The sequence below is a fragment of the Plecotus auritus genome (genome assembly GCF_963455305.1).
Source record: "Plecotus auritus genome assembly, chromosome: 5".
Classification (NCBI taxonomy): domain Eukaryota; kingdom Metazoa; phylum Chordata; class Mammalia; order Chiroptera; family Vespertilionidae; genus Plecotus; species Plecotus auritus.
This window is the reverse complement of record NC_137776.1, coordinates 169186904-169258992: the sequence shown is the minus strand read 5'-3', so window position 1 is coordinate 169258992 and position 72089 is coordinate 169186904. Positions and strand designations below refer to the sequence as shown.

At 40.5% G+C, this 72089-nt stretch overlaps 5 protein-coding genes and 1 pseudogene across 6 annotated transcripts in view; 4 read left to right on the top strand and 2 right to left on the bottom strand.

Moving 5' to 3' along the window:
* The window catches only part of LOC308248372 (olfactory receptor 1J4-like), a gene marked incomplete at both ends in the record, with an annotated part of 22087 nt that extends 9913 nt beyond the window's left edge, over positions 1–12174 (top strand). The window contains one exon of the mRNA XM_080668328.1: positions 11598–12174. Coding sequence (XP_080524454.1) covers positions 11598–12174 — 577 coding nt within the window. The remainder of the gene's footprint in view (positions 1–11597) is intronic.
* Positions 2242–3183, top strand: LOC308247841 (olfactory receptor 1J4-like; the record flags this gene model as incomplete). The annotated part of the gene is made up of 1 exon (XM_080667570.1): positions 2242–3183. The coding sequence occupies one exon, from the start codon at positions 2242–2244 to the stop codon at positions 3181–3183; it is 942 nt and encodes a 313-aa protein (XP_080523696.1).
* Positions 12175–36491: 24317 nt separating the features above from the next.
* Positions 36492–52614, top strand: LOC308248371 (uncharacterized protein; the record flags this gene model as incomplete). The annotated part of the gene is given in 8 exon segments (XM_080668327.1): positions 36492–36777; positions 36780–37097; positions 37100–37394; positions 49452–49461; positions 50856–50906; positions 51144–51213; positions 51614–51669; positions 51673–52614. Coding segments are annotated over 8 exon segments (2028 nt in total).
* A 1472-nt stretch (positions 52615–54086) lies between these two features.
* Positions 54087–55134, bottom strand: LOC308248370 (S-adenosylmethionine decarboxylase proenzyme-like; annotated as a pseudogene). The gene has a single exon. The product of its transcript is annotated as an S-adenosylmethionine decarboxylase proenzyme-like (transcript).
* An 8568-nt stretch (positions 55135–63702) lies between these two features.
* On the top strand, positions 63703–64644 carry LOC308247842 (olfactory receptor 1J21-like; the record flags this gene model as incomplete). The annotated part of the gene is made up of 1 exon (XM_080667571.1): positions 63703–64644. One exon carries the CDS (start codon positions 63703–63705, stop codon positions 64642–64644), a length of 942 nt encoding a protein of 313 aa, XP_080523697.1.
* Positions 64645–69156: 4512 nt separating this feature from the next.
* Positions 69157–70098, bottom strand: LOC308247843 (olfactory receptor 1J1-like; the record flags this gene model as incomplete). Its single annotated transcript, XM_080667572.1, has 1 exon — positions 69157–70098. One exon carries the CDS (start codon positions 70096–70098, stop codon positions 69157–69159), a length of 942 nt encoding a protein of 313 aa, XP_080523698.1.
* Positions 70099–72089: the final 1991 nt, after the last annotated feature.

Sequence of the window (72089 nt, the reverse complement as noted above, 5' to 3'; positions counted from 1 at the left end):
TCATGTATGAGACTCTGTGATCACCGATGTGTCTATGTGTGTATGTATGTTTGTGTACGTACTGTTTGATAGTTGTGTGTGTGTATGTGCTATGAATCTGATTCAGTCTTGTTTTAGTGTGTGTAGACCAAGTTATCAGCCTCCTGACATGTGGCTGGGGACTCCTGATTCATGTCTGTGACTGTAAATACTGGCATCATAGATGAGCACCTGGAGTGAGACTGCTGTCTGTGCTGCTGGACAAGAAGTTGCTGATCTCACAAAGAACCAAGGTCAGGTCAGAGAGGGCTTAGACCTCTGCTTAGCAGTGTGTTATGGTGCACATGTGATCTGTGCCTGTGGGTGAGACACTCATGTGTGAGAGCTGGAAGGTGTATTGGTGGATTTTCTCTGTGTGTATGTCACCAAGTGTGTGTAACCACATGCATGAGTGTTGGTGATGGTTTAATGACTGTGCCTACGACTGAGTACGCTTAACTGCCCCACACTGACTGCCCCAGGAAGGGGATGATCAGAAGGAGGACAGCATGCCTCTCATTAATAGGAGAGTGTATACTATTTGTCATAGTGAGTGTGGCTGGGTGTGTATATGTGTGTGATGTGTGTTTCTTGCAAGATTTTTGAATTGTTTGTGATCTTGTGTGTTTTTGGTGAAGTGTGTGTAGTGTTTCAGTTACATATATGTGGTGAGTTGAGGGTTTACCAGGTGTGTCATGAATCAGGTGTGTTGATGTACATGTGTGTTTTGGGTGAGTGGTGCATCATTGTATGTTGTGTATGTCCAACTTTATATGTTAATTTTGACTTGTGTATATGTATATCAGTGTTTCTGAGCTGAACCCCATATTGGCTTTCCTTCCCTTAGGTTGGGAATGTGATCACAGTTCATTAAAATTTTCAAATCAGCAGTGTGTGTGTGTGTGTGTGTGTGTGTGTGTGTGTGTGTGTGTGATCTGTATCCATGACTCAAGTATTTCCTAAATTGTCCTCCTTCTAGGAAACCATTACCTAAGATACTCAAATTCTAAGCAACACCCTGTTTCTTGAAATGGATCTGCTATCATTTTTATTTACCTGAGTGTGACAGAGTTACTCAGGATTTTCCAACCTTTTTTTATTTTTACTAAACATCCCAGGGAAACAAACAAACAAAACAACCATAAACTCCAGGCATCATGATGTGTGAAGGTATTGGGCAGAATTACCATTAAATAGTGATGAGACCTTGGGGAAGTTATTTATAAAACATTTTTCTCACTTTCCCATCTATAAAATGGAAAGAATTACACTAGTTTTGTGAATCTTGCAGACGCTCTCAGTAAATAGTTATTGCATAAATAGACCTTACTGTGGCACAACGTGAGGCCAAGAGAATCAGCTCCTCAAGTCATCCACCCAGAAAGCGGTGAGGCCAGACTCACTCACAGCACAAGGAATCTGGCTGCAGAGCCTTACCTTTATTCAGTCCTCTGTCAGGTGTTTCCAGAGGGTCAGGGGGCCAAGGAAAGAGGTCCTGTGTGTCCCATTTATTCTTACATCCTCAATTAGGTAGCATAGTGCCAGGAACCTGTTTGATTAAAATAATAAGTAGAATGAATTTGTGGGGTTTTTTTTATTACAAAGTATTTTATTTGGAAATCACAACCATTGCAAAATGGCTTGAAAGCTGGATTTTTTTTTGGGGGGGGGGGGTGGTGTTTGTCAGAGATGGGAAGAAAAATGAGTTAGGGATTCAGTCCTGTCTCATCTAAATTTTCCAAGGTGTATTCTGGTTTTTAGTTGTGTGAGGAAAAAAATCCAGTCTGGGTAGCTTTAAAAAAAAACAAAAAACTTTCACTTAAGGTGTGCCTCTTTTATGCTGAACATGGTCTTAATGTTTTCTTATTTTTTTTCTTGTTTTATTTTTCAAAATTTTATTTTATTGTTTCAAGTATTACATATGTCTCCTTTCTCCCACTGATCTCCCCCCGGACATCCCCACCCCTCAGCCCATACCCTCACCCCCCTAGTGTCTGTGTCCATTGGTTATGCTCATATGCATGCATACAATTTGAAAGAAACCATGTTTGGCACCAAGGGTTGTAGCTCACTTTGGCAGCGCTAGTCAATGATATGTATTTAAGAAGTTATTCTTTTTCTCCAGGAGAAAGTAAGAGACCCTAATGTGGTGGCTATAATCACTCTTTCAAAGTCTCTGACATTTTTCACTGCCCTTTCATTCCCAGAAGAGAGAGGAGGAGCATGAGGCCTGAGAACCAGAGCAGCGTGTCCCAGTTCCTCCTCCTGGGGCTCCCCATCCCGCCAGGGCAGCAGGGCGTGTTCTTCACTCTGTTCCTGGGCATGTACCTGACCACGGTGCTGGGCAACCTGCTCATCATCCTGCTCATCAGGCTGGACTCTCGCCTGCACACGCCCATGTACTTCTTCCTCGGTCACTTGGCCTTCTCTGATGTCTGCTTTTCATCTGTTACTGTCCCTAAGATGCTGATGAACATGCAGACTCAGGATCAATCCATCCCCTATGCAGGGTGTGTAACACAGATGTATTTCTTCATATTTTTTGGTTGTATTGATAACATTCTCCTTGGAGTGATGGCATATGACAGGTATGTGGCCATCTGTCACCCTCTACAATACACCACCATCATGGGGAAAAAACTGTGTTCCTCACTAGTGGCTGTGTCCTGGTTATTTTCATGTAGCAGTGCAATGTCCCACACTCTCAGCCTGGTCAGGCTGTCCTTCTGTGCTGATAACATTATCCCTCATTTCTTTTGTGATCTTGCAGCTCTGCTCAAATTGTCCTGCTCTGACATCTCCATCAATGAGCTGGTCATCTTCACTGTGGGGGCACTGGGTATCATCATACCACTGACTGGCATCCTGGCCTCTTATGTCCGCATTGGGGTCTCCATCCTGAGGGTCCCCTCTACCAAAGGGATCTGCAAAGCCTTGTCCACCTGTGGCTCCCACCTCTCCGTGGTGTTTATATTCTATGGGACAATTATGATTCTATACATTTTCCCATCATCAAACAACTCCAATGACAAAGACATAATTACCTCAGTGATGTACACAGTGGTAACCCCCATGCTGAACCCCTTCATCTATTGCCTGAGAAACAGAGACATGAAGGGGGCTCTGGGGAAACTTTTCAAGAGGGAGATCCTTTTCTCCAAGTGACAATCAACTCACCTTCTCAGTTCTTAGTTCACCCAAAGTCACTGTTAGATTCCTCTTTGGAAAACTATGCAGGGGATTATCCTTGCTACTGACACACCCATCTCAGCTCCATGTTTCTATTACCTGTTTTGACTGTTACTACTGTTTGCTTCCCATGAACCCAGTGGCTTCTTCCAGGCACAGACTCACAAACTGTGCTCTCTGAACCAACTTCTTTGTGTTTTAGCTTTTTATTTTTTGTTTCTTTATGCTTCTATAAGCCTTGGGATCTGATACATAAGCCCTGGGATCTGATACATACAATAGCACCATTATCTCAGTTGTCTTTAAAGCACCCAATTTCTTTTAAGTCAGGAGTAGAATTTATCATCCTTTACAATTACAGTATTTCCTTATATTAATGAATAGACAAAAAAAATCTTGCTTTGATACATGTTTCCTCTTTAAGGTAAAAGAAATTTTGACTGCAAATGTATTTGGTGTTTGAATTTGTTAGGCATTCTTATAAGCTGTATCCTCTCATTCTTGAAGTTGAAGAATATGGAAAATGTCTAATGTGATGTGGTTTGGAAACTTTTGTAGTGTTTATGTGGACATCTTATGAGAGTTTGTATCAATACTTGTGTAACTCAGTGGTGTAGATAATTAGAACACTTGAAATGGCTGCGTAAGAATTAATCATAATCCATATTTCAGCAATGGGCTCCTTAGTTCCACCCTCAATTTGTCAAACATGTTTTTCCAGATCTAGGATTCTCAATTTAACTCCAAAGTTTAAGGTAAGGACATTCAGAATGCTGGCTTACTGAATGGAGCAGCTGACTAATTAAATGCTTCTTATGGTTTCCTAAAATCTAAACACAATACAAAACTTCTGCCAGATGACTCTTATGTGAGGCTGAAGTTGAGAACATTTAAATTAAGTGATTAAGAGCAACACATGTAACTGAATCAAGATGCATGTCCTGAAAATAAACATCTACACCTACATTGGGGATTGCCATAGATAATTGATATGGAGGAAAATCTGCCAAAACTTTGCAAATAACTGAAAGAATTTCATATCCTTGGGAGCCCTGTAGATAATGCAATGTGGAACAAACATAAGGAATCATCCCTTGAGGAAGCAATGGAATAGGGCAGATGGAGAAAAATAATATTTCTACGCTAAATTCTGCTGTGAAATACATTTGTGTGGAAAGGCTTTGCTGGTGTGAAATTGTGTTAATTAAGATAATGAGAAGTGGTCTCAATGGAAATGTCTCTGATGTCTGAGGGGACCCCTGCTTCTTTCTTATTTCTTTTCTTTTTAATAAATCTTTATTGCTGAAAGTATTACATATGTGTCTTTTTTCTTTTTCACTTGCAGTTTTATTGACATAGTTTTAAAATGTTAAAATTAATGTATTTTGATATATACATGTGAAACCATCACCACAATCAAGGAAATGAACATATCCTCAAGTCATCCTGAAGTTTCCTCAGATGTTTTTGTAAGCCTGTCCTCCCTCCCCTTATTTCTGACAGTAATTTGTGTCTTTTTTTTCTTTGGTTAGTCTGGTTTATCAATTTTAGCATTTTTCTGAAAGAACTAACTTTTGGTTTTATTGGTATTATGTATTGCCTATTTTCCATTTTATTGATTTCTGCTTTTCTCTTTGTTATTTCCTACTATCTATATATATAAAGAGCCAGGGTCCATAACGTCTGCAACGACCAAGGCTTTACCAAACACCAGAAGTCAGTGCTGTGTTGCCATGGCAATCCAGCACTGACTGCAGCTGGTGCAGTGCAGCAACCCAGCACTGGCTCCCAAGGGGGCTGCAGATCAGGCCCGGAGAGAGGCCTGCAGAGAGAGAGGCAGGGTCTGATCCGAAGCCTCTGTAGCAGCTGTTGATCAGCCGTTGCCTCTCTCTTTCTCTCCGGGCTTTGCAAGCAGCCAAGCCTCTATTTCTCCCCAGGCCTGGGGGTGGGGGAGGGGTCTGCTGATCAGCCTCGCCTCTTTGATCAAGCCCAGAAATAGGCCCAGAGATGCTGACTGGCATAGAAACCAACCAATCAGAACCAAATCTGGGTGAAATGCCAGGAGCCAATGGCTGCCTAGGAGGTGGAGCTTTTGATGCTGACTGGCATAGAAACTGACCAATCAGAACCAAATCTGAAAAGAAAAAAAAAAAGAACCAAATCTGGGTGAAGTGTGAGAAGCCAATGGCTGCCTAGGAGGTGGAGCTTTTGACACTGACTGGCATAGAAACTGACCAATCAGAACCTAATCTGGGTGAACTGTGAAGGCAGAACCTAAGGTGGGGGCTGAGGAGGGGTTTTAAGGGCAACAGATGTTTGGTGTAAGGTATAAGAAAGCGGTTCCATTTTTTAATGACCGCTTTGGCAGTATAGTGCATATGGCTGGCTATCAGTCCAGATATAGGGGTTATGTGTATTTGTCTGCCAAGATCATCTCCTCCTGATGAAAAAGGTTCCCCACCCCCCATTTAAGCAATCCTATACTATATAATCTATCTATACTAATAAAAGGGAAATATGCTAATTAGACCAGGTTAACCAGCCATCTTCTGGACATCCAACTTTCTTCCGGACAAAGCCATGGTGCCACATTATATTTGGGGGCTGAGCCTGGGCAGTGTGGCGCAGTGGTTGAGCATCGACTTATGAAGCAGGAGGTCATGGTTCTATTCCCAGTCAGGGCACATAGCCAGGTTACAGGCTCGGTCCCCAGTGTGGGGTGTGCAGGAAGCAGCTGATCTATGATTCCCTCTCTTCATTGATGTTTCTATCTCTTTCTTCCTCTCTCTTCCTCCACAAAATCAATAAAAATATTTTAAAAAACAAAAGTCTAAGGTATATTTGGGGGCAGAAATGTGTTTCAAGATTGATATTTTGGTAATCTTTTTAGATTGAGAGAGAGCTTTAAGCAGGATCTAGAACACTGGTTCTCAACCTTCCTAATCCCGCGACCCTTTAATATACAGTTCCTCATGTTGTGGTGACCCCCAACCATAAAATTATTTTCGTTGCTGCTTCATAACTGTAATTTTGCTACTGTTAATGAATCGTAATGTAAATATCTGTGTTTTCCGATGGTCTTAGGTGACCCTGTTAGTGGTTCTCAACCTGTCGCAACCCACAGGTTGAGAACCGCTGCTGTAGAGCCTAAGACAGCCGCGGGCAAACTACGGCCCGTGGGCCAGATCCGGCCCATTCGGCTGTTCTATCCGGCCTGCGGAGCCGAAAGAGCGGAGGGTTCTCTTGCTCTCCCCTCCGCTCCTTTACTTTGAATTTATATTAGTTCACACAAATACTCCATCCATGCTTTTGTTCCGGCCCTCCGGTCCAGTTTAAGAACCCATTGTGGCCCTCGAGTCAAAAAGTTTGCCCACCCCTGGGCCCTAAGACTATCAGAAAACACAGATATTTATATTATGATTCATTAACAGTAGCAAAATTACAGTTATGAAGTAGTAACGAAAATAATTTTATGGTTGGGGGTCACCACAACATGAGGAACTGTATTAAATGGTCGCGGCATTAGGAAGGTAGAGAACCACTGATCTACAAGATCATGAATTTTTGAGAGGTGGAGAGTGTCTGAGGCAGCCATCCCAGCAGTTACAGTGGTGGCACAGCTGTGACTGTAGGTTGACATTGAGAACGATTATGGCCAAATGTGGATTTCATACATTAGTCAATTTTTCTGTGGATTTAATAAACGATTTGGTGGAGTGTGAAGTTTCCTCTTCAGATAATGAAAGATTAATGAAAACATTCCCATTCTCATAAACTATTTTTATTCATATTTCATCTCCTCAGGACACCTACATTGACCACCCTGTTAATTCTGAATTGCTTCTTGTCCTTTTTATACCCCTTCCCTGCTTTGTTTTACTCCAAGACTCCTTTTACCAATTGCCATGTCATGGATTATACTGCTGTGATTTTTGTGGTTTTGTTCTATTGTGTATTGATTTTTTTTATTTCTTTGTTTGCTTCCTCCCCTTAAAATGTAAGCTCTACCAGATGATGTATTTCTATTTTATTCATTGCTGTGCTCCCTCAGCCTCAACTGTCACATTTAAGAAGTCTTTAATAACTCTTTATAAAAAAAGAACAAATAAATTAATTAATTCACTTAATTTCCCAATGCTTATTAAGTGCCCTGCAATTATTGGTGATATGCCCTAATATTTACTGGACATATGCATGTATTAGGCACTGTGATAAGAATTCTAATAAGCATTGTCTCATTTAATTCTTACAACAACCTAATAAGGAAGGTACTATTCTTATCACCACTTTACACTTAAAGGCTCTGAATGTTGTAGAATTGAATTAAATTGTTCAGGAGGTCACAGTAAGTGGCACAATCCAAATTCAATTCAAGACCCTACATACTCCATCCTTTCATTCTTCTACCATTTGAGTGAGGCCCAGCCCCTGCCCTCCAGGTGCCTGTCCAGGTAGCAGGGAGACCTGCTGAGCTTCAGAGGAGGCTTGTGTAGGAGCTACAAGAGCCTTGCTTGTGATAAAGGAACAGGCTTACTCTACAATCGTGTATACTTGAGAACCCAGACTGACCCTGGCCTCTCCTGCCACCACCGGGAACCGCCAGATTAGATAGAAAGGAGCCCAGAGTGCTCCTTACAGAGAACATCAGAGACATTGCCTTAGAGACTGCAATGGCTCAGCCCATCTGGCCCTCGCACAGGCTCCTCCCCAAGAGGCCAGCAGCAATTTGTTCAATTAGTTCATGTTCGCTGTTTCTCTATTGAAGATCTTAGGTGTCTTCTCCCCCGTGTCTTCTTTCTGCTATAAATAAACCACTCTTGCCCATTGTTCTGTTGTTGATAAACAGACAAGCAAATTTATGAAGGTCCTTGGGCCATGGAGGCTGCATCTTGTCCTGCAGCTCCCCAGTCTCAGAAGGTATTTGAGATTATTAAGGACTAGCATAGGTTAGAATGGGCCAGGATTCTGCCCCTATAAACATGTATGTGGGAACATGAGACTAGGTATGTGTGTTCTGTGTATTTCTACCTGTAGGTGTTACTGACACACATGGACAGTCTCCACCAGGGATGTGCACTGATCAGGCCAGGCTGGAATTTTTTGAGCAATGCGTGTGCTTTAGTGGTTATGTCTATGTTGTCTGTGTACTGTCGGTGTGATTCTGTATGTTGCAATCTGAATATCTGTGACTGTCTGTAAGCGCCTATATGTATGTGCTTCTATTATATGTTGTCCTTAAGTTCTTTGTATGACTTGCATTGTGAGCATTTTGCACATATGATTATTTATGAACTTGTGTGAACAGTTTTGTGCCATGGCCATTTTCATCTAGGACATGCATATATCAGAAAAAAACAACAAATCATCCTTCAACAACAATATGTGTGCTGATGGTGTGTGTATGTGTGTGTGTGAGAGAGAGAGAGAGAGAGAGATAGAGAGAGAGAGAAGCTGAGCATATGTACAGAAGTGTGTGTATTGTTTTTAACAAACACACACCTCTACTAAATCGGGGTTTGAGTAGAAGGGATAGGGAGAAAGTAGAAAGTAAAGGCTTGAAATTCTAAGAGCGTGTGTGTGTGTGTGTGTTTGTGTGTGTGTGTGTGTGTGTGTGTGTGTGTATTTGCCCATGTATGGAACAGTCTCACTTTCTGATGTTCCTTTGGACTCAAGATCAGAACGTAGATAGGCACTTACAAACTGGATCCACATTAAGCCCTATAGGGGCCATTGAACTGTGTGGGTTGAATGTTCCAGTATTGCCCCAGTGCCCTGGGTTCATATTTCTTACTCTGGCCTTTAGCATTATCCATATTTATACTTAGGGAACATGGCAGCCTCATTAAGTGTCCTGGTTTGGGTGTCCTCAAAATCTGCTAGTTGTCCTCCAATAGCTTTGTGGCCTTACATTGATCTCTCTGAGGCCAGAAGCCTTAAACATAAATGAATAATCATAGCTCCTGTACAATATTGCTGTCAATAGTTTAATATGTGTCAGGCACACAGTAAGCCACCAGTCACCATGCTTCTTCAGGTGGAGGCTGACTTTCCTGACTGCCCATCCAGGTAGCTCCACATGAGAGAATGCACTGTGTCCGTTGGGACAGCAGGTCTGTGCCAAAATCCTCTCAAACCTTAGTTATGGCTTCATCACTGAGCACAGGTCACACTACCATTTACACACAAGATGAAGGTTCCCTTCTCGCTGACTAGCTCCCAGACACCCTAGGGCCATGCCTGCACACATCACGTTTTCTGGTCCCCAGCACCCCCACTTCACCTCCAGAGAAGCCAGAGCTCTTAGTTGAAGTCTCACCCAGCAGTTGTCAATGAGCAGCGAGGCCTAGTAAGGGGTGAGGTCGCCAACTTCCTCCTACTATCCCCTTGTCCCTGAGAATCACCCTAGTCTGGAACAAGAATCTACTGTCAGATGTGGATTCCCAGGTCTTATGTCAGTTTCCTCTTCCAGGCACCATAAAATATGGGTATTTTAACTCTACCAGCCACTCCCCTGCAAAGAAATGGAAAGTGTCTGTTTCTAAGGAGAAGAGCCTTGGGAGACTTCTCTTTGACATCAAGTTCCACCACCAAACACACTGTGTAAGTGACTTCACTTCTCAGGTTAGTAGAATGAAAAGGAAAAGTCTCTGTCTTCTCTCCTTCTCTGACACAAATATATATTGACTGCTTGTAGTTGAAAGTATGTGAAAGCTGTTTGCAAACTATAGTCTGTAGGCATATAAATGCTATAGGAATGAGTGATGGGCAGACATCTGAGCTGGTGATTAAGGTAATACTGAGCATAAAGATCCTTTTTCAAACACTGAAATAACATGCCTCAAAGGTCTGACTATTTTGATTAATTAAATACAATGAGATAGATTATGTTCAATAGGAGCTTAGACAATAAAATAGACACAATGGAAAAAAATGAAGACTAGCGGTTACTGGCCATGTGATGATGAACTGAATTATTAACATTTCTTAGTTTTAGCATGATTGCATATGCACACACACTACATAAATATATATATGCAAAAATCCCTTCCTTTTGCCTTCCATACAGTTGAATACATGTTCAACAAATGTCAATTACATTAAGATTGACATTGGGAAATAGTCACATTAATCAGGTAAATATTAATTCTAATAGGCATCACCAATCGTATAGCATCTATCAGTTCTCAGGTCCCTAGGTGCCTTACTGCATTTGAAATCTCAGATATGAGCCAATTGATTCACTGAAGATAGACTCAAAGAAATGAACAACAAAAATAGGTAAAGAATAAAATATTTTAATCCAAATTAAACAAATTTATAGGTTAACACAACTTTTAGATTAGCCACCTGCTCCTTTCTAATGCCCACCTCAAATTTCTGGTATATTAGATTACTAAAGATCAACCAAATATTTCAAAAACAACCACCAAGATATATCTGGACAATCACATAGGCCTGAAGATGTCAGATAACATAGCTTTGCCCTTACTACATAAAGAACTCTGCTATAATATCATAACTCTCATGGGATCATTTAATTCTTCTACAAACCCTATGGGTAGGAATTATCATGCTTATTTGATAAAGATTATAAATCAGGCTAGAAGGTAAGCTGTCGAAACCAGCTAAAAAGTGGTAGAGTCAAAACCCACTAGAAGTCTAGTGTGAGATTCTCAGATACTCAGAACCAGTTCATGAAGAGGCGATTCCTTAAAATGTGAGCTCTGGAAGGAAGGGACTTTATCTTATTTTCTCCAGAAAAGAGTTCAGTGTCTAACATGTTAGATAAATAAATAAATTTCATCTGGTTTACACTGAAGGGCATTTTGTGGACCACTGGAGGTCTGATGGCTCCCTCTTTATCTCCCTACGATGTGAGAGTGAGGATTCGGGCAACAGCATGTGAGAAATACCTGAGGAATTTCTCCATAGAAAACAGATAACCCAACAGTGTTGGCCATTATCACTATTTATCATCTGAGACTTTTCTAATATTCCTTCAATCTAAGCAGAAAGAACAGCAACATGAGGCCTGAGAACCAGAGCAATGTGTCCCAGTTCCTCCTCCTGGGGCTCCCCATCCAGCCAGGGCATCAGGGCATGTTCTTCACCCTGTTCCTGGGCATGTACCTGACCACGGTGCTGGGCAACCTTCTCATCATCCTGCTCATCAGGCGGGACTCTCGCCTGCACACACCCATGTACTTCTTCCTCAGTCACTTGGCCTTCTCTGACGTCTCCTTCTCATCTGTCATTGTCCCTAAGATGCTCACGAACATGCAGACTCAGGATCAATCCATTTCCCATCCAGAGTGTGCAACACAGATGTATTTTTTCATATTTTTTGGTTGTTTTGATACCCTTCTCCTTGGAGTGATGGCATATGACAGGTACGTGGCCATCTGTCAGCCTCTACATTACACCACCATCATGAGGGAGGAGCTGTGCATTTTTCTGTTGGCTGGATCTTGGCTCCTCTCCGGTGGCATTGCCCTATCCCACACCATCCTCCTGGCTCAATTGTCCTTCTGTGCTGACAACATTATCCCTCACTTCTTTTGTGACCTCGCTGCCCTGCTTAAGCTCTCATGCTCAGACATCTCCCTCAATGAAATTTTTATCTTTGCTACTGGGGGATTGATCACTATCCTGTCATTTACTGGGATTCTGGTCTCTTACATCCACATTGGGGTCTCCATCCTGAGGATCCCCTCTACCAAAGGGATCTGCAAAGCCTTGTCCACCTGTGGCTCCCACCTCTCCGTGGTGTTTCTATTCTATGGAACAACTATGGCTCTGTACATTTTCCCATCATCAAGCAACTCTAATGACAAAGACATAATTGCCTCAGTGATGTACACAGTGGTGACCCCCATGCTGAACCCCTTCATCTATAGCTTGAGGAACAGAGACATGAAGGGGGCTCTGGGGAAACTTTTCAGGAAGGAGATCCTTTTCTCCAACTGACAATTACCTCTCCTTTTCAGTTCTTAGTTCACCAAAAGTCACTGTGGAAAACTATGCTGGGGATTATCCTTGCTACTGAACACCCATCTCAGCTCCATGTTTCAGTTACTTGTTTTGACTGTTACTACTGTTTGCTTCTCATGAACCCAGTGGCTTCCTCCAGGTACAGACTCACCAACTGTGCTCTTTGAACCGACTTCTTTTTGGTTTAGCTTTTTATTTTTGTCTCTTTATGCTTCCATAAGCCTTGGGATCTGATACATACAATAGCACCATTATCTCAGTTGTCTTTAAAGCACCCAATATCTTTTAAGTCAGGAGTAGAAACTGTCATCCTTTAAAATTACAGGAAATAGTGTAAAATTATTTCCTGTAATTTTAAAGGATGATAATTGCTACTACCATAACTTACTAACCACAAAGCTATTAACAATGCCTATTGCACTGCTCCAATGGCTTCTTAACTAGTTTCATCATAAAACCTTGTGTGTTCACTCCAATATTTTCTCCACATAGCGAAGAGTGGGGTTTTAAGTGCAAATTTGATTATTTCATTGTCTCGATCTCATTTCTCTTTGAGCTCCCTAATTAGTAAATCAAATTTCTTAACATTGCCAGGTCCCTGCCTACTCCTCTTCTATCTCATGTTCTACTCCTCTCCCTCACTTTATTCCAGATATACTGGTCATCTCTCTTTCCCTTAAACATACCATGTTGTATTCTGCCTGAGGCATTTTCCCGGGTTGGTTTATCAAACCAACCCCCACAATATAGCTTACTGCTGCTCATTCTTTAGATATCTTAACTATCACCTTTGATTCTGATACCCTGGAAACTAGATTACGTTCTTCATTATACAATTCTATAGAATTCAGTGCTCAGACCACTAGTAATTATTTAATTACATGTTTCTTCTGCTGCTAAAATATAAACGTTGTGAGGGAGGGAATAGTGATTGTGTTGTTAATTGTTGTGTCCTCACTACCTGGCATATTGTAAAACTGTTGGAAATAAATTACATGTATCAATAATAAAAATAAAAGAAAATTACAGTATTTCCTTATATAAATGAATAAACAAAAAAATCTTGTTTTGATACATATTTCCTCTTTAAGGTAAAAGAAATTTTGGCTGCAAATGTATTTGGTGTTTAAGTTTGTTAGGCATTCTTATAAGCTGTATCATCTTATTCTTGAAGGTGAAGAATATGGAAAATGTATAATGTGATGTGGTTTGGAAACTTTTGTAGTGTTTAGGTGGACATCTTATGAGAGTTTGTATCAATACTTGTGTAACTCAGTGGTGTAGATCAGTGGTCGGCAAACCATGGCTCACGAGCCACATGCGGCTCTTTGGCCCCTTGACTGTGGCTCTTCCACAAAATACCACGGCCTGGGCAAGTCTATTTTGAAGAAGTGGCATTAGAAGAAGTTTAAGTTTAAAAAATTTGTTTCTCAAAAGAAATTTCAATCGTTGTACTGTTGACTAATGAGTTTGCTGACCACTGGTGTAGATAATTAGAACACTTGAAATGGCTGCGTAAGAATTAATCATAATCCATATTTCAGCAATGGGCTCCTTAGTTCCACCCTCAATTTGTCAAACATGTTTTTCCAGATCTAGGATTCTCAATTTAACTCCAAAGTTTAAGGTAAGGACATTCAGAATGCTGGCTTACTGAATGGAGCAGCTGACTAATTAAATGCTTCTTATGGTTTCCTAAAATCTAAACACAATACAAAACTTCTGCCAGATGACTCTTATGTGAGGCTAAAGTTGAGAACATTTAAATTAAGTGATTAAGAGCAACACATGTAACTGAATCAAGATGCATGTCCTGAAAATAAACATCTACACCTACATTGGGGATTGCTATAGATAATTGATATGGAGGAAAATCTGCCAAAACTTTGCAAATAACTGAAAGAATTTCATATCCTTGGGAGCCCTGTAGATAATGCAATGTGGAACAAACATAAGGAATCATCCCTTGAGGAAGCAATGGAATAGGGCAGATGTAATTCTGATCTCCAGTCATTTGAATGGTGACTGGGTGGGAAAAGCTTACTCTTCCAAAGGAATCTGCTCTGAAAAATAAAGATGGAGAAAAATAATATTTCTACGCTAAATTCTGCTGTGAAATACATTTGTGTGGAAAGGCTTTGCTGGTGTGAAATTGTGTTAATTAAGATAATGAGAAGTGGTCTCAATGGAAATGACTCTGATGTCTGAGGGAACCCCTGCTTCTTTCTTATTTCTTTTCTTTTTAATAAATCCTTATTGCTGAAAGTATTACATATGTCACTTTTTTCCTTTTCATTTACAGTTTTATTGACATACTAGAGGCCCCGTGCACAAAATTTGTGCACGGGGGGTTGGGGGGTGAGGGGGGTGTCCCTCAGTCCAGCCTGCCCCCTCTCCAATCTGGGACCCCTCCAGGGATGTCCGACATCCCATTTAAGCCTGATCCCAGTTGGATCGGGCCTAAACGGGCAATCGGACATCCCTCTCACAATCCAGGTCTGCTGGCTCCCAACCACTTCTGCCTGCCAGCCTGAACACCCCCTAACCACTCCCCTGCCAGCCTGATTGACATCTAACTGCTCCCCTGCCAGCCCGATTGCCCCTACCTACCCTCCCCTGCCAGCCTGGTGACTCCTAACTCCCCTCCCCTGCTGGCATGGTTGCCCCTAATTGTCCTCCTGTGCAGGCCTGGTCGACCCCAACTGCCCTCCCCTGCTGGCCCAGTCACCCCTAACTGCCCTCCATTGCCATCCTGGTCGCCCCCAACTGCCCTCCTCTGCAGGCCTGGTCACCCCTAACTGTCCTCCCCTGCAGGCCTGGGGGCCCCCAAATGCACTCCCCTGCTGGCCCAGTCACCCCTAACTTCCCTCCTTTGCCATCCTGGTTGCCCCTAACTGCCCTCCCCTGCCAGCCCGATTGCCCCTAACTGCCCTCCACTGCTGGCCTGGGCACCCCTAACTGCCCCCTTTGCTGGCCTGGTCCCTCCCAACTGCCCTCCCCTGCTGGCCTGGTCCCCCCCAACTGCCCTCCCCTGAAGTCCTGGTCACCCCCAACTGCCCTCCCCTGCAGGCCTGGTCCCCCCCCCAATAGCCCTCCCCTAAAGGCCTGGGTCCCCCCCAACTGTCCTCCCCTGCAGGCCTGATCATCCCCAACTGTCCCCCCTTGCAGGCCCGGTCCCTCCTAACTGCCTTCCCCTGCAGGCCTCATCAGCACCAACTGCCCTCCCTTTCAGGCCTGGTCCCTCCCAACTGCCCTCCCCTGCTGGCCTGATCACACACAACTGCCCTCCCCTGCTGGGCTTCTTGTGGTAGTTATCTTGTGTCCACATGGGGGTGGCCATCTTTGACCACATCAGGGCGGCCATCTTGTGTGTTAGAGTGATGGTCAATTTGCATATTACCTCTTCATTATATAGGACCGTTTTAAAATGTTAAAATTGATGTATTTTGATATATACATGTGAAACCATCACCACAATCAAGACAATTAACATATCCTCAAGTCACCCTGAAAAGTTTCCTCATGTTTTTGTAAGCCTGCTCTTCCTCCCCTTATTTCTGACAGTAATTTGTGTCCTTCTTTTTCCTTTGATTTGTCTGGTTTTTCAATTTTATCATTTTTCTGAAAGAAAAATGGTATTATGTATAGCCTTTCTGTTTTCTGGTATTAATGGTATTATGTATAGCCTTTCTGTTTTCTATTTTATTGATTTCTGCTTTTCTCTTTATTATTTCCTACTATATTAATGTATTTGCTTTCTTTGAATTTAGTTTGCTCTTCTTTTTCCAGTTTTTATAAGGTAAAATCTTACATAACTGATATGAGACCTTAGTTGTTTTCTGTTAGAGGTATTTAGTGATATAAATACCTTTCTAAGCACTTCTGTTGGTTTATCTCACAAATTTTTACATATTCTGTTCTGTTTTCCATCAGCTGAAAGTATTTCTAAATTTCCTTTGATTTTTTCCTCTTGACTTATAGTTTATTTAGTGTATAATTTCATTTCTAAATATTTGGATATTTTCACCTGATATACTTTATTAATTCTTAAATTAACTCCATTTTGGTCAGAAAGCACACTTTGTATTATTTGAATCCTTTTAAACTTAGTAAAACTTATTTAGTGGCCCAACATATGGTTCATCCTGGTAAACATTACATAACACTTAAAAATGTATATTCTGCTATTGTTGAAAAGAAGGTTCTAGAAATGTCAATTGGGACAAGTTTGTATATTATTAATAATTCCTCTCTAGTCTTTTTTATTACTGAGAGAAGAGTATTTAAATCTCTTGTTATAATTATAAAATTGTCTATTTCTTCTTACAGTTCCATCTGATTGTGCTGCTCTTTTCATTCAAACCTGTTATTAGGTGCTCATATGCTTAGAAATTTGTATGTTTTCTTGATGAATTTACCCTTTTATCATCATGAAATGAAGGTCTTTCCCTGGAAATATTCTTTGCTCCTAAATCTAATTTGTTTAATATTAATGTTGCCACTCTAGATTTTTTAAATTAGTGTTTGCATGATATATTTTTTATCCTTTAACTATTAACTTATTTATGTATTTTCTTAGTTTCTATTGAAGTATTTTACTTTTAATTGAATTTATTGGGATGACAGTTAAAAATTTATACAGGTTTCAGGTACACAATTCTACAATATATCATCTGTATATTGCATTGTGAGCTTACCCACCCAACTCAAATCTCCTTCCATCGCCATTAATCCCCTTTTACCCTTCATCTACCTACCTCCACCCCCTTCCCTCTGGCAATCACCATACTGCTGTCTAGTCCATGAGTCTTTTTTCCCTTTGCTTAATCCTTTCTCCCTTGTTTCCCAGCCCCCAACTCCCTTCCCTCTGACAGCAGTCAGGAAGGTTATCATCAATAAATCAACACACAATAAGTATTGGTGAGAATGTGGATAAAAGAAAGCCCTCATGCACTGTTCGTGGGAATAAAGATTAGGGCAGCCACTGTGTAAAACAGCATGGAGTTTCCACAAAATAATTTAAAGATGAAACTGTCATATAACCCAGCAATTCCACTTTTGAGAATAAATCCAAAGAAACCAGAAATACTAGTTTGAAAGAATATATGCATCCCTTTGTTCATTGCAGCATTATTTAAAATAGCAAAGATTTGGAAGCAGCCCAAGTGCCCATTCTATCTAATAAAGAGGGAATATGCTGATTGACCCTCACACTGTTGCAAAGATGGCAGAGCCCACAGCCAATAAGGAGGGAATATGCTAATTGACTGCCCCGCCCTCAAAAGGCGGTGCCCACAGCCAAGACCAGATCTACGTTCTGGTCTTGCCGTGTCAAGATGGCAGCGACCATGAGGTAGCAATACTTATACCTGACAAATTAGATCTCAAAGTGAAGGCATAACAAGAGATAAGGAAGGCCACTTCATAATACTAAAGGGAGCAATCCAACAAGAAGAAATAACTCTGGTAAACATATACGCACCCAATACAGGAGCACCCAAATACATAAAAAAAAACTCCTGATCAAAGGAAAGATTGACAGCAATACAATCATAGTAGGAGACTTTAATACCCCACTATCACCACTAGACAAATCCTCTAAACAAAAAATCAGCAAAGAAACAGCAATCCTAAATGACTCACTAGACCAGATGGAATTAATTGACATCTTCAGAACATTTCACCCCAAAGCCACAGAATATACATTCTTCTCAAGTGCACATGGATCATTTTCAAAGATAGGCCACATGTTGGGTCATAGGCAAAGTCTCTTCAAATTCAAGAAGACAGAAATCGTATCAAGCATCTACTAAGATCACAGTGGCATAAAACTGAAAATCAAATATAATAAAAACAATCCAAAGAAATCAAACACAGGGAGACTAAACAGCATGCTATTAAACAATGACTGGGTTACCAGAGAGATCAAGGAAGAAATAAAAAACATCATGGCAACAAATGACAATGAAAACACAACAATCCAAAATCTATGGGACACAGCGAAAGCAGTCTTGAGAGGGAAGTTCATAGCTCTACAAGCCTACTGCAAAAAAACAAGAAACAATGGTAATAAATTACCTAACCCTACAACTCAAAGATTGAGAAACAGAGCAACAAGGAAAGCCCAGTGTAAGAAGTAGGAAGGAAATAATAGAGATCAGGGCAGAGATAAACGACACTGAGACCAAAAAACAAAATAAATAAATACAAAAGATCAACAAAACCAAGAACTGGTACTTTGAAAGGATAAACAAGATTGATGAAACTCTAGCCAGGCTCACCGAGAAGCAAAGAGAGAGGACCCAAATAAAAAAAATCAGAAATGAAAGAGGTGAAATAACAACAGATCCCACTGAAATACAAAGGATTGTTAAAAAATACTATGAACAACTCTATTCCAACAAACTGGACAACCTGGAGGAAATGGACATATTCCTAGAAAAATATAACCTTCCAAAACTCAATCAGGAAGAATCTAAAAATCTCAATAGGCCAGTAACTATGGAAGAAATTGAAGTAGTCATCAAAGAGCTTCCAGCAAAAAAAAAGCCCAGGGCCAGACGGCTTCACAGGGGAGTTTTACCAAACATTCAAGGAAGAACTAAAACCTATCCTTCTCAGACTATTCCAAAAAATTCAACAGGAAGGAACACTTCCAAGCTCCTTCTATGAAGCCAGCATCACCCTAATACCAAAACCAGATAAAGACAACACAACAAAAAGAATTACAGGCCAATATCCCTCATGAACGTAGATGCCAAAATCCTCAACAAAATTCTAGCAAATCAGATCAAGCACTACATCAGAAAGATCATACACCATGACCAAGTAGGGTTTATCCCAGGAATGCAAGGTTGGTACAATATCCGCAAACCAATAAACATGATACATCACATAAACAAATTGAGAGATAAAAATCACATAGTCATATCAATTGATGCAGAAAAAGCATTTGACAAAATCCAACACCCTTTCTTGATAAAAACTCTCAACAAGGTGGGAATAGAAGGATCATACCTCAACATCATAAAAGCTATATATGACAAACCCACAGCCAACATCATACTCAATGGGCAAAAACTAAAACCATTTCCCCTAAGAACAGGAACAAGACAGGGATGCCCACTCTCACCACTCCTGTTCGACATAGTACTGGAAGTATTAGCCATTGCAATTAGACAACAAGAAGAAATAAAAGGCATCCTAATTGGAAAAGAAGAAGTAAAGCTGTCCTTATTTGCAGATGACATGATATTGTACATAAAAAAAACGAAAGACTCCATCAAAAAACTAACAGACTTAATAAATGAATTTGGCAATGTAGCAGGATACAAAATTAACACCAAGAAATCTATGGCATTTCTATACACCAATAGTGAACTTACAGAAAGAGAGACTAAAAAAGCAATACCATTTTCCATTGCACCAAAAAAATTAAGATACCTAGGAATAAACTTAACCAAGGAGATAAAAGACCTATACACGGAAAACTACAGGACACTGAAAAAAGAGATAGAGGAAGACTTAAACAGATGGAAGAACATACCATGTTCATGGATTGGGAGAATCAACATCATTAAAATGTCCATACTACCCAAAGCAATCTATAGATTCAATGCACTCCCCATTAAAATACCAACGGCATATTTCACAGACCTAGAAAGAACTCTCCAAAAAATTCATCTGGAATAAAAAAAGACCTCGAAGAGCCACAGCAATCCTGAGAAAGAAGAACAAAGTAGGTGGGATCTCAATAACAGATTTCAAGCTGTATTACAAAGCCACTGTTCTCAAAACTGCCTGGTACTGGCACAAGAACAGACATACAGATCAATGGAATAGAATAGAGAACCCAGAAATCGACCCAAATCACTATGCTCAATTAATATTTGACAAAGGAGGCATGAACATACAATGGAGTCAAGACAGTCTCTTCAATAAATGGTGTTGGGAAAATTGGACAGATACATGCAAAAAAATGAAACTAGACCACCAACTTACACCATTCACAAAAATAAACTCAAAATTGATCAGGACTTAAATATATCACGAGAAACAATAAAAATACTAGAGGAATCCACAGGCAGAAAAATCTCTGACATATGCCAAAGCAATTTCTTCACTGATACTGCTCCTAGGGCAATGGAAACTAAAGAGAAAATAAACAAATGAGACTACATCAAAATAAAAAGCTTTTGCACAGCAAAGGAGACCATCAATAAAACAATAAGAAAGCCCACTGCATAGGAGAATATATTTGCCATTGATATCAACGATAAGGATTTAATCTACAACATTTACAGGGAACTCATGCAGCTTAACAAAAATAAGATAAACAACCCAATCAAAAAATGGGCAACTGATCTAAATAGACACTTTTCGAAAGAAGACTGAAGGAAGGCCAAGAGACATATGAAAACCTCCTTGAAGTCACTAATCATCAGAGATATGCAAATCAAAACAACAATGCAGTACCATCTCACACCTGTCAGAATGGCTATTATCAACAAGTCAACAAATGACAAGTGCTGGCGAGGATGCGGAGAAAAAGGAACCCTGGTGCTGATGGAATGCAGACTGGTGCAGCCACTGTGGAGAACAGTATGGAGTTTCCTCAAAAAACTAAAAATGGAACTCCCATTTGACCCAGTGATCCCACTTCTAGGAATATATCCCAAGAAACTAGAAACACGAATCAGAAAGGATATATGCACCCCTATGTTCATAGCAGCACAATTCACCATAGCTAAGATTTGGAAACAACCTATGTGCCCACCAGTAGATGAGTGGATTAAAAAACTGTGGTACATCTACACAATGGAATACTATGCTGCGCTAAAAAAAGAAGGAGTTCTTACCATTTGCAACATGGATGGAGATGGAGAGCATTATGCTAAGTGAAATAAGCCAGGCAGAGAAAGATAAATATCACATGATCTCACTCATTTGTGGAATATAATGAACAACATAAACTGATGAACAAAAATAGATCCAGAGACAGAGAAATATCAATCAGAATGTCAAACCTCAGAGAAGGTAGGGGACAGTGGGGGTTAGGGGGAGAGATCAACCAAAGGACTTACATGCATGCATGTAAGCCTAATCAATGGACACAGACAACAGGGGGGTGGGGTCATGAATGGGAGGTCAGGGGTAATGGGAGAATAAGGACACATATGTAATACCTTAATCAATAAAGAAATTTAAAAAAAAGGAGGGAATATGCTAATTGACTGCCCCACACTCAAAGATCACAGCGCCCACAGCAAATTAAGAGGGAATATTCTAATTGATTGTCCCACCCTCAATGATGGAAGCACCCACAGCCAATAAAGAGGGAATATGCTAATTGACTGCCCCGCCCTCAAAGATGGTGCACACACAGCCAATAAGGAGGGAATATGCTAATTGACTTCCCCACCCTCAAAGATGGTGGCGCCCACAGCCACAATACGGTGGTGCCCAGCTGCCCAGGGCTGCCCAAGGTTCAGGTAACCAGGGCAGGCCGAGGCTTGTGCTGCTGGCAGTGGCAGCAGCAGAGGTGTGATGAGGTGTCCCCTTCGCCTCCTGCCCGAGGGCTCCTGGACTGTGAGAGAGGGCAGGCTGGGCTGAGGAACCCCCTTCCAGTGCATGAATTTTCATGCACTGGGCCTCTACTCAGAAGATGAGTGGATAAAAAAGCCATGGTACATTTACACAATGGAATACTACTTAACTATGAAAAGGAAGGAAATCTTACCTTTTGGGACAGCATGAATGGACCTGAAGAGTATCATGCTTAGTTAAATAAGCCAGTCAGAGAAACACAAGTACCATATGATTTCTAATGAACCAAATCAGTTATTTATGTCTTTATGTTTAAGGGGGGGTTATTATGGGCTGCATATATTAAGGTCTTGCTTTTTATCCATTTTGAGCATCTGTCACTTTTAATTTGGGTTTTTAAATAGCTTAATTCAATGTGATTATTGATAGGATTTGGTTGGAATCTATCATATTGGTATTTGTCTTCTATTTGTCTCATCTGTCTTTTTGTACATTTTTCTCTTTATCTCTGCCTTATTTTGGAATAATGGAGGCATCTTTTATTTTTTTATTGATTTCTTACAGAGAGGAAGGGAGAGGGATAGAGAGTTAGAAACATCGATGAGAGAGAAGCATCGATCAGCTGCCTCCTGCACACTCCCCACTGGGGATGTGCCTGCAACAAAGGTACATGCCCTTGACCGGAATTGAACCTGGGACCCTTCAGTCCCCAGGCCGATGCTCTATCCACTGAGCCAAACGGGCTAGGGCAATGGAGGCATCTTTTATGGTTCCATTTTATCTCCATTTTTAGAATGATTGGCTTGGTATATTCTTTGGTTGTTTTGGAGGTTACTGCAAACATTTTTACTGTATCACGGTGTAATTCAAGAAATACTACACTACTTCTAGCATACGCAACTTACAATGTAGACTTCCATTTCCACACTCCTAAATGTTGTGGTTATTGTCCTATTCATTTTACCACCGCACTTGTTATAAAGTCCACTATAGATTTATTTATTTTAGATTTAAACATTTAAATATATATTTAATGTGACTTAAAATTAAGAGCATTTGTTTTATATTTATCCACATGTGTACTGTTCCTGATATTCTTCAACTATATTTGAATTTAACATAGTTTTCTTCTGCCTGAAAGCCTTTCTTTACATGTTTTCTGTTGATGAATATTATCAGCTCTTTTACATCAGGAAGTCTTTATTTCACCTTCTTTACCTCTTCGTACTCTAAAAGATGTTGTTTCATTATCTTCTGGCTTGAATTCTTTACAATGAGAAATATGATGTTATTCTTATCTTTCTTTAAAATGCATCCTTTTTCTTGGGAAAACCAAGATGGAGGCATAGGTAAAAACCTGAACTTGCTGCCTCACACAACAACTTCAAAACTACAACTAAAAGACAAAACGGATATCATCCAGAACCATGGAAAGGCTGGCTGAGAGGAAATTCTACAAGTAGAAGGATAGAGAAAAGCACATTGAGACTCAGTGGAGGTGCAGAAGTGAAGTACGGAGGTACGGAGGCAAGCGCGTGGAAAGGGGCTGGCAACTGAGTACGCTGTTGTCTTTTTCAATCGGGAGGGAGACACAAGCTCCCAACTGCTCTGAACTCCAGTTCCGGGCAAGATTCTGGGAACGCAGACTCATAAGGGGAGAAAATGGACTGTCTGGCATTGGGCCGGAACACAAGGGTGGCTTTCTCTCAGAGGTGCTTGCAGTGATCATTGTTCCTGCATGGTGCCGCGGGACACAGAGACCCAGGCGCCTCTTCGGGTCAGGGCTGACGGGCAGCCATTGCTGTTTGTTCCGCCCTGGTGATTCCCTGAGACCGCGCCCCACACAATTAACATCCCCACCAAAGCTGTGTGCAAATGCTTTTGCATATGAATGGCCTGGCCTTTTGCAATCTAAAATTACCTAACAAACTGCAGCTGGGTCAGAGAGCCCCAGAGCCTCCAAAAGAAGGCCCAAGGCTCCACAGCAGCTTGCATTGCTTCACAGCTAGACCTCATCTGGACACCTCCAAACCACAAACAAAGAGGAGGAATCTGCAGATCTCTGTAGCTCCTGCTGGGTGGCCTCAGGCAGTGGCTGACTTTGCACCTCCGTGGAGATCCAAGAGCCATTGTACCCAATGGTCACAGTGAGACAATTCTAAATTACAACTCTTCACATCCATAGGAGACACAGTCAAGGGGCAAACTCAGTGAGCACCAAAGCCCCACTGAAGCAAGTCCTGCCCCATTAGGGTGTCTACTGTGCAACAGATATTCCAGTGTAGACACAACTAGTCATCACAGCCAACTGGCCTGGGGGTCAATCCCTCCCAGTAATACCAATAGCAATCAAGGGTTAACTACAACAAGACTGTGCAAACAGCCCACAAAGGGGTGCACCAAGAGTGTCCACCTCAGGTGACTGGGGAGGCTGAGCCACTGGGCCCTATAGGACACCTACCACACAAGGCCACTCTATCAACTCAAGGAGACTTAGCAGCTACCCAGTACATAGAAACAAACACAGGGAAGCAGCCAAAATGCAAAGACAAAGAAATAAGTCACAAATGAAAGAAATGGATGAAAGCAAAATACTGGATATAGAGTTCAAAACCATGGTTATAAGGTTACTCAAGAACCTTCTAGAAACCTATGAGAAATTTAGTGAGCCCCTCAAGGATATATATTAAAAAAAAAAACATCAGAAATTAAGCATACACTGACTGAAATAAAGAATAATATACAGAAATCCAACAGCAAACTAGAGGATCCCAAGAATCAAGTCAAAGATTTGAAATACGAAGAAGCAAAAAACACCCAACCGGAAAAGCAAAAAGAAAAAAGAATTCAAAAATATGAAGATAGTGTAAGGAGCCTCTGGGACAACTTCAAGTGAACCAACATCCGAATTATGGGGGGCCAGAAGAAGAGAGAGAGCAAGATACTGAAAACCTATTTGAAGAAATAATGACAGAAAATTTCCCCTACCTGGTGAAAGAAATAGACTTACAATTCCAGGAAGCACAGAAAACCCCAAACAAAAGGAATCCAAAGAGGACCACACCAAGACACTACCCTTTTATTAGATAGAATTTTAACCTTGTAATTAAAAAGTATAATTTATGTAGATATTTTGATATTATATAAACATAGTTTTTTCCTTATTATAATTTCACCCACTCACTTTAATGATTCTTATATGACAAAATTACTGCAAATGTGGTAGTCAAATGGTGGCTCTTTATAAATTCTATCATTTCTTGTATTAGTTGTATTCTATAAGAAAGAACTTACCTTTATACCCCACTCATTTGTGTGTTTTTTTGTTTTTTGTTAATCCTTACCAGAGGATATTTTTCCAGTGAGTTGAGAAAGAGTAGAACGGAGGGAGGGAGGAAAGGAGACAGGAAGAGAGGGAGGGAAACAGGGAGGGAGGGAGGGAGGGAGGGAGGGAGAGAGAGAGAGAGAGAGAGAGAGGGAGAGAGAGAGAGAGAGAGAGAGAGAGAGGAGAGAAACATCAATGAGAGACACACTGATGGTTGCCTCCTGAATGTGCTCCAAGCGGGGCCAGGGATCAATCCTGCAACCCTGGTACATGCCCTTGACTGTGTATGGAACCCACCACTCTTTGGTCCACAGGCGAAAGCTCTAATGACTTAGCCACACTGTCCAGGGCTGCATATATTATTTCTGATTGGTGTTTTGGAATTCTTAGGACATATTCCTATAAGTGGGATCACTAGGTCAGAAGGCATTTCCTTCTTTAATTTTTTTGAGGAAACTCCATACTGTTTTCCACAGTGGCTGCACCATTCTGCATTCCCATAAATAGTGAACTAGAATTTCCTTTTATACACATCCTCACCAGTACTTGTTTGCTGATTTATCAATGATAGCTATTCTGGCAGGTGTAAAGTGATATCTCATTATCATTTTAATTTTCATCTCTCTGATCATTAAAGACGATGAGCATCTTTTCATATGTCTTTTGGCCATATGTACTAGTATGCCCTCTTTGGAGAAGTGTCTTTTCAGGTCCTTTGCTCAATTTTTAATAGATTGTGTTCATGGTGTTGAGTTGTAGATGTACTTGATATATTTGGGAAATTAACCCCTTATCAGATGTGTCATTGGCAAATATGTTCTCCCACACAGTGGGTTCCCCTTTCATTATGTTGATGGTTTCTTTTGCTGTGCTGAAGCTTTTTAGTTTGATTTCATCTCATTTGTTTATTCACAATAAAATGTATCCTTTTTCCTGAGTGTGCACTCAAGGTTTTCCTTTAACACTGGTTTCAGTTTCATTGCAAGTTTTTACATTTAAAAAACCTACTATACTGAGGTATGATCAACCATAAAAAGTTGTATCTTTTAATATATATAACATGACAGGTTTAGAGATAAGAATACACCTGTGAAATCAACTCCATAAACATATCCACCCTCCACAAATATCAGCAAACCAAATTCTACAACACCTTAGAAGGACCACATGCCATGATCAAGTGGGATTTATTCCAGGGCTGCAAAGGATGGTTCAACATCTGCAAATCAATCAGTGTGATTATTAACAAATTATCGGCACATTAACAAAATGAAAGATAAAAATCACATGACCATCTCAATAGAGGCAAAAAAAGCATTTGACAAAATTCCACATCCACTTTTGATTTTTAAAAGACTCAACTAAGTGGTTATAAGAGGGATAATAGTTCAACATAATAAAGGCCATATATGACAGGTCCACAACTGACATCATACTCAATGGTGAAAAGCTCGAAGTTTTTCCTCTATGATTAGGAACAATATGAGGATGCCCACTTGTGCCATTTTATTCAACATGGTATGGTTTGGCAGTCCTATGAACAATTAGGCAAGAAAAAGAAATAAAGGGCATCAAAGCAGAAAGAAAGACATAAAACTCTCACTGTTTGCAGATGACATGATTGGATATATAGAAAGCCCTAAAGATTTCACCAAAATTCTGTTCGAACTAATAAATTCAATAAAGTTGCAGGATACAATATACAAAAGTCCAATAAAAATCTAATAACAGACTATCAGACAGAGAAAGTAAGAAAACATCCAATTTACAATTGCAACAAAAAGAAAAAATACCTAGGAATAAATTTAACAGGTCAAAGATCTGTACACTGAAAACTGTAAGAAATTAATGAAACAAACTGAAGAAGATATAAATGAACAGAAAGATATCCCATGCTAATGGATTAGAAGAATTAATATTGTTAAAATATCCATATAGTCCAAAGCAATCTATAGATTTTTTAAAATATATTTTTATTGATTTTAGAGAGGAAAGGAAAGGGAGAGAGGGATAGAAACATCAATGATGAGAGAAAATCATTGATCAGCTGCCTCCTGCACACGCCACACTGGGGATCAAGCCCGCAACCTGGGCAAGTGCCCTGACTGGTAATCGAACCATGACCGCCTGGTTCATAGGTCGATGCTCAACCATTGAGCCATGCCAGCCAGCAAAGCAATCTGCAGATTTAGTGTAGTCCTTATTAAAATTCCAATGGCATTTTTCACAGAACTAGAACAAATAATCTAAAAATTTACGTGGAACCACACAAAAAACCTGAATAGCCAAAGCAACATTGAGAAAGAAAAACAAAGCTGGAGGTATCACACACCCTAATTTCCAAAATATATTACAATGCTATAGTAATCAAGATAGTACAGTATTGGCATAAAAGCAGACACATGGATCAATGGTACAGAATATAGCCCATAAATAAACCCATGTATATATGGTTAATTAATTTACAACAAGGAAGCAAGAATATACTATGTGGAAAGGACAGTCTCTTCAATAAATGGCATTGAACAGCCACATGCAAAAGAGTGAAATTGGACCACTGTCTTACACCATACACAAAAATTAACTAAAAATGGGTTAAATACTTGAATGTAAAACCTAAAAACATGGAACTTTTAGAAGAAAACAAAAGCAGTAAACTCTTTGACATTGGTCTTGGTGATGATTTTTTAATTTGATACTAAAAGCAAAGGCAACCAACGCAAAATTAAACAAGTAGAGCTCCATTAAACTAAGAAGCTTCTGCACAGCAAAGGAAACCAACAACAAAATGAAAAAGTAACCTGAGGAGTGGGAGAAAATATTTGCAAATCACATATCTTATAAGGGGTTAATAAATATCCAAAATATATAAAGAACTCAATTCTGTACAATTCCACAGCAAAATAACAAACAATCCAATTTAAAAATGTGCAGAGGATCTGAATAGACTTTCTTGCAAAGAAGACACTCAGATGGCCAAAAGTGTATGAAAAGATGCTCAAAATCACTACTCATCAGGGAAATGCAAATCAAAACTACAGTGAGATATCACTTCACTTGTATCTGAATGACTATTATAAAAAAGACAAAAAATACCAAGTACTGGAGAGGATATGGAGAAAAGGGAACCCTTTTATACTGTGGGTGGAAATATAAATTGGTGCAGACACTATTGAAAACAGTATGGAGTTTCCTTTAAAAAAAAGTAGAACCACCATATAATCCAGCAATTCCACTTATGTGTACTTATCTAAAGAATATGAAAACACTAATTTGAAAAGATATATGCACCCTTATATTCACTGCAGCATTATTTATAAAACTAGAGGCCCGTTGCAGGAAGATTCCTGCAAGAATAGGACTTCCTGTGTCCTTCTCCGCGCCACCCCGCCTGCTTTTCTCCCTTCTCCACAGCCCCACCTGCTTCCCACCCCGCCTGCTTCCCTCCCTTCCCCACCACCCTGCTTGCTTTTCCGCAGCTTCGCTCCCTTCTGCAGCACTTGGCTTCCTTCTACGCTGTCTTCAGTCTTCTCTCTAAGCCTGGATATGCAAATTAACCACCATCTTGGTTGGTTTAATTTGCATGCTCACTCCTGATTGGCTGGTAGGCATGGCTTGTGGGCGTAGTGGAGGTACAGGCAATTTGCATGTTTCTCTTTTAGTAGATAGGATAGCCAAGATACAGAAATAACTTAAGTGTCCATGGATGATGAGTGGATAAAGAAATGCAATACAAATACAGATGTGTGTGTATGTATTATATGCCATATATAAAATATACATACACTGAAATAGTATTTCACCATATTAAGAATAAAATCTTGGCTTTTGCAACAACATAGATGTACCTTGAGGGCATTGTGCTAAGTGAATTAAGTCAGATAGAGAAAGACAAACTCTGTATAATCTCATTTATATGTGAAATTAAGGGAAAAAATATGCACATAGGCACAGAGAATGGATTGGTGGGAGCAGGAGGTAGGGTGTGGGCAAGATGGGTGAAGGGGGGTCAAAAGGCACAATCTTCCAATTATAAAATGAATATGTCACGGGGATGTAATGTATATCACAGTGACTATAGTTAATAATAACTGTATTACATATTTGAAAATTGCTAAGAGATTTTTAAAGTTCTCATCACAAGAAAAAGAACTATGGTAATGGATGTAAACTAGATTTATTGTGGTGATCATTTAATAATATATACAATTAACCAAATCATTATGTTGTACATCTGAAACCAATATAATGTTATAGGTCAATTATACCTCATTTAAAATTTTTCATTAAAAAAACAAATCTGATAAAGAAAATATTTAAATACCTTAAAGGAAAAGGATTTCATAGTAACATTTTAAGGATTTTTAACAAGACAATGTTACTCACTCTTATTCCCAACCAAAACCTTTATATTAGTAGGAAAACTTGTGGTGTTAAGCATTTAATTCATACTTAATGTTATAATCCTTACATAGTAGTTCTATCCTGATTCTCAGCCATAGTTACATTATGGACATATGAGATAAAGAGAAATGTTTCTATTTAGGGCACTCAGAGGCACTCTGATACTTGTACGGCTTTGGGTTTTATTTGTTTGTTCATACTGTTTGGACCGCCAGAATCAGCTATCCCACCAATCACACTGTATTATTGTTGCTATCTCCATCTCTATGCCATAGTCAGCTATCTCCCAATGCTTTGGCTCCATCTCTATTCCATATCCAGCTACCACAGGTGAAAATTTCAGCAATCAGAATGCTACCATATCACAGAGATGAGCAGTCTTCTATTCCCCTCTCATTGTCATGAATGTGATTCGGGTGCTCTTCAAATACATGAGCAACCCAATCCCAGACTCCTGTTTTGAGAATCTATATCAAGGGCAATGCACAGTATCAATTATTATATTATGCAGGGTCCTGACAGCAAACAATTACACACTCAGATGTTGGGAAGCAATTACCATCCATAGTTCTGAACACAGAAGAAACACAGGAATTGTCAGAATATGCATGAGGGTTCTAACTGCGAGCAGAGACCACTTCAGGTTAGCTATGGCTGTAGGTAAAGAAATGTAGACAAATCAAATCCTAGCCTGATGGGGGGAAGGGAATTTTGACCTTTTCTCCATGACCTAACAAGAACCAGAGGCCCAGGAATTTAGCAACAAGAAAACCCTAGGGCTTAAATAATGCTGAGAAAGAAGTGAATGAACATAAAAATTACTGTGTTTTAGAAGATGGACTTCAAAAATATATCCAAAAATTCAAAGAAAAGAAAAGGAGGAAAGTCACCTTGGTAGCAGTTTTAAATGATTTCACATGAAATGTAAAACCATTCAAAGCAAATGAAAAAAAAAAAAAAGGTAAATGCTCAGAAGGAATTGTTACAATCTACTGCATAATTAATATCTGCTATAAACTGAATGTTTGTGCCCCCCCCACCAAAAAAAAATTCACATGTTGAAACCTATGTGATATTTGGGGTGGAGGTAATTAGGGCACAAGATTGGAACCCTCGTGGATGGGATTCGAGCCCTTATGAAAGAGACACCAGAGAGCTCCTTTGCCCCTCCCGCCATCTGAGGGCATGAGAAGCAAGAAGACAGCTATCTATGAAGTAAGAAGCTAGCCCAAGCCAAATACCAACTCTGCCAGTACCTTGAATGTAAACTTCTCAGCCTCCAGAACTGTGACAAATAAATTTCTGTTCTTTATACGACCCCAGTCTATGGTATTTTGTTGTTGCAGCTCAAACAGACTAAGACAGGCACCCAGTGACTCTCCATCCAGATGCCCCCACAAGTACCCATTCAACTGCTGAAGGGCATCTTGGTTGCTTCCAACTTTTGACATTTACTGTATGAATAAATCTTCTATTAAACACCTGTGTGTTGGTTTTTGTGTGGACTCTAGATCCTTGCCAGTTTTTGGTGTCAGTGTTTTGGGTTATGACTAAGGTTTTACCCTCCCTTGGTTTATAGGAAGGGAGCTGATCTATTGACTACATCAATTATTAAGCCCCTTCTATGTGTGCAGACCTGTGTTAGGCAGTTAGGCAGGGAGAAATATCAACTAAAGCTCTCTTTCTTTGGCATGCCTACAACTTCTGGGGTAAAGTAAATGAGCCACATTATATTTGGGGGATGAGCCTGGCCAGTGTGGCCCAGTGGATGAGCATCGACCTATGAAGCTGGAGGTCACAGTTCTATTCCCAGTCAGGGCACATAGCCAGATTGTGGGCTCAGTCCCCAGTGTGGGGTGTGTAGGAAGAAGCTGATCAATGATTCCCTCTTTTCATTGATGTTTCTATCTCTTTCCCCTCTGCCTTCCTCTCCTAAATCAATAAAAATATTTTAAAAAACAAAAGTCTAAGGTATATTTGGGGGCAGATATGTGTTTCAAGATTGACATTGGGGAATCTTTTTAGATTGAGAGAGAGCTTTAAACAGGATCTAGAACAGCGGTTCTCAACCTGTTGGTCGCGACCCCTTTGGGGGTCAAACGACCCTTTCACAGGGTTCACCTAACAGGGGTGGGCAAACTTTTTGACCCGAGGGCCACAATGGGTTCTTAAACTGGACCGGAGGGCCGGAACAAAAGCATGGATGGAGTGTTTGTGTAAACTAATATAAATTCAAAGTAAAGGAACGGAGGGGAGAGCAAGAGAACCAGATAGAACAGCCAGATCCGGCCCGCGGGCCGTAGTTTGCCCAAGGCTGAAAGACCATCGGAAAACACAGATATTTACATTATGATTCATAACAGTAACAAAATTACAGTTATGAAGTAGCAACGAAAATCATTTTATGGTTGGGGGTCACCACAACATGAGGAACTGTATTAAAGGGTCGCGGCATTAGGAAGGTTGAGAACCACTGATCTACAAGATCATGAATTTTTGAGAGGTGGAGAGTGTCTGAGGCAGCCATCCCAGCAGTTACAGTGGTGGCACAGCTGTGACTGTAGGTTGACATTGAGAACGATTATGGCCAAATGTGGATTTCATACATTAGTCAATTTTTCTGTGGATTTAATAAACGATTTGGTGGAGTGTGAAGTTTCCTCTTCAGATAATGAAAGATTAATGAAAACATTCCCATTCTCATAAACTATTTTTATTCATATTTCATCTCCTCAGGACACCTACATTGGCCACCCTGTTAATTCTGAATTGCTTCTTTTCATTTTTTGTACCCCTTCCCAGCTTTGTTTTACTCCAAGACTCCTTTTACCAATTGCCATGTCATGGATTATACTGATGTGATTTTTGTGGTTTTGTTCTATTGTGTATTGATTTTTTTTATTTCTTTGTTTGCTTCCTCCCCTTAAAATGTAAGCTCTACCAGATGATGTATTTCTATTTTATTCATTGCTGTGCTCCCTCAGCCTCAACTGTCACATTTAAGAAGTCTTTAATAACTCTTTATAAAAAAAGAACAAATAAATTAATTAATTCACTTAATTTCCCAATGCTTATTAAGTGCCCTGCAATTATTGGTGATATGCCCTAATATTTACTGGACATATGCATGTATTAGGCACTGTGATAAGAATTCTAATAAGCATTGTCTCATTTAATTCTTACAACAACCTAATAAGGAAGGTACTATTCTTATCACCACTTTACACTTAAAGGCTCTGAATGTTGTAGAATTGAATTAAATTGTTCAGGAGGTCACAGTAAGTGGCACAATCCAAATTCAATTCAAGACCCTACATACTCCATCCTTTCATTCTTCTACCATTTGAGTGAGGCCCAGCCCCTGCCCTCCAGGTGCCTGTCCAGGTAGCAGGGAGACCTGCTGAGCTTCAGAGGAGGCTTGTGTAGGAGCTACAAGAGCCTTGCTTGTGATAAAGGAACAGGCTTACTCTACAATCGTGTATACTTGAGAACCCAGACTGATCCTGGCCTCTCCTGCCACCACCGGGAACCGCCAGATTAGATAGAAAGGAGCCCCGAGTGCTCCTTACAGAGAACATCAGAGACATTGCCTTAGGCAGGGGTCCTCAAACTTTTTAAACAGGGGGCCAGTTCACTGTCCCTCAGACCGTTGGAGGGCCGGACTATAGTTTAAAAAAAAACCTATGAACAAATTCCTATGCGCACTGCGGGCCCGGGACGAGTTGGCTGCTAAGCAGGACAGGCAGCAGCACCCGGCGGGCAGGATAAATGTCCTCGGCGGGCCGCATGTGGCCCCTGGGCCATAGTTTGAGGATGCCTGATTAGGTGTCTTCTCCCCTGTGTCTTCTTTCTGCTATAAATAAACCACTCTTGCCCACTGTTCTGTTGCTGATAAACAGACAAGCAAATTTATGAAGGTCCTTGGGCCATGGAGGCTGCATCTTGTCCTGTAGCTCCCCAGTCTCAGAAGGTATTTGAGATTAAGGACTAGCATAGGTTAGAATGGGCCAGGATTCTGCCCCTATAAACATATGTGTGGGAACACAAGACTAGGTATGTGTGTTCTGTGTATTTCTACCTGTAGGTGTTACTGACACACATGGACAGTCTCCACCAGAGATGTGCACTGATCAGGCCAGGTTGGAAATCTTTGAGCAATGCGTGTGCTTTAGTGTTTATGTCTATGCTGTCTGTGTACTGTCAGTGTGATTCTATATATTGCAATCTGAATATCTGTCACTGTCTGTAAGCGCCTATATGTATGTGCTTCTATTATATGTTGTCCTTAAGTTCTTTTTATGACTTGCATTGTGAGCATTTTGCACATATGACTATTTATAAATTGTGGTAAACAGTTTTGTGCCATGGCCATTTTCATCTAGGACATGCATATATCAGAAAAAAAAACAGCAAATCATCCTTCAACAATATGTGTGCTGGGTGAGAGAGAGAGGGAGAGAGAAGCTGAGCATATGTGTAGAAGTGTGTGTATTGTTTTTAACAAACTGACACCTCTACTAAATCGAGGTTTGAGTAGAAGGAATAGGGAGAAAGTAGAAAGTAAAGGCTTGAAACTCTAAGAACATGTGTGTGTGTGTGTGTGTGTGTGTGTGTGTGTGTGTGTGTGTGTGTATTTGCCCATGTATGGAACAGTCTCTCTTTCTAATGTTCCTTTGGACTCAAAACTAGAATGTAGACAGGCACTTACAAACTGGATCCACATTAAGCCCTACAGGGGCCATTGAACTGTGTGGGTTGAATGTTCCAGTATTGTCCCAGTGCCCTGGGTTCATATTTCTTACTCTGGCCTTTAGCATTACCCATATTTATACTTAAGGAACATGGCAGCCTCATTAAGTGTCCTGGTTTGGGTGTCCTCAAAATCTGCTAGTTGTCCTCCAATAGCTTTGTGGCCTTACATTGATCTCTCTGAGGCCAGAAGCCTTAAACATAAATGAATAATCATAGCTCCTGTACAATATTGCTGTCAATAGTTTAATATGTGTCAGGCACACAGTAAGCCACCAGTCACCATGCTTCTTCAGATGGAGGCTGACTTTCCTGACTGCCCATCCAGGTAGCTCCACATGAGAGAATGCACTGTGTCCGTTGGGACAGCAGGTCTGTGCCAAAATCCTCTCAAACCTTAGTTATGGCTTCATCACTGAGCACAGGTCACACTACCATTTACACACAAGATGAAGGTTCCCTTCTCGCTGACTAGCTCCCTGACACTGTAGGGCCATGCCTGAACACATCAGGTTTTCTGGTCCCCAGCACCCCCACTTCACCTCCAGAGAAGCCAGAGCTCTTAGTTGAAGTCTCACCCAGCAATTGTCAATGAGGCCTAGTAAGGGGTGAGGTCACCAACTTCCTCCTAACTATCCCCTTGTCCCTGAGAATCACCCTACTCTGGAACAAGATGTGGATTCCCAGGTCTTATGTCAGTTTCCTCTTCCAGGCACCATAAAATATGGGTATTTTAACTCTACCAGCCACTCCCCTGCAAAGAAATGAGAAGTGTCTATTTCTAATGAGAAGAGTATTGGGAGAATTCTCTTTGACATCAAGTTCCACCACCAAACACACTGTGTAGGTGACTTCATTTCTCAGGTTAGTAGAATGAAAAAGAAAAGTCTCTGTCTTCTCTCCTTCTCAGACACAAAATACAGTATATATTGACTACTTGTAGTTGAAAGTATGTGAAAGCTGTTTGCAAACTATAGGCTGTAGGCATATAAATGGCTGTAGGAATGAGTGATGGGCAGACATCTGAGCTGGTGATTAAGGTAATATTGAGCATAGAGATCCTCTTTCAAACACTGAAATAACATGCCTCAAAGGCCTATGTTGATTAATTAAATACAGTGATTATGTTCAATATGAGCTTAGACAATAAAATAGACACAATGGAAAAAAATGAAGACTAGTGGTTACTGGCCATGTGATGATGAGCTGATTTATTAACACTTCTTAGTTTTAGCATGATTGCATGTGCACACACACTACATAAATATATATATATATGCAAAAATCCCTTCCTTTTGCCTTCCATATAGGTGAATACAAGTTCAACAAATGTCAATTACATTAAGATTGACATTGGGAAATAGTCACATTAATCAGGTAAATATTAATTCTAATAGGCATCACCAATCGTATAGCATCTATCAGTTCTCAGGTCCCTAGGTGCCTTACTGCATTTGAAATCTCAGATATGAGCCAATTGATTCACTGAAGATAGACTCAAAGAAATGAACAACAAAAATAGGTAAAGAATAAAATATTTTAATCCAAATTAAACAAATTTATAGGTTAACACAACTTTTAGATTAGCCACCTGCTCCTTTCTAATGCCCACCTCAAATTTCTGGTATATTAGATTACTAAAGATCAACCAAATATTTCAAAAACAACCACCAAGATATATCTGGACAATCACATAGGCCTGAAGATGTCAGATAACATAGCTTTGCCCTTACTACATAAAGAACTCTGCTATAATATCATAACTCTCATGGGATCATTTAATTCTTCTACAAATCCTATGGGTAGGAATTATCATGCTTATTTGATAAAGATTATAAATCAGGCTAGAAGGTAAGCTGTTGAAACCAGCTAGAAAGTGGTAGAGTCAGAACCCACTAGAAGTCTAGTTTCGGATTCTCAGATACTCAGAACCAGTTCATGAAGAGGCGATTCCTTAAAATGTGAGCTCTGGAAGGAAGGGACTTTATCTTATTTTCTCCAGAAAAGAGTTCAGTGTCTAACATGTTAGATAAATAAATAAATTTCATCTGGTTTACACTGAAGGGCATTTTGTGGACCACTGGAGGTCTGATGGCTCCCTCTTTATCTCCCTATGATGTGAGAGTGAGGATTCGGGCAACAGCATGTGAGAAATACCTGAGGAATTTCTCCATAGAAAACAGATAACCCAACAGTGTTGGCCATTATCACTATTTATCATCTGAGACTTTTCTAATATTCCTTCAATCTAAGCAGAAAGAACAGTAGCATGAGGAGAGAGAACCAGAGCAGCATGTCCCAGTTCCTCCTCCTGGGGCTCCCCATCCCGCCAGGGCATCAGGGCATGTTCTTCACCCTGTTCCTGGGCATGTACCTGACCACAGTGCTGGGCAACCTTCTCATCATCCTGCTCATCAGGCGGGACTCTCGCCTGCACACGCCCATGTACTTCTTCCTCAGTCACTTGGCTCTCACTGACGTCTCCTTCTCATCTGTCATTGTCCCTAAGATGCTCACGAACATGCAGACTCAGGATCAATCCATTTCCTATCCAGCGGTGTAACACAGATGTATTTTTTCATATTTTTTGGTTGTTTTGATACCCTTCTCCTTGGAGTGATGGCATATGACAGGTACGTGGCCATCTGTCAGCCTCTACATTACACCACCATCATGAGGGAGGAGCTGTGCATGTTTCTGTTGGCTGGATCTTGGCTCCTCTCCGGTGGCTTTGCCCTATCCCACACCATCCTCCTGGCTCAATTGTCCTTCTGTGACCTCGCTGCCCTGCTTAAGCTCTCATGCACAGACATCTCCCTCAATGAAATTTTTATCTTTGCTACTGGGGGAGTGATCAGTATCCTGTCATTTACTGGATTCTGGTCTCTTACATCCATATTGGGGTCTCCATCCTGAGGGTCCCCTCTACCAAAGGGATCTGCAAAGCCTTGTCCACCTGTGGCTCCCACCTCTCTGTGGTGTTTCTATTCTATGGGACAATTATGGCTCTATACATTTTCCCATCATCAAGCAACTCTAATGACAAAGACATAATTGCCGTAGTGATGTACACAGTGGTGACCATGCTGAACCCCTTCATCTATAGCCTGAGGAACAGAGACATGAAGGGGGCTCTGGGGAAACTTTTAAAGAGGGAGATCCTTTTCTCCAAGTGACAGTCTAGGGGACTGTGTATTATTATCTCATCCACTAATCCTGTCAGAGAAATCTCCTTGAAAAATGTGCAGTTAGGTAACCAACCTATTTCTTGCTCTGTACCCACTTTTAATAGTCTCCCCTGTTTGGTCCCCTATACTCCCTGGAATTAGAAATGTAAAATATAATTGCAGAAGGTACCTTCTCACTCTTTAAATTCTTGACTCCTAAGGTGAAGATTGGAACTATCAAATGTGTTATGTAATAGTACGTCTAAATAAAAAGTGAAATGGACATTTGACCCTTATTTGAGTTAGTTTTCATATCTGTAAAATTGAGTTTCTTTAAAAAATTAGGGTATCATAAAATAGTTGCATAAAAAATTAATAACAATCTAGTTTATTTTTTTTCCTCTAGCACTATAAAAACAGGAAGTTCAAAGTGCTTTTCTTGCTAATGAGGTAGCTAATTAATAAACTGTTTCCTTATAGCTATCTAAAATTATAAAGTAAAGCTTTGATCTTACTAGTTAGTTTTATTGTGCCCATGGTGGAAAGAACCCAATAGAGATGCATAGGGCAATCACTTTATTTAAAAGTTTCCTGATTCTAAGTCTTTTACCCTCTATGGGATGTTTCTTGGTGGGATGGTCTATATTCCTCTTCCTTCCAGTTTGGGAAAATGAAGATTGTTTCTTTGTGCTCAAACTGAGACAATCCATTTCTAGTTGAAGCAAAAATAAATGTATGCATGATATAACACTCATTAAATAAATTTGTATTTCAAATTTGTACTATGTACAGGGCAATGCTATACAAATGAGTCAAAATTTCTCCCTTTGAGGCTTTTACACTAAAGAGGAGAGACACTATCAATAAAAATAAAAATGAAAAATACATGTTATATTAAAAGATAATGAGTGTCATAGATGGATATTAGTACAAACAGGGTGAGTGGGAAAGGAGTGTAGAAGGTGACCCTGTTATTTTAAGCAGTCTAGTGGCCCAGGTAGGCTTCCATAAAAACAAGGGATTTAAGCAAAAAGCTTAATGAGAACAGGGGAATAAGTCATTGTTTTTATCTGAGGGGAAGAACATTCCAGACAGGGGAGTAGAAATTGCAGAGTCTGAGATGGAAGAGTGGTTGGCATGTTAAAAAAAATATAGAGAGAGTGAGCAGTGTATTGAGGGGCTTGGTAGAAGATAAAGATGAGAGGTAACAAGGGATATCAATATATAAAGTAAAAATATTTGTTAAAATTCAAAATCCAATCTTGATTTAAAAATCTCAGAAACTAGAAATAGAGAAAACTTCTTTAAATTGGTAAAGGATATCTATGAAAAACCTAAAACTAATACCATACTTAACAGTGAAAGACTGAATACTTTCCTCCTAAGATCAGGAACAAGGTAACAATTTCAGTTGTATCACTTAAATTAAAAATTGTGCTGTAATAGTGTCTATACTTAATAATGCTATATTGTAAATATGAAATTTGCTAAGAAGGTAGATCTTATATTAAGTTCTCTGCAATAGACTGAATATCTGTGTCCCCCCCAAATTGATATGTTAAAATCCTAACCCCCAATGAGATGGAAGAGAGACAAGCAGGAAAAGCCACTCCATAGAGAATATTGGATTCTCCTCATGAGAGAAGAAAGAGAGACCCCAACCATCTCTAGAGGTGGAGCTTATATTTGTTTGTAGTTTCTATGGAAAATTGCTGGTATGGGGAAATAGAGAATAGCAAAAAGTTGAGATTAACTTTAACCTTTATAAGGTATACTAGAGGCCCGGTGCATGAAATTCATGCATGGAGGGAGGGTCCCTCAGCCCAGCCTGCACCCTCTCCAATCTGGGATCCCTCCAGGGATGTCTGATTGCCCGTTTAGGCCCGATCCCAGTGAGATCGGGCCTAAACGGGCAGTCGGACATCCCTCTCACAATCCGGGATGGCTGGATCCCAACCACTCACCTGCCTGCCTGCCTGCCTGATTGCCCTTAACAGCTTCTGCCAGCCAGTCAGCCTAATCACCCCCTAACCACTCCCCTGCCAGCCTGATTGACACCAAACTGCCCTCCTGTGCTGGCCTGGTCGCCCCTAACAGCCCTCCCTTGCCAGCCTACTTGCCCCTAACTGCCCTCCCCTGCTGGCCATCTTGTGGTGTCCATGTTGTGTCTACATGGGAGCTGCCCTCCCCTGCCAGCCTGGTCGCCCCCAATGGCCCTTCCCTTGCCAGCCTGGTTGCCCTTAACTGCCCTCCCCTGCCAACCTGGTCGCCCCTAACTGCCCTCCCCTGCAGGCCTTGTCCCTCCCAACTGCCCTCCCCTGCAGGCCTGGTCGCTCCAACTGCCCTCCTCTGTAGGCCTAAACTGGGTTTATTAGTAAAGGAATAAACTTGTGATATGTGCTAAAACATGGATAAACCTTGAAGATATTATGTTAATAAGCCAGACCCAAAAAGGCAAATATGTATGTTGCCACTTACATGAAGTACATAGAATAAGCAAGTGCATAGAGACAGAAAGTAGAATGGTTACTAGGAGATGGGGAGTGGAGAATGGGTAATTATTATTTAACTAGAGGCCTGGTGCATGAAATTCGTGCACGGGGGTGGAGGGGGTCACTCAGCCCAGCCTGCACCCTCTCACAATCCAGGACCCCTCAGGGGATATCCGGCTGCAGGATCTGGCCTAAACCGGCAAGCGGACATCCCTGTCACAATCCAGGACTGCTGGCTCCTAACCACTCGTCTGCCTGCCTGATCACCCCTAACCCCTCTGCCTGCCTGCCTTGTTTCCCCTAACCACTCTGCCTGCCTGATTCCCCTAACTGCTCCCCTGCCTGCCTGATCGCCCATAACCACTCTGCCTGCCTGCCTGATGCCCCCAACTGCTCCCCTGCCTGCCAGATTGCCTCTAACCGCCTCTGCCTGCCTGCCTTCCAGATTGCCCCTAAGCTCCTCTGCCTGCCTGCCTGATCGCCCCTAACTGCCTCTGCCTCAGCCATGCCACTGCAGCTGCATCCTGAATGACATCTGGAAGGATGACCGGTAGATCATTCGGCTGTCTGGTCTAATTAGCATATTACGCTTTTTTTAGTATAGATGGGTACAAAGTTTCAGTATGGGATGTTGAAAATGTCGTGGAGATGGATCGTGATGATGTTTGCTTAAAAATCATTCAAATAGTAAATTTCACATTATGCATATTTTACCACAATACAATAGTGAAGGGATGAAGAAAGATATACCATGTAAAAATGGATCAAAAGGAAATTGAAGTAGCTATCTTAATGTCAGAAAAAGCTGATTTCAGAACAGGAAAATTATCAGGAATAAAGAGATCATTACATAATGATAGAGAAGTCAATTCACCAAGAAAATATAACAACCATTAATGCACCTAGCAACGGAGTGTCAAAAACTGATAGACTGGCAAGGAGAAATAGAAAAACCCACTATTATAGATGGAGATTTCAACACCTCTCTATCAGTAACTGACAGATCCAACAGGCAAAAAGCCAGTAAGGATATAGTTGAACTGAATGGCACCATCAATCAACTGGACCTAACTAATATTTCTAAAACACTTCATCCAACAACAGCAAAGGTATACATTTTTCTTAATATCAAGTGGAATATTCACCAATATATCCCACATTCTAGGTTATGAAACAAACCTTCATTAATGTAAAAAAATAGAAATACAAAGTATGCTCTCAGACCACAGTGAATTTTAAACTAGAGATCAATAGCAGAAGCATAGCTGGAAAATCTCAAAAACTGGAGATTTAACAATACACATCTAAATACCACATGGGTCAAAAAAGAAGTCACAAGACAAACTTAAAATATTTTAAACTAAATTAAAATGAAAACACAAATTATGAAAATTATGGGATGCACCAAAAGCAGTGCTTTGAGGGAAATATACAGAATTAAAAATGTATATACTAGGAAATAAGAAAACTCTAAAACTGATAGTATAGGCTTTTACCTTAAATAACTAGAGAAAGAAGACAATATAAACTTAAAAATGTTGGAGCAGAAATAAGTAAAACTGAAAACAGGGAATCAACAGACAAAATCAATGAAACCAAAAGTTGATTATTTGATAAAATTGATAAACTCTAGCTAAGCTAATTAACAAAAATGTGGACTTTTACAAAGCACAGCAGGTGGCTCAAGGAAGTTGCAGGAAAGCCAGAGCATCAGGCTTGGGGCATTGGAGCTGGAAACAGACCCAAACCACCCCAGTTCCATAAGCTACAGGCTGAGGTGCATGCAGGCCTTGTGAAGTCTGGAGAGGGAAGGACTCTGTTCCTTCATCTGCAAGATAGTCATGGAGCACTGACAGTGTGCCAGCAAGGTACAGCAGACACCACCACACTGTTCTCATAGAGTCTATGTTCCAGTGGGGACGAGGCCACAGGATGCCAACAGAGAAGTACCTCAGCCTTGCTGAATAAGGGGAGGGGTCGTCAGACCCTTTACCAAGGGTTCTCTGTGATGGAGGCTCTCTGTCAGTGACCAGGTCTGCCACTGCCAGGACAGCAAGACTTGGGGTCTGGGTATGAGGCTGGCATCTGGATGGGCAGGAGCTGGTACAGGAGCCCAGCCCCTTGCAGGCATGTTGTGGGAGAAATGTGTGAAAGGAAAGGCCAGGCCTCTGGCTCAGCATCATCTCCTCCATCCTAGGCACCTTGCCGGACCTCATTTCTGTCAGCCTCTGCACTTTATTGACAAAAAGACCTTGGTGATTTATGTGCAGCTCTGCTGCCCAGATTGGACCTGGAGCATCACACATACCATCTCCTGGCCCAGCTGGAGTATCCAGAATCTACTGAGGCAAAGCCTGAGGGACAGGAAGAGTGAGAGATTTGTAAATGTGTACACTCGAGGGGGCTTGGGGATGGGGGTTGTGCCACACTAGGAAAAGCCTCCAGAGTCTGGAGCTGGGCCAGGAACAACGTGTAGCCTCAGATAGCAAATAACAGTCTGAGAAGGCTTCCTGGGGTGGAGTCTGGGCTGAGAGCTCTCTTAAAGGCAGTATAATGTTTTTCTGTCTTTGCAAAGGCAAGTGGAAAGCCATTCATCTTGGTTACCTTTCTCCTCTTCCATTTTCAGTGCCAGATTTACTAGGTGTACCGGTTAATAATGGTGGGTTTTGTAATCAAAGAAAACACAATAATTTCAAGAGAAACATCAAAAATGCTTTATTTTTTTTTAATTTCTTTATTGATTAAGGTATAACATATGTGTCCTTATTCCACCATTACCCCCCACCTCCCATTCATGACCCCACCCCCCTGTTGTCTGTGTCCATTGATTAGGCTTATATGCATGCATATAAGTCTTTTGGTTGATCTCTCCCCCTTACCCCCACCCTCCCCTACCTTCCCTGAGGTTTGACATTCTGATCGATGTTTCTCTGTCTCTGGGTCTATTTTTGTTCATCAGTTTATGTTGTTCATTATATGCCACAAATGAGTGAGATCATGTGATATTTATCTTTCTCTGCCTGGCTTATTTCACTTAGCATAATGCTCTCCATCTCCATCCATGTTGTTGCAAATGGTAAGAACTCCTTCTTTTTTACTGCAGCGTAGTATTCCATTGTGTAGATGTACCACAGTTTTTTAATCCACTCATCTGCTGATGGGCACTTAGACTGTTTCCAAATCTTAGCTAGGGTGAATTGTGCTACTATGAACATAGGGGTGCATATATCCTTTCTGATTTGTGTTTCTAGTTTCTTGGGATATATTCCTAGAAGTGGGATCACTGGGTCAAATGGGAGTTCCATTTTTAGTTTTTTGAGGAAACTCCATTCCACCCTGAATAATACAAAGGAATCTGAATACTCCCTGAGGTCATAGGAACTGGCGTAAAGAGAAATCTTTAGCCCCAGCAACCAGAAACTGAGAAACAGTACAGTACAGATGACTGGATTCATAAGCCAGCCAAAGGAACGAGACTCCACTTTTTTCACTTTTATTTTTATTTTTTTTATTATTCCTTTTATTCTTTTTTTTTCTCCTTTTTTTCTTCTCTTCTTTGTTTTCCTGTTTTTGTTTGTTGCTTTTTTTCTATTTCTTTTCGCATTACTTTTCCATCACTATTTTTTATTTGCTATTTTTAATTTTTTATACCATTTTTGAAATCATTTTTTTTGGTAAATTTATTATTTTTTCTTCTCATTCTTTTCCTTCTCATCCACTTATTCCCTTTTTACTTCCTCAATACCAAATTGAGGTCCTCCCCATATTCATCCAATTCTTAATCTTATTTTCACTATATAAGCTCAGCCTCTACATATTCTGCCCCAATCCTCTTTGCTGGGTGTGTGGTGTTTGTATTTTTTTTTTTTTTTTGGTTTATCTATTGGTTCTGTGGTATCTTACCCCCACATACATATATATATTCTCCTTTTTATTCCTTTGTCTTTTATCCCTTACCTTTTTCTCTCTCTTCAATAGCATTTGTGCTCTCTTTTCTCTGCCCTAACTCTCTTTGCTCAGGTGGTCACTTATATTGGGGTTATTGGTGTTGTGTGTACATTTGTGCTTAGTTACCTCTGTGTTGTGTCTTGTTGAGGTGAATTTTATCCTGTCTGGTCAAGGGGCTTGAGAGCAAGCTACATAACCAGACACCTGGAGAAGAAACTCCATCTATGAACGGGTCAATAACACTCCAGACCCAACTATAAATGCAGGAAGAATGCAGCAGTGAGGGAAAGAGCATGAGTGAGTGAGGGAATAAAAGAGGAGCATGTGGTCAGGTGGTGTGTGTGTGTGTGAGAGAGAGAGAGAGAGAGAGAGAGAGAGAGAGAGAGAGAGACACAGTTAGATCCCACAGGACCTTCAGGGACAGGCTAATCAGGCTCGCCTAACTAGGCAGCTTCTGCTACCATTACAAACAGTACCGGGAGGCAAGCTTGTCCTTAGAGGCCTAGCCTTTTTGAAGGGGAGAGCTGCTGTAACTGGGTTCCCAGCCTCAACTCCACCCAGAGTGCCCTCAGATAACACCTGGGACTCTATAGCCACCCCTGCCAGGGACATGCTACCTAGGCTGTGATCCCACAGTCAACGAGGCTCCAGCCACCCTGGGCACAGGCTCCTGTGAGTTCAGAAGCAGGCTCCCCTCTGACTGGCCCAATGCTTTAACCCAGGGGACTGCAACCACGTGAACAGCAGACACGTGAGCAGCCCGCTCCTGTCCAAGGAGCAGCAGCACTGCTAGTAACCCGCCACAGGCCTAAGAGCAGCAGCTTGTGGCCTGCCCCTATCCAAGGAGCAGCAGCTGTGTGAGCAGCCAGTTCCCCTGTCTGAGGAGCAGCAACCACGCGAGCAGCTCGCCCCATCCAAGGAGCAGCAGCCGCGTAAGCAGCCCACCCACTACTGAGAAGCAGCAGCCCCACGCAGCCGGCCCCCCTCTGAGGAGCAGCAGCTGCATGCAGCCCACACCCCTGCACCTGTCTGAAGAGCAGCAGCACGAGCAGCCAGCCGCCTTCCAAGGAGTAGCAGCTGTGCAAGCAGCCCACCCCCTTCTGAGGAGCAGCAGCTGTGTGAGTAGACCTTCCCTTTCCGAGGAGCAGCAGCCGCACAAACCGCCTGCCCCCATCTGAAGAGCAGCAGTTGTGTGAGCCGCCTGCCCCCATCCGAGGAGCAGCACCTGTGTAAGCAGCCCACCCACTTCTGAGGAGCAACAGACGCACGAGCCACCAGCCCACATCCGAGGAGCAGCAGCTGTGTGAGCAGCCCACCCCCCTCTGAAGAGCAGCAGCCACATGAGCAGCCTCCCCCCATCTGAGGAGCAGCAGCCACATAAGTAGACCGCCCACATCCGAGGAGCAGCACCCACACGCAGCCTGCACCTGTCCGACGAGAAGGAGCCGGGTGAGCGGCCCGTCCCTGTCCGAGGAGCATCAACAGTACGAGCAGCTCACTCCCACACAAGGAGCAGCAGCTGCATGAGCAGACCGCCCCCCGTCCGAGGAGAAGCAGCTGCACGAGCAACCCGCACCCTAACCCTAACCCTGCAAGAAACCTGCCCCTGTCCAAGGAGCGGCAGCATCACGAGTAGCCCATCCCATCTGAGGAACAGCAGCAGCATGCAGCCAGTCCCCATCTAAAGAACAGCAGCCATGTGAGCAGTCTGCCCCTGTCCGAGGAGCAGCAGCCACGTGAGCAGCCAGCCCCATCCAAGGAGCAGCGGACACAAGCAACCAGTCCCCATCCGAGGAGCAGCAACCTCATAATCACCCCACCCCCGTCAAAGGAACAGCAGCTATATGAGCAGCCTCCCCCACTAGCCAGAGGAGGCACCATTGCTGTGAACAGCACTCACCAGAGGAGCCACTGCCAACTGAGAAGCAGCTGCTACCGTAACAGCCTGAGCAGCAACCACAGCCAGAGAAGCCACTGCCACCCAAGAAGCAGCCCCTGCACAGCTCAACATCTAGATCAGTCAGTGACACCAAAAATGGGTAGATAAAGATACTCCCAAAGGAAAGAAAAGGAGGAATCACCATAAAAGTAGCTAAGTGAAACAGAGGCATGCAATATGTCAGAAAAAGAATTCAGAATAAGGGTCATAGAGTTCATAAACTGGATGGAAGAAAAAATCAGCACCTTATGTAAGAATCAAGAAGAAATGAAGAGTGATATAGCTGCAATAAAAAACACCATGGAAAGTTTCAACAGTAGACTAGGAGAAGCAGAGGACCAAATTAGTGAACTAGAAGACAAGGAAGCAAAACACAGCCAAACTGAATGGCAACTGGAGAAAAAAATTAAAAGACAGGAGGAGAGCCTAAGGAGCTATGGGACAACATGAAACAAAGCAACACACAAATAATAGGGGTGCCAGAACAACAGGAAGAGAAACAAGGGTTAGAAGAACTATTTGAAGAAGTAATGTCAGAAAACTTCCCTGATGTGACAAAAAATGCTTTATTTAAAGTAATGCCCATCACTAGCTACGCATTTCCCCCATCTTTCAGGTAATTTGTGGATACCGTCCCAATAAACTTACCTTGTTTTGAGGCAAACCATTCAGAGACCCAATTTTCCACTTCTTCATATGCTTTGAAGTGCTGCTCAAAAAGTGTGTGTGCCAACTATCAGAACAAGTGGTAATCCGAAGGAGCAAGGTCTGGTGAATACAACGGGTGGGTTAATACTTCCCAGGCAAGATCTTTTAACGTGTCTTTAACTGGTTTTGAAGTGTGTGATGGTGCATTATCATGAAGCAAAATTACTTTACAGTGTCTTCTGGTCCATTCTGGTCATTTTACAATCAAAGCATGGTTCAAATTGACCTGGACGTTCTTTGCCTTTCACATTGATATCATCACTTTTAAAGCATTTAAACCAGCGTTCACAAGTATCTTCAGATAGAGCATGTTCACCATAAGCTTCCCGAAGTATATGATAACATTCAGCAGCACTTTTCTTCAAAATAATGTATTAAAACTTCCCACAAATGCTCTTTTTTTGGCACGAAATTTGACATTTTTATTTTATTGTTTTAATATATATTTTATTGATTTTTTACAGAGAGGAAGGGAGAGGGATAGAGAGGTAGAAACATCGATGAGAGAGAAACATCGATCAGCTGCCTTCTGCACACCCCCTACTGGGGATGTGCCCGCAACCAAGGTACATGCCCTTGACTGGAATCGAACCTGGGACCCTTCAGTCCGCAGGCCGATGCTCTATCCACTGAGCCAAACCGGTTAAGGCTGACATTTTTAAGTGTAAAAATATCTATGATGGTAAAACCTTCAGAAAATTTAACATATGAAGTTTTGAAGCTTGTTGTCAATACAACAAAATAGCATACATATCAAATCGCATATATATCAACATATGTGTAACTCCATCTATTGAAAAAAATCCAATTAACCAGCACCACTAGTAGAACACAGTCTGTCACCAGTCCCAGAGCTAGAGGCAACTACCATGCCAGTTTCAGCAGCAGCAGCAAATCTAGAGTCAGTGCACAGCTAGAGCCAGCTCCAGAAATAAGAGTCAGATCCAGTACGAACAGCTCTGCCACCCAATTCAAGTTGGAACTAGCACCAGTTTTAAGTTAGAGTCAGTCTCAGAGCTAGAGTTAGCTCCATCGCCCTCTCTAGCACCACCTATAGAGCTAGAGCAGCTCCAGTGCCAGAGCGGGAGCCACCTCCAGAACTGTTTTCACTTATTGCTATGGGGTGTGGGGAAGAGGAGGGAGGGAGAGATCAACCAAAGGACTTGTATGCATGCATATAAGCATAACCCATGGACACAGTCAGTAGGCAGGTGAGGGCATGTGCTGGGGGTGGGGGAGGAATGAGAGGGGACAGGTCAATGGAGGGAAAAGAATTCATATGTAATACATTAAACAATAAATATTTTTTTAAAAGAGAAAGAGAGATTAGTGGTGGTTCCTAGAGGATGTCAATGGGAAGGGGCTCAAAGAAACTCTGTGGAATGAGGTCAATGCTTTGTGTACTCATATGTATTTGTTCAAATGGATTGACTAGTTCAGTAATATCTGAGCATGTAATGTATATATTATAATAAAATATAAGAAGAATGTAGACTATTTAATTTTCTTTCACCTTTATGAGTTAAAAACAAACAAACAAACAAACAAAAAAACACAAGAGTAATATGTGGTGACAAATATAAGGAGATTTACCTCCGGAGGAAATTACTGGGAGAGGCATGATGAAGGATTATTTCTCCATTTGGCTGATAATTTCAGTTATATATTTCTTTGGAATTCATCAAACAGCACTTAATGCATGCCAATTTTTCTGTATATATGTAATACCTCCATTAATAAATATTTATTTTTTTAAAAAAGCATCATTTGAATCTACCCATGAGCTCCTTTAATTGCTACCTCTCTGTCTTCTCTTAAAAGGAAATGAATAGCCAGATTTTTATGCTTATGATTTCACTAAATTTCTACAGTTTCTTTTTATGTATACACATCTCTGTTTCTGTCTCTCTTTCTCTGCTTGTAAATATGCATATTTACATATGTATGCAGGAGACCAGGATTTATAGAAACCGTGCCCCATTCCCCAGGGTCCAATCATGATGGTGGGATATAATGCCCCTCAATCTTTTGTTCAGAGAGTGAGAGTATTAGCATGTTTCTGGTATTCTTGAAATAGCACTGGGTTCAGAAACAAGAGATGTGCGCTAACACACTCAACTTCCAGTTCGGTTTGTTATGAACTCAGAATTGCATTTTCCCTAATGTCAACTGAGAAGACAAAAACCTTTTGGAATCACCCTGTCCCAGTAGCTGCTTTGTGGTCATTATCATTGTTGCTCCAAGGATGAACTCTCCAAGTGCCTGCTATCAACAAACAGTTTTCCCCTCAAGGGAACCAAAGGCAAAAAAAGCAATTATTCCAGTTTGTCTCTAGGGGAACCAAAGGCAAAAAAGCAATTATTCCAGTTTGTCTCTAATTTGGAGGCGGGGGGTGTAGAGTTGGCCACCCACCACCCCCTGGGTTTTCTCCATAATTTATTAAGTTAGAACCCACACCCATTGCTCAAAGTGTTAAACAAGTGTGTGTCTACCTATCTTTCTTATTTGGGTTTGAACCAAGAATTATTATCCCTGTTGTGATGTATCTTGGAAACCCTGAGAGACTCCACCTGCTTGAGAGACTCCACTTGCTTCACTGTATTAGTGTCTTTTAGAAAGAAAAAGTGGAACCTTCCCATGCTGCAGCTGAAGGTGTAAGTGCTCATCACCTGAAAGGCAATATCAGATCAGGAGTGGAATTCACTATTCAGTAGTGTGATTGCATGTGTTTGTGTGTTTCTGTGTGTCCAATGTAAGTTACTGGTCTCTAGCCTGTCCCTGCAGCACCTCACACCAAAGTATAACAGAGAGCTCCATGTAGATTAATTTATCTCAAGCTGATCCTCTAATTTTTCATGGAATAGAAAAAAACATACTTCCTCTTGCTTATCATCCATCCCCCATTAAGTCTTATTGGCTTCTCCTCCAATTTTATCCCAATTCTGTAATGATATTCATCTTCTGCCATAATCCAGATGTAAGCAGGTATCACTTTTGTACCTGAACTATTGCTATGTTATCCTAATATTTCTGCTAACACTCTTGCTTTGCTATAATCTGTTCTCTGCCCAGAAGCCAGCATAATATTTAAATGTTTGCATTCATTCCTTTCCTTAAACATGTTCATGAGTGTCCTGTTGTTCTGAGAATAGAATACAAAACTTTCCATTATGGCAGAAAAGACCTTACATAATCTGGTTCCCAGATAAATCTCCAACCTCGTAACATTCCCATGCTGATATGCTCCTGAATTTTCTCTGTTTCTCAAACACCATAGACCTGTCTTCTAAACTTAACTAGAATGACCATTTTTATAATCTCCACATGACATGTGTTATTTTTCAGGACTCATCTTAAAAAACACATAAGATAAGGTTTCCTCCCCACCTTAGCCTCTTGTAATTGGACAATATCGATCAAAATTGTGAATGTACATCCTCCTACTCCATTTCTAAGTTTTATCCTTCAGATATACACTGAGTCGCCAGATTATTATAATTTCTGAACTCATAATAATCTGGCCACTCAGTGTAGACTGACCACAGAGTTGGGATTTTAAAATAAGGTTTTCCATGTATAAGAATTGCATTGTGGGTAGGTAGAAAGAAGCAGAGGACTTACTAGCCCGAGGCTGGGGGCCACTATCTCCTGATCCCTTGATATATCAAGATTTGCAAGCTTTCCCTTATACGTAAGTACACTGAGTGGCTCTAACTTAAAAGCGTTCAGAGATCGTAATAATCTGGCCACTCAGTGTATATACTAATGTGAAAATGGTATATGAAGAACGTTATTGGTGAAATATTGTTAGAAACAGAAGAATATTAGAAACAACCAAAATGTCCATCAGACAGATAGTTAGCTCTTTCATTGTGGTAGGTAAACTGATTACTATTAACATGGGAATGACTAGTGAAACTGAATGTGCAATTCATCTCAGGTAACAACATTAAATTAACAGGACTTTTAATGTAATAGACTAAAGAATGTATGAATTTTAGATATAATTTCAGTCAAATTGGGAGAATTGGTAGATAATGTAAACTTTAGTTAACCCACAAGATGAATTATGAGTCCTACAGTGAGACACTTTCTCGGCTCTCAAAGAGAAGGATCTTTAGATTGAATATTTACATAATAGGTGGATTCTATTTTTTAATAGATAGATCATGATCTCTTCTTTCCCTATTATACTGTGAGTGTTCACATGGGCAAGTCTAAGACTAATTGACCTGAAAAAGGAGAAATGATAGTATTGGCAAAGTATAAGAAATGTTAGAATCTGACAAGAAAAATATCAGTTATGAGTCACTGGCATAAGACCTAGGGTAGGAACCAGAAAAAAAAGGTGGACACTTACAATCTTTATTCTTTGGCAGATCCAAGATATAACTGGGGAATTTTCTGAGAACTTAAATAAGAGTGATCGGGTAAGAACTGTGGGAATAAGGTGGGAATTTGGAAGAGGAACAGACTTTTTCTCCACATTCCATGACGATTCATTTAGAAAGAGTGATGCTAGACTGAAAATGTTGAGGAGTGGAAAGGAATTATCTTAAAGGAAGGACTGATGGCTATGTAATAAACTATTTCTCTAGATTTACTATGTTATTGACATAGATTCTTCTCCTTAATACCTTTGTGTTATATGTGATGTTTCCACCAAGTCCTCAAATTCTGATTTCTGGAAGATCCAGGGTTGTCTAATCTTCAACCAGTCCAAGGAAATAAAGCATGGTATAAGAAGAATTAATGAAATAATTTCTGGAGATAGAAAAATATAAGAAAAAGCCAAAGCATGTGTGAGAGGCATAAGAAGGTTAAGAAAGGACAACGGGCCTCTGGCATAGCCTTTATTAGTGTTTCAAATAACTGGTTACTGACCTAGCCTTGCCCCTAATTTACTAATCTCAGATTTCTGTCATGAATTCCTAGACTTCTCAAATTTGAACCTGACCTGACATGATCATCATTCTGATGGTTCGTGGTTTTTCCAGAAAAGATTGCATTGGTTTCTAGGTGGACATATACTATCCTGATATCAGACCACCATTATCCCATTAGTGGGCAAAAAGTATGAGTTATTCGGGTTAAAATTCATGTACTGACTAATTGTTATATTTATATTATGTTGTAGTCATAATGATTTCACATTCTTTAACATCTCCATCTCTTTTTCCATCTACAACAAAATAGAAGACCATGAGGAGTAATAATCAGAGCAGTGTGTCCGAGTTCCTCCTCCTGGGGCTCCCCATCTGGCCAGAGCAGCAGGGCATGTTCTTTGCCCTGTTCCTGAGTATGTATCTGACCACAGTGCTGGGCAACCTGCTCATCATCCTGCTCATCAGGCTGGACTCTCGCCTGCACACACCCATGTACTTCTTCCTCAGCCACTTGGCCTTCACTGACATCTCCTTTTCATCAGTCACAGCTCCAAAGATGCTCATGAATATGCATACTCAGGATCAATCCATCTATGCTGGATGCATTTCCCAAGTGTACTTCTTCATATTTTGGGGGGATCTTGATAGCTTCCTTCTCACCTCAATGGCCTATGACAGGTATGTGGCCATCTGTCATCCCCTCCACTATACAACCATCATGAGTCAGAGCCTATGTATTTTGCTAGTAATTGTGTCCTGGGCCCTATCTTGTGCTAGTGCTCTTTTGCACACCCTCTTCCTGTCCCGTCTTTCTTTCTGTGGAGACAACACTCTCTCACACTTCTTCTGTGATCTCTCCACCTTACTGAAGCTGTCCAGCTCAGATACCACAGTCAATGAGCTGCTTATCCTCACTGTGGGAGTGGTGGTCATTACTGTGCCATTCATATGCATCCTGGTTTCTTATGGCCGCATTGGGGCCACCATCCTGAAAGTCCCCTCCACCAAGGGCATCTGCAAAGCCTTGTCCACATGTGGCTCACATCTCTCTGTGGTTTCTCTGTACTATGGAACAATCATTGGGCTATACTTTTTTCCTTCATCCAACAACTCCAACAACAAGGATGTCATTGTGGCTGTATTGTACACCCTGGTCACTCCCATGCTAAATCCCTTTATCTACAGTCTGAGGAATCGGGATATGAAAGGGGCTCTGGGAAATATACTCAGTAGAGGAACATGTTCCTCATGATATGCACTGTTTCTCCCTATTCATTGGATATACGATCTGCTCATCATGCACATGCAATGTGAACATCCTTTCCTCTCCAAATAGCTGCTTCGTAGTGTATCTTGAAGTGGCAACCAATCTTCTGTCTCTGTTTCAGCTTGGACTTAGTTTTCTTCTCTGTTTAGTTTTCTTGGTCATTTTGGAATCATGCAAAAGGTATATTAAAAACATACCTGCACAGCTATCCTTTCCTAAATGTCTTTTTAAAGTTTTCATATGATATCTTTTGTCCTACAAATATTTTAAATGTGTATATAGTCACAGCTTTATTTTTTATATTCTCCAAACTTTATATAGCCAACACAAATATTTATTCTGGCACTTTCATGACTTTATTTGAGTGTTTAATTTTTAATACATTTGGAATTTATTTTTTACAAATGATATTACTTAGAAATTGAGTTTTATTTTTGTTTCTAGTTTCTTATCACTTGTCCAAATTTGGGTTTTCAGTTATGTTTTTAGGTTGACATTTTAAGCTAACAAAATAACTTAAAACGGTGTCAGTGAACTTCTCTGGGTTTTTTAAATTTCCAATGGAGTTCAGGAAGTTGTAGGAGCATTTGTGGTTAGTCCAATGATTGAATCTGCTACCAGCATTTAGTGGTCAGTGGCCTGTAATGCTGAATGGTTTGACATGCACAAGACATCTTGCCCAACAAAGAACTGCCCTATTCAAAGTGTTAAGAGTACCCCACTGGAAAACACTGATAGCCAAACATGCAAATATTTCCCCATTTTCTTACGATTACTTTCCTTTTCTTTTTAACAGTGTATTGCTTTATTGGGATGGGGTGGAGACGGGAGACACCATGGTAAGGAACAAAATCAATTAAAGGAATACAAACTCAGGAAGCATTAATGTTAAAATAGTAGTATACAAAATGGTTAACTGCAATCACTTTCTTAAAAGGACTTGACTCGTGCAAGAAAAACTTTAATTGCAATTGCAAAAAACATCTGGATGAAGAAAAATTGTTTTTAATAACATTGGTAGAGAATATGTTCTAGAAATTGAAGGTAACTGGATGTAACATGCTGGCAGCAATTTAATAGAACAGTCCCAGATGGTTAGGCTGAGGCCAACACCTAATGAGGACAAAAGCCTTGTCTATGGGGAATTTTGGATGAAACCTGGAGAAATACTACACTGTACATAAAACAAGTTGAATGGTTGTCACAAGTGTTGTAAAGTTTCATATAGTAAAAGTTATTTTCTACATGAACTTCAATTTCACAGTAAGAGTGGCAAAGGATGCCTAAACACAGAAGAAAGCATTCATGCAAGATATCTAACTCCTTGATATAATAATGCATACAGTTCAAAATGATTACACTATCATTATATCTAGGGCTTTCTGCAACTACAGGGGGGTGGTTATGGAAAGCATGGCCCTCAGTATCAATATCTAAAAAGCAGCAACCACCTTCTTTTATGTGTGTTTCCTTTTTGCGTTTTTTTCTTCATTTTTTCTTAAGCAACTCTGCTGCTGTTGCTGCTTCTTAGCAAAACTGGTAAAAACAAAGTTGTAATCATAGAGCCTAGCACTCTGGCAATCAAGACATTTAAAACCTTCAATCTTAGGGCAAAGAAAGCACTGTGCGACATTTAAAACTCTGGTTTACAAATAAGGTGGTCACAAATTTTTCTGGCTTGAAGACATCCAAACTTTCCTGATTAAGTCTTCATAGGAGGTCTGACTTAAGTTTGTTTCAAAGCTAACATAAGAATATTCTGGTTCTGGAGGGATGTGAATGGTCCAATACGTTCCATTCAATTTCATGCCATTCATCGAATACCCACAAGGATTGAACATTATGGCATCAATGACAGAACCTGGTATCAGTTCACAAATTCCACTCTCACGAGCGCCATCCTTTGCAGTAACACCACCTTTCATGTGGAATTGGTCCATTACTGCTGGGTCAAGTTCACTCATCAGAATTTCCAGGGTTTGATCTGGCTGACTGATTACCCTACTCTCTGGGAAATCTAAAGTACCAACAGTCAGAATTCATACATCCCAAACAATATGCTGCTCCATTTGGGAAAACTGCATTAAGAAACTCTATTTCTTCCTGGAAATTCTGGTGTGGGCACCCTTGGTGAGAAGCTTTGAAATTCTTACGAGAATAAAAAAAGCTTCGAATTGAGTCAAACCCACTGTAATCTCTAGCAAGTTTCAACAGGGGAACCAGTGCTTTCAGCACGAGGGTGGTATCACATGTCTTCAAAATGAAACATCTTTTGGAGACAAACATGCTACTCTCACTGAGTAAGTACGTAAGCTTCCTGCTTGTCAGTCTTTGTCACACCTTAGGATTGAACATTGCACATCCTTCAAAAGTATGTCCCACTCAGATCTTGGGATGGTGCAAAGATCCCCAGATTCTTGACTTGCATTGGGTTGCTGCTTGGAGAACCAAACCTCCAGTAGCTTCTCAGTCCCTTTGAAAAAACTGTGTAGCTTCCATCATCATGAGACTAGCGAACAACCAACCACCACAGAAAATCAACTAAATTAAATCTCTTCTCCCGCCGCCACTGCTGCGGATTGTTCCAGTTTCTTTTTTTGTTTCTTTTTTTTTTTTTTGCTACAATTTTATGTAAACTTTTTAAAATATATAATTAATAAAATTTTCCCAGCTTTTGTGTGTGTGTGTGTGTGTGTGTGAGTGAAAAGTTGAATGTGAGTCTGTTGGAAATAGAAGCAGATACACTTCAGTCTCTTGTAGTCTGCTGTTTCCCCACTAGAGAGAGCAGAGCGAGCACTAGCTAATACTGTGGAAGCGCCTTAGGATCACTTGCAATGTTTCTTTGAAATAAATGGTAGGTTAAATTAATAATCTTCATAAGATATCTCAAAAGTACTTGAAAACAAAACAGAAAAACACATGATGACTATGATTGCTCTGGAATGTATTTTTATTTATATTAGAAATATAATGTTCCAAACTCACAATTAGTAGATATTTGGATCTCCATTATAAGAAGATCATTATGATGATCCAGAAAATGCTTATAATTTCAGATCACTGAAATGAAAACACAACTTTAAAGCATTTCTCAAAAGAAGTGAAATATACTGTATGTTGTGTTAAAACTAATTATTCTAAATCAGGGGTAAGCAATGTGTGACCCACAGGTCATCAAAGGCCCACAAAATCATTAGGTCTGGCCTTGCCAAGGCATTAGGGGTGAATTAATTAAATATTTGACCACATATAGCAGGCTAATTTTTAAGTTGCTAATTTTGTATGGTCCACAAGTGGTTATAAATATCCAAATGGCAGAAAAAAGGTTCCATACCCCTGTTCTAAACAGGAATGGCAGGGTAAGGACCCTAGAATATACCTACCCTAACAAAAAATAAAATACCAAAAAGTCCTGTAAAAAATCATTTATTTCCTGATTTTTTTCTAAGGACATGGGAATGATGAGATGAATTGTAGCCTCCTTGAGCCTGGAAACCCAGAACACTTGGAGAAAAATACTGGATGAAAAAAATCTACAGTGAATTTTAAACTAGAGATCATTACTAGAAGCATAGCTAGAAAATCTCAAAATGTTTGGAGATTAAACAACACATATCTAAATACCACATGGGTCAAACAAGAAGTCACAAGACAAACTTAAAATATTTTAAACTAAATTAAAATTAAAACACAAGTATGAAAAATCATGGGATGCACCAAAAGCAGTGCTTCGAGGGAAATGTACAGAATTAAAAATAAGAAAATAATAAAGCTCTAAATAAATATTAGGAAATAAGAAAGCTCTAAAACTGATAGTACAGGCTTCTACCTTAAATAACCAGAGAAAGAAGACAATATAAACTTCAAATGATAGCCAAAAAATAACAAATATTGGAGCAGAAATAAGTAAAACTGAAAACAGGGAATCAACAGACAAAATCAATGAAACCAAAAATTGATTATTTGATAAAATTGATAAACTTCTAGCTAGGCTAATTAATAAAAATATGGACTTTTACAAAGCACAGCAGGTGGCTCAAGGAAGTTGTAGGAAGGCCAGAGCATCAGGCTTGGGGCATTGGAGCTGGATACAGACTGAGGTGCATGCAGGCCTTGTGAAGTCTGGGGAGGGAACAGACTCTGTTCCTTCATCTGTAAAATAGTCATGGAGCACTGACAGCATGCCAGCAAGGTACAGCAGACCACCCTCGCTGTTCTCATAGAGTCTATGTTCCAGTGGGGACGAGGCCACAGGATGCCAACAGAGAAGTCCCTCAGCCTTACTGAATAAGGGGAGGGGTGGTCAGGCCCTTTACCAAGGGTTCTCTGTGATGGAGGCTCTCTGTCAGCCCCTGCTCAGTGACCAGGTCTGCCACTGCCAGGATAGCAAGACTTGGGGTCTGGGTATGAGGCTGGCATCTGGATGGGCAGGAGCTGGCACAGGAGCCCAGCCCCTTGCAGGCATGTTGTGGGAGAAATGTGTGAAAGGAAAGGCCAGGCCTCTGACTCAGTATCATCTCCATCCTAGGCACCTTGCTGGACCTCATTTCTGTCAGCCTCTGCACTTTATTGACATAAAGACCTTGGTGATTTATGTGCAGCTCAGCCTGCCCAGATTGGACCTGGAGCATCACACATACCATCTCCTGGCCCAGCTGGAGTATCCAGAATCTACTGAGACAAAGCCTGAGGGACAGGAAGAGCGAGGGATTGGTAAATGTGTGCATTCGAGGGGGCGGGGAAGAGGGGTTGTGCCACACTAGGAAAAGCCTCCAGAGTCTGGAGCTGGGCCAAGAACAATGTGTAGCCTCAGACAGCAGATAGTCTGAGAAGGCTTCCTAGGGTGGAGTCTGGGCTGAGAGTTCTCTTAAAGGCAGTATGATGTTTTTCTGTCTTTGCAAAGGCAAATGGAAAGCCATTCATTTTGGTTACCTTTCTCCTCTTCCATTTTCAGTGCCAGGTTTAGAACATGGTCTATCACCAGTCCCAGATCTAGAGTCAGCTACCATGCCAGTTTCAGCAGCAGCAGCAAATCTAGAGTCAGTGCACAGCTAGAGCCAGCTCCAGAAATAAGAGTCAGATCCAGTACCAACAGCTCTGCCACCCATTCAAGTTGGAACTAGCACCATTTTTAAGTTAGAGCCAGTCTCAGAGCTAGAGTTAGCTCCATCGCCCTCTCTAGCACCAGCTATAGAGCTAGAGCAGCTCCAGTGCCAGAGCTGGAGCCACCTCCAGAACTGTTTTCACTTATGGTTATGGGGTGTGGGGAAGAGGAGAGAGGGAGAGATCAACCAAAGGACTTTTATGCATGCATATAAGCATAACCCATGGGCACAGTCAGTAGGAGGGGTGAGGGCATATGCTGGGGGGTGGGAATAAGTGGGGAGAGGTCAATAGGGGGAAAAGGATTCATATGTAATACTTTAAACAATAAATAATTTTTTAAAAAAGAGAAAGAGAGATTAGTGGTGGTTCCTAGAGGATGTCAATGGGAAGGGGCTCAAAGAAACTCTGTGGAGTGAGGTCAATGCTTTGTGTACTCATATGTATTTGTTCAAATGGATTGACTAGTTCAGTAATATCTGAGAATGTAAAGTATATATTATAATAAAATATAAGAAGAATGTAGACTATTTTATTTTCTTTCACCTTTATGAGTTAAAAAAAAAAAAAACACAGGAGTAATATGTGGTGATAAATATAAGAAGATTTACCTCCGGAGGAAATTACTGGAGAGGCATGATGAAGGATTATTTCTCTATTTGGCTGATAATTTCAAGAATGTATTTCTTTGGAATTCATCAAACAGCACTTAATGCATGCTAATATTTCTGTATGTATGTTATACTTCCATTAATAAATATTTATTTTTTAAAGCATCATTTGAATCTACCCATGAGCTCCTTCAATTCCTGCCTCTCTGTCTTCTCTTAAAAGGAAATCAATAGGAGAAACCAAGATGGTAGCATAGGTAAACACCTAACCTGCTGCCTCGCACAACAATTTCAAAACTACAACTAAAAGACAAAATGGACACCATCCAGAACCACAGGAAGGCTGGCTGAGTGGAAATTCTACAACTAGAAGGAAAGAGAAAAGCACATTGAGACTCAGAGGAGCTGCAAAAGGCTGAAATACAGAGATGTACGCACGCGGGGAGAGGATTTGCGGCTGAGTGCGTGGCTGGCTTTCTCAAATGGGAGGGAGACAGAAGCTCCTGACTGCACTGAACTCCAGTTTCGGGTGAGACTCTGGGAACCCAGACTCATTCGGAGAGAAACTGGACTGTCTGGCAGTGGGCAAAACTCGAGGGCGGCTTTCTCTCAGAGGTGCTTGTAGCGATTACCGAGGGACACTGAGACCCAGGGGCCTCATAGGGCAGGGCTGACGGGAAGCCAAGGCTGTCTGCTCCACCCTGAGACTCCACCCCATCCAAGCTGAGCAAAGACGCTTTTGCAATTTTGCAAGTCTTGTCTCATAAGGGTGTCTCCAGCACAGTTCTCCCAGCATAGACACAGCTGATCCTCACAGCCAGTTGGCCTGGAGGTCAATTCCTCCCAGTGATACCAACAACAATCAAGACTTAACTACAACAAGACTGTGCACACAGTCCACAAAGGGGTGCACCAAGAGTAGCCACCTCAGGTAACTGGGAAGGCTGAGCCACTGGGCCCTATAGGACACCTAGCACACAAAGCTACTCTACCAACTCAGGGAAGCAGCAAAAATGCAGAGACAAAGAAACAGATCACAAATGAAAGAAATGGAGGAGAGCAAATGACTGGATATAGAGTTCAAAACCACGGTTATAAGGTTACTCAAGAATTTCCTAGAAAAGGCCGAAAAATTTAGTGAGACCCTCGAGGATATGAAAAAGGACCAACTAGAAATTAAACATACACTGACTGAAATAAAAAATATTATACAGAGACCTAACAGCAGACTAGAGGACTGCAAGAATCAAGTCAAAGATTTGAAATATGAAGAAGCAAAAAACACTCAACCAGAAAAGCAAAAAGAAAAAAGAATCCAAAAATTTGAAGATAGTGTAAGGAGCCTCTGGGACAACCTCAAGCGTACCAACATCTGAATTATGAGGGTGCCAGAAGAAGAGAGAGAGCAAGATATTGAAAACCTATTTGAAGAAATAATGACCGAAAACTTCCCCCACCTGGTGAAAGAAATAGACTTACAAGTCCAGGAAGCACACAGAACCCCAAACAAAAGGAATCCAAAGAGGACCACACCAAGACACATCATAATTAAAATGCCAAGAGCAAAAGACAAACAGAGAATCTTAAAAGCAGCAAGAGAAAAACATTTAGTTACCTACTAAAGGAAGCACCAATATGATTGTCAGCTAATTTCTCAACAGAAACTATGCAGGCCAGACGGGAGTGGCAAGAAATATTCAAAGTGATGAATAGCGAGAACCTACAACCAAGATTACTCTACCCAGCAAAGCTATCATTCAGAATTGAAGGGCAGATAAAGAGCTTCACAGATAAGAAAAAGCTAAAGGAGTTCATCACCACCAAACCAGTATTATATGAAATGCTGAAAGGTATTCTTTAAGAAGAGGAAGAAGAAGAAAAATGTAAAAATAAAAATTATGAATAACAAATACATATCTATCAACAAGTGAATCTAAAAATCAAGTGAATAAAAAATCTGATGAAGAGAATAAACTGGTGAATATAATAGAATCAGGAGCATAGAAAGGGAGTGGACTGATAATTCTCAGGGGGAAAGGGGTATGGGGGTGCAGGAAGAGACTGGACAAAAATCGTACACCTATGGATGAGGACAGTGTTGGGGGAGGTAAGGGCAAAGGGTGGGGTGGGAACCGGGTGGAAGGGAGCTATGGGGGGGGGGGGCAGGGAAAGAGGAACAATTGTAATAATCTGAATAAAGATTATTAAATTTTAAAAAATAAAAAACAAAATCAAAATCAAAAAAGGAAATGAATAGCCTGATTTTTATGCTTATGATTTCACTAAATTTCTACAGTTTCTTTTTATGTGTACACATCTCTCTCTGTTTCTGTCTCCCTTTCTCTGTGTGTGTGTATATGATATTTATATATGTATGCAGGAGACCGGGATTTATAGAAACCGTGCCCCATTCCCCAGGGTCCAATCATGATGGTGGGATATAATGCCCCTCAATCTTTTGTTCAGAAGTGAAAGTATTAATGTGTTTCTGGTATTCTTGAAATAGCACTGGGTTCAGAAACAAGAGATATGCGCTAACACACTCAACTTCCAGTTCGGTTTGTTATGAACTCAGAATTGCGTTTTCCCTAATGTCAACTGAGAAGACAAAAACCTTTTGGAATCACCCTGTCCCAGTAGCTGCTTTGTGGTCATTATCATTGTTCCTCCAAGGATGAACTCTCCAAGTGCCTGCTATCAACAGTTTTCCCCTCAAGGGAACCAAAGGCAAAAAAAGCAATTATTCCAGTTTGTCTCTAGGGGAACCAAAGGCAAAAAAAGCAATTATTCCAGTTTGTCTCTAATTTGGAGGCGGGGGGTGTAGAGTTGGCCACCCACCCCCCCCCTGGGTTTTCTCCATAATCTATTAAGTTAGAACCCACACCCATTGCTCAGAGTGTTAAACAAGTGTGTGTCTACATATCTTTCTTATTTGGATTTGAACCAAGAATTCTTCTCCCTGCTGTGATGTACTTTGAAACCCTGAGAGACACCACCTGCTTGAGAGGCTCCACCTGCTTCACTGTATTGTGTGTCTTTTACAGAGAAAAAGTGGAACCTTCCCATGCTGCAGCTGAAGGTGTAAGTGCTCATCACCTAAAAGGCAATATCAGATCAGGAGTGGAATTCACTATTCAGTAGTGTGATTGCATGTGTTTGTGTGTTTCTGTGTGTCCAATGTAAGTTACTGGTCTCTGGCCTGTCCCTGCAGCACTTCACACCAAAGTATAACATTAATAATGTAGATTAATTTATCTCAAACTGATCATCCATCTAATTTTTCATGGAATAGAAAAAACATACTTCCTCTTGCTTATCATTATCCCCCAGTAAGTCTTATTGGCTTCTCCTCCAATTTTATCCCAATTCTGTAATGATCTTCAGCTTCTGCTATAATCCAGATGTAAGCAGGTATCACTTTTGTACCTGAACTACTGCTATGTCATCCTAATATTTCTGCTAACACTCTTGCCTTGCTATAATCTGTTCTCTGCCCAGGAGCCAGCATACTATTTAAATGTCTGCATTCATTCCTTTCCTTAAACATATTCATGAGTGTCCTGTTGTTCTGAGAATAGAATACAAAACTTTCCATTATGGCAGAAAAGACCTTACATAATCTGGTTCCCAGGTAAATCTCCAACCTCATAACGTTCCCATGCTGATATGCTCCTGAATTTTCTCTGTTCCTCAAACACCATATCCCTGTCTTCTCCACTTAACTAGAATGACCATTTTTATAATATTCACATGACATGCTGTTATTTTTCAGGACTCATCTTAAAGAACACATAATATAAGGTTTCCTCACCACCTTAGCCTCTTGCAATTGGACAATATCTATCAAAATTGTGAATATACATCCTCCTATTCCATTTCTAAGTTTTATCCTTCAAATACATATACAAATATGAAAATGGCATATGAAGAATGTTATTAGTGAAATATTGTTAGAAACAGAAGAATATTAGAAACAACCAAAATGTCTATCACTTGGAGGGCTTCTAATTCACACAGATAGTTAGCCCTTTGATTGTGGTAGGTAAACTGATTACCATTAACATGGGAATGACTAGGGAAACTGAATGTGCAATTCATCTCAGGTAACAACATTAAATTAACAGGACTTTTAATGTAATAGACTAAAGAATATATTTTAGAGATAATTTCAGTCAAATTGGAAGAATTGGTAGATAATGTAAACTTTAGTTAACCCCCAAGATGAATGGTGAGTCCTCCAGTGAGATACATTCTTGGCGCTCAAAGAGAAGGATCTTTAGATTGAATAAATATTTACATAATATGTGGATTCTATTTTTTAATAGATAGATCATGCTGTTTTCTTTCCCTATTATTTTGTGAGTGATCACATGGGCAAGTCTAAAATAATTGGCCTGAAAAAAGAGAGAGAAATTATAGTATTGGCAACGTATAAGAAGTGTTAAAATCTGACAAGAAAAATATCAGTTATGAATCACTAGCACAAAACGTAGGCTAGGAACTGTAAAAAAAAAAGTGCACACCTACAAAGTTAATTCTTTAGCAGATCCAGATATGACTGGCGGGGGGGAGTATTTCCTGGTGTTCTGGTAAGAACTGTGAGAATTTGGAAGAGGAACAGACTTTTTCTCCACATTCCATGGTGATTCATTTAGAAAGAGTAATGCTAGACTGAAAATGTTGAGGTGTGGGCAGAATTTTCTTAAAGGAAGGACTGATGGCTATGTAATAAACTATTTCTCTAGATTTATTATTATTGACATAGATTCTTCTTAATGTCCTTAAGTTATATGCAATGTTTCCACCAACTTGCCAAATCCTGATTTCTGGAAGATCCTGTGCAGTCCACTCAGTTGTCTATCTTGACCCAATCCATGGAAATAAAGCATGGTATAGAAACAATGTTATTAATTAAATATTTCTGGACATAGAAATATGTTAGAAACATGCTTTGGCTGAGAGTCATGGGAAGGTTAAGAAAGAACAACAGGCCACTTGGAGGGCCCCTAGTAGTGCTTCTAATAACTGGTTACTGACCTAGCCTTGCCCCTAATTTACTAATCTCAGATTTCTGTCATGAATTCCTAGACTTCTCAAATTTGAACCTGACCCGACATGATCATCATTCTGATGGTTCATGGTTTTTCCAGAAGAGATTGCATTGGTTTCTAGGTGGACATATACTATCCTGATATCAGACCATCATTAGCCCAATAGTAGGCAAAAAAGCATGAGTTATTCAGGTTAAAATTCATGTACTCACTAATTGTACTGTTTCTATTATTTGTAGTCATTAAGGTTTCACATTCTTTTACATGTCCATACCTTTTTTTCATCTACGGCAAAACAGAAGAAGATCATGAGGAGGAATAATCAGAGCAGTGTGTCCAAGTTCCTCCTCCTGGGGCTCCCCATCTGGCCAGAGCAGCAGGGCATGTTCTTTGCCCTGTTCCTGGGCATGTATCTGACCACAGTGCTGGGCAACCTGCTCATCATCCTGCTCATCAGGCTGGACTCTCGCCTGCACACACCCATGTACTTCTTCCTCAGCCACTTGGCCTTCACTGACATCTCCTTTTCATCAGTCACAGCTCCAAAGATGCTCATGAATATGCATACTCAGGATCAATCTATCTCCTATGCTGGATGCATTTCTCAAGTGTACTTCTTCTTATTTTGGGGGGATCTTGATAGTCTCCTTCTCACCTCAATGGCCTATGACAGGTATGTGGCCATCTGTCATCCCCTCCACTATACAACCATCATGAGTCAGAGCCTGTGTATCTTGCTAGTAATTGTGTCTTGGGTCCAATCCTGTGCTAGTGCCCTTTTACACACCCTCTTCCTGTCCCGTCTTTCTTTCTATGGAGACAATACTCTCTCGCACTTCTTCTGTGATCTCTCCACCTTACTGAAGCTGTCCAGCTCAGATACCACAGTCAATGAGCTGCTTATCCTCACTGTGGGAGTGGTGGTCATTACTGTGCCATTCATATGCATCCTGGTTTCTTATGGCCGCATTGGGGCCACCATCCTGAAAGTCCCCTCCACCAAGGGCATCTGCAAAGCCTTGTCCACATGTGGCTCCCACCTCTCTGTGGTGTCTCTGTACTATGGAACAATTATTGGGCTGTACTTTTTTCCTTCATCCAACAACTCCAACAACAAGGATGTCATTGTGGCTGTATTGTACACCTTGGTCACTCCCATGCTAAATCCCTTTATCTACAGTCTGAGGAATCGGGATATGAAAGGGGCTCTGGGAAATATACTCAATAGAGGAAAGTGTTCCCCACGATAAGCACTGTTCTCCCTGTTCATTGGATGTAAGACCTGCTCATCCTGCACATGCAACATGAACATCCTTTCCTCTCCAAAATCTGAAAGATTAAAAAGGATCTGCCAGTAATTTAACTATCTACCAGAACAAAACTCAGCACCTTTAAAACTAAAATATACTTTATACTAAATGAATCTTCCAAAATTTCCAGTAAACATTGAAAAATTAGTAAACACATTAAGTAAACAAAAGGGCATAATGTCAAGAAAGGGTCATAAGAAACAGATCACAAGAAAGCATAGATACTGAAATTAACCAAAAAAATATGTGGAAGCAGTTATCATAAGTATGTTCATTACATAAAAAAAAAATGGTTATAATGAGTGGGGCACAAAATTCATGTAAAAACATAAAAACTCAACATTTCTAAAACTTGGTTAAAAGCATCAACTTAGCCAAAACTGGTTTGGCTCAGTGGATAGAGCGTTGGCCTGAGGACTGAAAGGTCCCGGGTTCGATTCCAGTCAAGGGCATGTACCTTGGTTGTGGGCACATCCTCAGTGGGAGGTGTGCAGGAGGCAGCTGATGGATGTTTCTCTCTCATCGATGTTTCTAGCTCTCTATCCCTCTCCCTTCCTCTCTGAAATATCAATAAAATATATTTTTTTAAAAAAAGCATCAACTTACAGGATCAAGAAAGAAGTTAAGCAAACTGAAGGAAAGTTAAATTTGAAAAAAAAAAAAGAAAGAAATGCACCTACACACATCATAACTAAGGATAAAAAGAAAACCAAAGGCAAAGAATAAACCCATGAAGATGCCAGAGAAAAAGGATACAAAATGCCTTAGGAAGACTGATAAGGAATTCGGCAGGGTTAGGGTGAGGAGGCTGAGTTGTGCAGGTACAGGATCAGTTTTTATCTTTATTCACATTTTATTATTTTATCGATCATATATTTTTGTATTAATTTTAATTTGGTAAAAGAGTGCACTGAGTTCATCTTAATTAAAAATTAATCTTTAAGTAATATTTGCTTTAATTACTGTATTTTTGAAATGTCTCAAATTTTGCACTTGAGGCCAATTTTACACATAAGCTTCTTTCGCCTCACTCTAGTCTCACACTAATTGGCAGCACTTTTTTAAAAAATCACACTTAATTTGTATATAAGTACTAGAACTAACTCTTAGCCTTCTCCCAAAATATCTTAAGCTAACAAAATAACTTAAAACAGTGTCAGTGAACTTCTCCAGGTATTTTAAATTTCCAATGGTGTTTAAGAAAGCGTGAGAGCATTTGTGGTTAACCCAATGATTGAATCTGCTACCAGCATTTAGTGGTCAGTGGCCAGTGCTGCTGAATGGCTTGAAATGCACAAGACATCCTGCCCAACAAAGAACTGCCCTATTCAAAGTGTTAAGAGTACCCCCACTGAAAAACACTGATAGCCAAACATTCAAATATTTCCCCATTTTCTTATGATCACTTTCAATGTTTCTTTGAAATACATGGTAGATTAAATTAATAACCCTCATAAAATATCTCAAAAGTACATGAAAACAAAACGAAACATGATGACCAAGATTGCTCTGGAATGTATTTTTTTTATACATCTACTAGAGGCCTGGTGCACGAAATTAGTGCCTGGTCGGGGAGAATCCTCAGCCCAGCCTGCACCCTCTCCAATCCAGGACCCCTCAGGGTATGTCTGACTACCGGCAGTCAGACATCCCTCTTGCAATCCGGGACCACTGGCTCCTAACCACTCTGCCTGCCTGCCTGCCTGATCGCCTCTAACTGCTCCCCTGACAGCCTGATCGCCCCCTAACTGCTCCCCTGCCTGCCTGATTGCCCCTAACTGACTCTGCCTCGGCCCCTACCACCATGGCTTTGTCCGGAAGGACGTCTGGAAGACGTCTGGTCTAATTAGCATATTACCATTTTATTAGTATAGATTAGAACTGGAATGTTCCAAGCTCACAATTAGTAGATATTTGGATCTCCATTATAAGGAGATTGTTATGATGACCCAAGAAATGCTTATAATTTCAGATCACCGAAATGAAAATAGAATTTTGAAGCATTTCTCAAAAGCAATGAAGTATTCAATATTTTGTGTTAAAACTAATTATTCTAAGCCAGGGGTGAGGACTGTCTGGCTCATGGGCCATGAAAGGCCCACAAAATCATTTGGTCTGGCCATGCCAAGGCATTAGGGGTGAGTTAATTAAACGTTTGACCAAATAACAGCAGGCTAATTTTTAAGTTGATAATTTTGCATGGCCCACGAATTATGTTATAAATATCCAAATGGCTCTTGGCAGAAAAAAGGTTTCCCACCCCTGTCCTAAATTAACGTCAACAGGAATGGCAGGGTAAGGACCCTGTAATATACCTACTCTAACAAAAAATAAAATATCTAAAAATCCTGTAAAAAATGGTTGATTTCCTGATTTTTTTCCTAAGGACATGGGAATGATGGGATGAATTTTGGCCTCTTTGAGACTGGGAATCTAAAACACTTGGAGATAAAATACTGGATGAAAAAAATCTACATATTTTTTAATTCCAATAATTTTTACTTGTTCCATCCAACATACAGATTTCTTTTTACTTTTGAATGATCAATCCCTCACTCATAAAAACCAGCCCTTTTTATCACTTCTTTCTGCCAGGCAGGAATCTGAGATCCAGAAAGTTGTCAGAATGGCTTATTGTCTTTTTTCTCATTTTTCTGAAGTCTAGTTGCATTTATTATACCCACCTTTGAGGGGATGGGGCATCGGAGCAAGAATGAGAAGGGAGTGACAATAATATGCTTCTTGGTTGCTACCATATTGAAGAGGTTTGACTTCTCTCCACCTGGATGATGGTTAAAACTAATTCATTCTTTTGTTGTCACTTCCAGGCCAGGGGATATTCAGAGACTTCCATACTAGACTGCCTTCCCACAAATCCTCTGTGATATAGCTAAAGTATATTTCCTTCCTGTGACTGTTTCCCCTCATAGACCCTGGTTCTGAGGTGGTGCATTCCCTATAGATCTCTTACTCTTTCTTGGAATCTCCCAGACTTTCTAATGGGTTTTCTTTTAAAGAATTGAAAATGGTTGCATATCAGTTCTCTCTCACACATATTCCACCTGTGGTTCATATGAAACATTTATGCTTTTATTACCCCATTATGAAAATAAGTGAAGGTGTTTCTCAAACATAATTCATTCTCTTTCTTGCTCACTCTCATTCTTGCTCTCCTCCCACTTTACCTTTCCTATTGCTTTTCACATTCATTAAAAACAGGGGATATATATCAAACTCTCTAAATGGTGCTGTTGAAGCTTCTCCAAGTTTAAGGTGAGGAGGAAGGTACAACCCCCCAAGGGAGATTTTGGGGCTCAGTGCTCTGCTTTACCCAAAAAAAAATCTTTACAAGAACCTCTCATCTCCTTCATCTCTTAGCACTTTAGATCCAGGTTCTGAGGCTCAAGAGTTATGAAATTGATTACTGGGTATTTCCTATAAACATCTTTATTGTGTGCCTTACAACTCCCTTTGGTATCTGGTGTCTCTGAAATCATGGTGCCTCCATTGGAACTTCCAGTTCAACATCCTGAGACATGCTACTCCCTTTGCCTTGATCATGAGGATGAGAGAAGACTTTGTGTGTCTGAGTAATTCTGATTTGTTAAGTCTCCGGTAAAGCAGCACCTTCTCTGGGGAGTTTTTCATATATCCTCTGCCACTGGGCTGAGCTAATTATTCCTCCTCAGGACACAGCGTTCTATAGGATTATCATTCTTGGCTGAATCGCTGTAGAATCAGACAGCCAAGATTCAAGTCTTCCTTTCACTAACTGCAATTCTAAATTGCCCTTCACCTCTTTGAGCCTGAGTTTTCCCTACATATCTCTTAGGGTTGTTCTCAGGATTAAAGTAGATGGCTTTAATGCATATTAAGCTCTCTGGTACCTGAGACAATAGATGTGACATTTATTTTGTTGCTGAATATCTACATGTGTTGGGGAGAAAGGATGTGTGAGATATATTCCTAAAGGACAAGAAAGCAGTGTGTTAGTTATTATGTAAGGAGAGTAAAATTTAATATGTTCTCCCTTAAAGTTATAGAAGGGCTCAGAGTCCCTGGATGTGTGGGTGCCTGGGGGAGCAGAAGCTGTACCATCACCAAAATAAAAAATTCTTTCAAAATGAAGATGTAAAAAGCCAAACACATTTTACAACTTAAAAATTGGGGGAAGGACTAGCTCTTGCAGCTTCTATTTAATGATACCAGCCAAAGAGACACAGTATCCTCCAAGTATTTTATAACCTCCATTATTTAAAAAAAAGAGCAAATTAAGTCCTATAAAGCACATCCTGTGTTACTATTCCCATAACAAGTCCAAGAATAATGTCAGCCAAGGTTTGTGATTGATAGCTATAGAAGGAAGACAAATGAGCTCTGTTTTTAATAAATTGTATTTACATGCTATTAAAGAAATATGATCACATGGGTGTTTTAAAAAGAAAGGTAGTATCAGCTGGAATAATATGTTTTCTTATGCAAGGATTTCCTCAGTGCCCCTTTCATGTCTTTGTTTCTCAGGCTATAAATAAAGGGGTTCAGCATGGGAGTCACCACTGTGTACATCAATGAAGCGATTATGTTATTGTCATTGCTGTTGTTGGATGAAGGAATAAAATATAGACCAATAATCGCCCCATAATAGAGAGTCACTACTGAGAGATGAGAGCCACACGTGGACAGGGCTTTACGGATGCCCTTGGCAGAGGGAACCCGGAGGATGGTGGCCCCAATATGGCCATAAGAAACCAAGATGCATAAGAATGGAAGCATAATGGCTGTTAATCCTGCAGTAAAGATTACCAATTGGTTGAGGGAAGTGTCTGAGCAGGACAATTTGAGCAGGGCAGCAAGGTCACAGAAGAAGTGTGGGACAGTGTGGTCAGCACAGAAGGACAGACGGGCTAGGAGGAGGGTATGCAAAAGAGCACAAGCAGAAGCAATGACCCAGGACCCAGCCACCAGCATGATACAAACGTTCTGACTCATGATGGTGGTGTACTGCAGAGGGTGACAGATGGCCACATACCTGTCATAAGCCATTGATGTGATCAAGAAACTGTCCAGATCAGCAAAGAGTATGAAAAAATATGTCTGTGAAATACAGCCTTCATAGGGGATAGATAGGTGCTGGGTTTGCATGTTCGTGAGCATCTTAGGGACAGTGACAGATGAAAAGCAGACATCAGTGAAGGCCAAGTGGCTGAGGAAGAAGTACATGGGCGTGTGCAGGCGAGAGTCCAGCCTGATGAGCAGGATGATGAGCAGGTTGCCCAGCACTGTGGTCAGGTACATACCCAGGAAGAGGGTGAAGAATAGGCCCTTTTGCCCTTGTGGGATGGGGAGCCCCAGGAGAAGAAACTGGGACACGCTGCTCTGGTTCTCCCTCCTCATACTGGTACCCTCGCTGGAGCAGACTGGTGGAAAAAAGCTGAAGGAAAAAGTGGAATTTCTTAGAATTAAAAAAATGATAGTTGTGACAAAGCATAACAGAGTCATTCTTTTGATTTAGAGAATATCTTCATATTTTCTTACATTTGATGTATATTTTGCTGAATAAATGTAAAAGAAGTATATCTTAGGATATGCACCCATTTTCTTTCTCAATGTGGTCCCAATCTCTATAAATGATAATACTAACAGTTAATGTTTATTAAATGTTGTTTTGTGCCCTGGTCTAATAATTTACATGCAGTAACTGACTCAACAATCTTAAATATATGAATTAGATTGGTACTGTTATTATTTCCACTCTTCAGATGAGAGAGCTGAGGTAGACACTCTCACAGCGGTAAGAAAATGAGAAGCTGGGATTTGGACCCAAGCATTTTGACTCCAGAATTTGTCCTCTTGAAACAAAGCAAATTATTTGACATCAGAAATCTGATCAGCCTTCATAATTTTGTGTGTAATGATCTGTTTAATTCTGTATCCCCTGCTTGTCTACACATCCCATCATTATTTCTAATTGGTTCATTGGTTGTAGAACCAGAATCTGTCACAAATAATTAATGCATACACAATATAAATTTGTTGATCAAATAAAAGATGTCTCATCCAATTAAATTTGTCATGACAGCCCATTTAAGAAACTTACATCAGGCCTTATTCAAACCTCGGTTTAATCCTAATAATCCTAATAACATGGCATCACATTCAAAGAAGTGCATCTAAAAGCCAAAAATAATTTTAAAGAGGAATTCTAATCCTTTCAGTGTTTTTTTAAATTAGCCTACAAGAGATTTATTTCCTAACCCAGATCATTAATTATTGAAATATAACTATATGTAAATTTTAAAGGTAGGAATTCACTATAACATATCAAATCTTACTTATACAGCTCCATTGATTACAACAAATAATGTATTTTTACAAAAATAAACCAGTAAACCAGTGTAGGAAAATAGACAGCCTAGACACAGACACATTTATAAAGAGGACTTGGTAACTGACAGAGTGGCACTATAAATTAGTGAAAAAAATATAGACTCTTCAAGTAATGGTGCTAAGGCAGTTTTCTTTCCATAAGGGGAAAATAACATTATATCACTACCTCACACCATAGATAAAAACAATCCCAGATGTATTAAAAACTTAAATGTGAGAAGCAAAATTTCAGAAAAAATTTGTAAATTATAATATGATCTTAGGGTAATAACACATTTCTTAATCAAGACTCCCCAAAGCATACTACATAAATATAAATTTGATTGCATTAAAATAAAGTTTCTTTAGTACAACCACTACCATCGTAATGAAGCCACAAAGAGACAAGCCATGGATGAAGAATATGCACTGTCCAAATCAGTAAGAGATTAGCACTCAGGATACATGCAGAATTCCTATGAGTTAATAAGGACAAGACAGAAAGCTCAATCAATATGAGCTAGAAATTCACAGAAAAAAATGAAGTCAAATAGTCAATAAGTATATTTAAAAAGGACTTACTTTCCAAGTGATGACAGATGCAAATTAAAACAATAATGAAATACCGCTGATAAGAAATTTTTAAATATATATGAGAACATCATGCAATGACAGGAATGTGAAGAAAAGAAACTTTAGGCACTGCTATTGATTATTTAAAGTAGTTCCTCTATTTTGAATATATCTTATAAAGTTGAAGATTTATATTCTCTTTGATGTAGTCGTTTTTCTCCATCTATGCTGTAGAAAAATGCTCACACTTCTTCATAAGGAAAAAGACCTCATAATTATTTGCAACTTTGTAATAGCAAAGAACTAAAACAACTAATTTCCCAGTAATAAAAAATGGATAAACTCAGGTTAGTTTATTCATGCAATCAATCCCATCCGTCAGTAAAACTAAATGGACTCTATACCACATGGATAGATCTCTAAAAATTAATTTTGGGTTAAAGTAG